This window comes from Chionomys nivalis, chromosome X (genome assembly GCF_950005125.1).
Source record: "Chionomys nivalis chromosome X, mChiNiv1.1, whole genome shotgun sequence".
NCBI lineage: Eukaryota > Metazoa > Chordata > Mammalia > Rodentia > Cricetidae > Chionomys > Chionomys nivalis.
Window position 1 is genome coordinate 88,828,081 of NC_080112.1, and position 72,089 is coordinate 88,900,169.

Genomic DNA, 72,089 nt, shown 5'->3' on the forward strand with positions numbered 1-72,089 from the left:
AGTAGGAATAAATATTAAGAGGGAGGCATAAAACAGCACATTGGTAATTGAATCAGAAAACTCATGGTATTAATCACACTGTTCTGATTATATTTAATAATAGCTCAGCTATAGGCGTATAAAAGTCTTATTAAACATGCTCTCATTTGAATGAAATAACTAAGCAGCAGAATTTTTTTTTTTGTTCACAGAAATGTAAAGTACAAATTCTTGGATAACATTTAAGAGTAAACATGTAAGGACACACATGAACAAAGAGGATGACTTTTTTAGTGTTGCTTTTTTGTGTAACGACTTCTTAGATCTGTTCCTGTAAACATATTATGAAACTTACTTACTCTCTGGTTAAAAATAATTCTACTTTTGATACCTGATTTAAATTAGAGTTTGCATGTTTTTGCTTTTAAGTGGGAGGAATTTGCATAATGAAAATGGAGGCTGCAATTGATATTTGAATGTCAATGTCAACAGCAATCCAGTGTAATCTAGGCAGCACAGTATGCAGACCATCTGGGCTGACTGCCATTATCCTACAAACTAGCTAGGCATGAGTGATCCTCTGGAGCATAATTCCCTGGTTTGCCTCTCTCAAAATAACTCTATTTGCCAATATCTTAGAGCAGGTGCAAAGCCATTCTGAAGTTTCCTGCTGAGGTTTATGCAAAGAGCTGGCTTTACTGGACTGTGGGCTCAGATTCCTACTTCCTGAGAGCACTGAGATTCAAGAATGACTCGGCTATACTTCTCTTTCAAGTTAATTCATACTCTTTTTCAGATTTCTTTAGCTCTTTTGTGTAAATCACACCCTATTATAATGTACAGTGTTTCTCAAATGAAATAAGTGAGAGTGTAAATATATTTAATGGTAAGTTGGAGGAATTCATAAGCTGGTAGTTCTGTGAATTGATTTTTGATTCAACAGGTATTTAATTTTTTTTTAGAATAACTTGCGTCCCCTGGGATTTCAATCTTATGAAAATAAACAAATAAGGAGCTACTTTAGAAGATAAGGAGAAGCATAAAGAACTCTATCAATATAGTATTGGATAACAGGGAGAGAGACTATAAGCAAGATTATTATAGTAAATGGTTTGAGGAAGCATGTAAGGAAACCAACCCACATTATTTTCTCATTTCCAACTCAGGTAATTTATTTTGATCATAACATACTTGACCAAATGAATGAGGGTGTAAGAGAACAGAACAGTTTGTGGTCTTTTTTTTTTGTGCTCTAATGACTGCCCACTCAAAATCCACTACCTACTTTCTTTCTTAATGTGTGATCTAGTTTTGATTTTGTGCTCACATAAATAAAGGGGCTCAGATAAATAATAACCTTTCCTTGTCCCCTTGCTTGATAGTTGATGAATACAATAAGCTTTTTGTCTCCATGATTGGGTACCATGTGAAAAGGTAGGTAACATACTACTTTGTAGTAAGATAATAAGAAATAAGCACTGAGATATAAAACAGTGTCCCTAGAGGAAACTCTGAAATGGTTTTCTTCACTTAGAAGAAAAAAAAAAAAAAACAACAGCAAAAGAAGAAATTATTTACCTTTGAATAATATTGCATGTACTCCTCTCATCATGTAAATCGTCTTTAAATATATAAACAAAGAACCGGTCTTTGTCAGACTACTGAATTAGTCCTAGAAACATTATGTTTTTTCCATTGTATTTTCTTCTTTTTTTGATAAGGAAAGAATGGTGTACCTCTTCTTTCCTAAAGATATATCCATGATCTTCTAATTCTCAAGGCTTATATGGTATGACTTATGATGTTTTTTATATTGTAAGTGAATGGATTCAGTTAAGGAGTTTGAAGAGTTTATTTTGGATTATTTGAGTAAGAGTAAACACAATCAAGTGAGTTCCTATGGTTGAGAAATGGAAGGAAGTTTTCACATATACACATAGGGAATAAAGACTTATAGATTGGAATGATGCAGCCACATACCCCAAGCAACTATATGCAAGAGGGCACATAGAAAAGATTTTTCTCTAGACTACATCTGGAAATGTGAACCTACCCACATACTCTTTTCTGATTACTGACCTACAAATCCTAAATTAATATATTTCCATCGTTCTGAGGCACCAAATTTGTGTAAATCTGTTATGGCTGCCTTAGGACTGTAGTAAAATTTTATTTACGTCATCTAATCTGTTAACATACATAAAAAAGCATCAGCAAATGTGCTTTGTAAATGAAGAGGTTGATTTTTCATTTCCCAAGTATTGCCCATCTACAAATAATAGCTGTGAGTTATAAAAACAAAAAATATATTTTTCATGTTAGGAGAATATGAGGCAGAAATCTGCTCCACACATTCTTCAAAGGCATAAATATGAGTATAGAATAATAATATTAATGTCCTTCAGATATTAAATTTTCATAGAAACGCCACTTGTGAATCTTTCTAATAAAGTAATTTCACATATATTCATATAACATTGCTTAATAAAGAGGAGAAGATGAGTTTACCTAAATGTGTACCAACAGAAAAGTGCATAAATCAAACAAATTTTGTTATGTTCAGATTTTTACAAACTCAATAGATTCACAAAATGAATATAATAAAAACATTCCTAAAATATATTGTTCATCCAAAAATCAAGTCAAAATATATGTGCAATCTTAAAAATGTACTCATGAAAGCCTTTGAGCCAACATGCTAACATACTATTCCCATTTTAGTCCATTATAACCTCATTTCTGTCCAGTTATGAAAGAATTTTCTAGGACTTTGCATGGATTCGTAGCCATTTCCTCTGCCTAACTGCCTGACTGCCTGACTATTGCTGACCTGCAATAGTCTAAACAGTAGTTTTAAGAAATTCTAGTAAATTATAGCAGTCACTCTACTTAAAACTTTTTTCATGGGTTCTCATTGCCCTTTGAATGAAGAGAGGAGAAAGAAAAGGTAGCAGAGGGAAGGAGTAGGAAGAACTCTCTTTACGGCTACTTTGAAGACTGGATGTTCTGATTTTTGGCTCCCACTGAAACATCCTCTCATGCTCTCATGTCACATTTCTCTGTAGTTCAGGAGTCCCCTTCTAGTACTGACTCAAAGCACCCCTTTTCTAATGCGGAGTCATTTGATTTGCTTATCTCTCTGCCTGGAATATGCCCTCACTGATACAAGTCATTACTTGCCTGAACTCATCATTAAACTCTTAGGTCCACTTTCACCTCTTCAAAGAAGTTCTTTTGGAACCCATATGTATTAAGAATGAATATATTTTCCTGGATCTCCATTTGTTTATCTTGGAATCAATGGGGTTACCTTTGGTTAGCCCCAGCCTGCCTTATGGCACCACCCTCATATTGAGGACAACACTACTATATATTGTACATGTATTTTGACTTGATTTTTCGGATAAACAATGTATTTTAGGAATGTTGTTATGGGTATGGATAAATATTTAGATGGAACAAGAATACCAAACTAGGTTTCTTGGGTAATAAAAGAACCCATTGATAGAGAATCCTAGCTTGAGAACCCCCATCAGCTGAAACCTTAGAACTTTAGATCTATAAATTCTCTTCTTGACAGAAACTAGAGCTACATCATCATCAATATGACGACTTTCTTAGCCCCTGCTTACTCTGTACTATAGACATTTTGCTAGATTTTTATTTAATTTTTATTTATTAAAGTATTTTAATTTTTGAAATTACTGTATAATTATACAATTCCTCTCCATTATTTCCTCTTTCAAAAATCCTCCAATATACTCCTCCTTGCTCTGTTTAAAATTCACATCCTCTTTTTACATTAATTAATGTTGAATACATGTATGTAGATCTACATGCACATACATATATGATTTGTATATGAATATTCCTAAATACAAAACTGCAAACTGATCAGTCTATATGCTGTTACTTGTGCACGTGTTTTAATGGCTAAGCATTTGGTGTTGGTGTGTGCTTTCCATGGGGAGACTACGTCTCCTACTCTCAGCACTCTTATGTTGGACATAATTCATTGTGTAGGATTGAGGAGTCTTGGTTTCTCTCCCCATTCACTTTGACAGGTTTATTGCTGTATTGGATCAGCTCATGTTTAGGCAATTATATTGGTGAGGTTATACGAATGTAGTTCCTGACACTAGGATACACAATCTCACATCTAGTTTCTTGTTCTCCTGTTTTTTTTTTTTTTTAAATCTTTTGCCTGTATCTACCTGAGCCTTAGGTGTAGGAGTTATAGATATATAGAATTGTCTCCATACTATCGTAACTTTCTCAGCATTTTCTATTTCACCTGAACCTCTCAGCTCCCAATCTTCATGGCAACAGAAAGCACATTATAAGCTTCCAAAGCAAGAAATAGTCCTACTCAGCTATGGCATATATGAACCACAGTAATGACTACCATGGCACAGTAATCCGAAGGGTGTAATAGTGACATGCACAGCTTGGCGATCTAACCAATAGATTTCTGATTGAATTTAAGACTCATTAAGCAAGAGAGAATTCATGCTTAGTACTGGAAATGTAGCTAACATGACATAATGGATCTTAGAGGAGATCCTACAACCAACACTTTAGTAAAAAAGTAAAATCCCTAAATGCATTCTAAATATTTGTCCTTATGCCTACAGATAATATAGTCCTCTGACCTCAGCAAGGAAACTTTTCTTTGAGGAAGTAATTCTTACCAATAAACTTCTCATACTTCTAATGCTACTACCTTCATGTTTTCTTCTCAAAAAATCAGACTAATAAACAACACCTTAAGTGCTCCTCCTCCTAGTCAAATTCTTATTAATTCCCTTGTTGTTTTTCAAATAATTACTACAGCCTATAACTACTTATTACTTGGATATTCATTTATTATTCTACCAATCCATGGTGAATTCTATGGAGAAATTTTCCCTAAACTTGATCATCCCATTCCCTCATATTCTCTTCCTCCCTCCCCTTCTCCTCTACCTTCTTGCCCCTTCTCCCCCGCCATGCTCCCAATTTCTTCTTTTTTCAGGAGAACTTGTCTATTTTCCCTTCCCTGGGGAATCTATGTATGTATATTTTAGGGTTCTCCTTGTTACCTAGCTTCATCTAATATCCAGTTATGAGTAAGTTCATACCATGTTTGTCTTTCTGAGTCTAGGTTACCTCACTCAGGATTTTTTTTCTTATTTCCATCCATTTGCCTGCAAATTTCAAAGTGTCATTTTTTTTTACCACTGAGTAATACTCCATTGTGTAAATAGATCACATTTTCTTTATCCATTCTTCAGCTGAGGGGCATCTAGGTTGTTTCCAGATTCTGGAATCATGCTGATATAAGCGCAGCTGAGCAAATATTCTTGTGGTATGAGTGTGCCTCCTTTAGTTATATGCCAAGAGAGGCATTTATGGGTCTTGAGGTAGATTGATTCCCAATTTTCTGATTTCCAAAGTAGCTGTACAAGTTTGCACTCCCACCAGCAATGGAAGCGTGTTCCAATTATTCCACATCTTCTTCTGCATAAGCTATCATTGGTGACTTTTATCTTAGCCATTCTGACAAGTGCAAGATAGTATCCTAGAGTTGTTTTGATTGCATATCCCTGATGGCTAAGGATGTTTAGCATTTACTTAAGAGTATTTCAGCTATTTGAGAGTGTTCTGTTGTGAATTCTGTTTATATCTTTACTCCATTTTTTAATTGGGTTATTTGGTATTTTAATTTCTATTTTCTTGAGTTCTATATACATTTTAAAGATTTCTGTAGTGGGGGCTGTGGGCTGTGTTCATGCCGCCCCAGCTCCTGGTCGCCTGGCTAGCTTATGCCCCGAAATAACAACACACAAACTGTATTCTTTTAAACACTGCTTGGCCTATTATATCTAGCCTCTTCTTGGCTAACTCTCACACTTGGACTAGCCCATTTCTAATAATCTGCATAGCACCATTAGGTGCGCTTACTGGGAAAGATTCAGCATGTCTGACCTGGTGGCTTGCTTCATCGCATCTGTCCCAGAGAGGAGAGGAAATGGCATCTGAGCTCACTTCCTCTTCCTCCCAGCATTCTGTTCTGTTTACTCCGTCTATCTAAATTCTGCCCTATCAGATGGACCAAGGCAGTTTCTTTAGTAGCCAATGAGCTTCCTCCATTAAAAGATCAGTCATTTGTCTGATATGGGATTGGTAAAAATATTTTCCCATTCAGTAGGCTACTGTTTTGTCTTGGTGACAGTGTCCTTTGCCTTATAGATGCTTCTCAGTTTCAGGATGTTGTATTTATTAATAGTTGCTCTCAGTGTCTGTGCTACTGGTGTTATATTTAGGTAGTGGTTTCCTGTGCTCAAATGTTTAAGGCTACTTCCCACTTTCTCATCTATGACATTCAGTGTGGCTGAATTTATATTGAGGGCTTTAAACTATTTGAACTTGAGTTTCGTGCATGTGGGTAGATATGGATCTATTTGCATACTTCTACATATTAACATCCAGTTATGCCTGAAACATTTGTTGAAGATGCTTTCTTCCATTGTATAATTTTAGTTCTATGTCAAAAATGAGGTGTGTGGATTAATATCAAAATCTTTGTTCTGATTCTATTGGTTCACAAGTTTATTTTTATGTCAACGCCAAGTTGTTTTCAGTACTATAGCTCTATAATAGAGCTTGAAGTCAGGGATGGTGATGCCTCTGGAAGTTCCTTTATTGTACAGAATTGTTTTGACTGTCCTGTTTTTTATTTTTTTTCTATATGAAGGTGAGTATTGTTCTTTTGAGGTCGGTGAATAAATGTATTGAGATTTTTGATGCCAATTGCATTGACTCTGTAAATCACTTTTGGTAAGATTGCCATTTATGTTATGTTGATTCTACCTATCCAAAAGCATGAAAGATCTTTCCATTTTCTGACATATTCTTTTTTTTTTCTTTCTTCAAAGGCTTAAAGTTCTTGTCATAAAGAAATTTCACTTCTTTGGTCAGTGTTCCCCAAGACATTTTGTGTTATTTGTGGAGATTGTAACTGGTGATATTTCTCTGATTTCTTTCCCAGATCATTTGTATATAGGAAGGTTACTGAGGTTTTTGAGTTGATCATGCATCTTGACACATTACTGAAGATTTTATCAGTTGTATGTGTTTCCTGGTAGAATTTTGGGGGTGTTAGATTTTGTCAAAGATTTTTTTTTCAGCATCTAATGAGAGGATCATATGGGTTTTTCTTTTAGTTTATTTATATGGTAGATTACATTGACAGATTTTTATATGTTGAACCATCCCTGCATCTTTGGGATAAAGCTGACCTGATCATGGTGGATTATGTTTTTGATGTGTTCTTGGATTCTTTTTGCCAGTATACTATTGAATATTTTTGTATCAATGATCATAAAGGAAACTGGTCTGTATGTAGTTCTCTTTCTTTGTCGAGTCTATGTGGTTTCGATATTAGGGTAATTGTAGCTTTGTAAAAAGAGTTTGGCAACCTGACTATGCCATATACCTTTAATCCCAGCACTAAGAAGGCAGAGGCAGTCAGATCTCTGTGAGTCTGAGGCCAGCTTGATCTGCAAGAGATAGCTCTAGGACAGGCACCAAAGCTATAAAGAACCCCTGTCTCAAAAAAAAAAAAAATGAGGAGTATAGGTATCAGCTCTTCTTTGAAGCTCTGGTAGAGTTCTGCACTGAAACCATCTGTCCCTGGAAATTTTTTGTTTGGGAGACTTTTGATAACTTCTCCTATTTCCTTAGGAATTATAGTTTTATTTAAATTGTTTATCTGGTCTTAATTTACTTTTCTTATGTGGTACCTATCCAGAAAATTGTCCATTTCTTTTAGATTTAAATTCTACATTTTTTTTTGGAGTATGTGTTTTTAAAGTATGACCTATTCTTTGACTTTACTCAGTGTCTGTTGATTTTATGTCTCCCTTTTCATTCCTGATTTTGTCAATTTGGGTATTCTCTTTATGCCTTTTGGTTAGTTTGAATAAGGGTTTATCTTTTTGGTTTTCTTAAAGAACCAGTTCTTTCTGTCATTGATTCTTTGTATTGCTTGCTGTTTTATTATTATTATTATTATTATTGATTTCAGCTCTCAATTTGGTTATTTCTTGCTGTCTACTCCTCCTTAGTGAGTCTGCTTCTTTTTGCTCTAGAGCTTTCAGGTGTTCTGTTAAGTCACTTATGTGAGATTTCTCCACCTTCTTCATGTAGGCCTTTAGTGCTATGAACCTTCTTCTTAGCACTGCTTTCATAGTGTCCCATAGGGTTGGGTACATTGTGCCTTCATTTTCGTTGAATTCTAAGAATTTTTTATTTTTTTCTTTATTTCTTTGACGCAGGGGTGATTCAGTTGAGCATTGTTTAGTTTCCATGAGTTTGTAGGCTTTCTGAGAGTAGTGTTGTTGTTGAATTCTAACTTTAAGCCATGGTGATCTGATAAGATCCAGGGGGTTATTCCAATTTTTTGTGTCTGTTCAATTTTACATTGTTACCAAGTATGTGGTCTGTTTTAGAGAAGGTTCCATAAGGAGCTGAGAAGGTATATTCTTTTGTGTTTGAGTGAAAAGTTCTATAAATGTCTGTTAAGTCCATTTGAGTCATGACATCTGTTAGTTCTCTTATTTCTCTGTTATGTTTCTGTTTTGCAGACCTGTGCACTGGTGTTAGTGGGGTGCTGAATTATCCTATTAGTGTGTGGTGTTTGATGTGTAATTTAAGCTTTAATAGTGTTTCTTTTACATTATGTGGATGCTCTTTTTGGGGGCAAAGGTGTTCATCTTGTTAGTTTATAGATTTTTCCAGTGATGAGTCTGAATTTTCCATGTCTTTTGATTGATTTTAGTTTGAAGTGTATTTGGTTAGATATTACGATAGTTATATCTGCTTGTTTCTTAGGTTCATTTAATTGGAAAATCTTTTCTGAACTCTTTACTCTGAGGTAATATCTGTCTTTGAGGTTAAGGTTTTGTAGTGATGAGGCGAGCCGGCCGCATCCCTCCACCTGGCTAGTTTTACCCAAAATAATTACACGGAAACTATATTCATTTAAAACACTGCCTGGCCCGTTATCTCTAGCCTCTTCTTGGCTAACTCTCACATCTTAATTAACCCATTTTCTAATAAATCTGTGTATAACCACATAACTGTGACTTACTGGCAGGATTCTAGCCTACATCCGTCTTGGGCTGGAGAGCCATGGTGTCTGCCACACTGCCTTCTACCCAGCATCCTGTTCTGTCTACTCCACCTACCTAACTTTCTGTCCTATCAAAAGACCAAGGCAGTTTCTTTATTTAATCAATGAAATCAACACAAAACAGAAGACCCTCCTACATCAAGGTGTATTTATTGTATGAATAATAAAGATGGCTCCTTTTTCTGTATCCATTCTGTTAACCTGTTTCTACTTACAGGTGAATTTGGTCCATTGATATTAAGAGATATTAATAACCAGTAATTGTTAATTCCTGTTATCTTTAGGTGGTAGTGTTTATGTTTCCCTTCTTTGGGGTTTGTTGGTGTGAGGTGTGAAGTTAACATTTGCCTGTGTTTTCGTGTTTGCAGCTACATTCCTTGGGTTGCAGTTTTCCTTATAGTAATTTCTGTAAGGTTGGGTATATTAATAAGTATTGTTTAAATCATGTTTTATCGTTGAGTATTTTGTTTTCTATGTCTGTGGTGATTGAAAGCTTTGCAGGTCATAGTAGTCTGGGCTTTCATCCATGGTCTCTTAGTGTCTACAGCAATCTGTCTATGACCTTCTGACTTTCACAATTTCCTTTGAGAAGCTGGGTGTAATTCTGTCAGGTCTGTCTTTATATGTTACTTGGCCTTTTCCCTTTGTAACTATTATTATTTTTTATTTATTATTACATTATTAATTATATCTTTATTATTATTATTATTTCTTTATTTTGTATGTTTAGTGTTTTGATTATTTTATGGGGTGGGGACTTTTTTGGCCCAGTCTATTTGGTATTCTGTAAGCTTCTTGTACCTTCATAGGAATATCCCTCTTTAGGTTGGAAAAGTTTTCTTCTATGATTTGGTTATATCTTGAATTTTCTTTAAGATAACTTTTAGTACTTCTCTTTTGGGAATTCTAGAAATAAAGTAGAAAAATGAACTTTACAAGGCTTTTCAAAACTTTTTGACGTCTTCAATATATTATATAGAAAAATTGTTCAGCATTTTCTCAATTGCTATTTGATTTGAAAGTTTTCTTCATGTATAAAATCTGAGTTCTTCATAGGCTACAGTCATGTGAGATACATTGGTAAGAAGTTCGTATCAATAGATTCATGTTGGTTTGCTATTTTTTTAAATAGCTACAGTTAAATAAAGAATATGTTGCATTTGATACAGTTCATTTTATGTATCCCAGGTTGGTTCCATGATGGTAACAGGGAAGATCTCTTCTGTGTTTCTTTCTTCTGTTTTCTTCTATGAATAGTCACCTAATTAGAATACAATTTTATATTAATAATGACATAATCAGAAGAGGTGATAAGCTATCTTGTGTTGGAACTTGTATACCTAATTTGTATTAGGTATACTTGTATCACAGTGATCAAAATATCCCATATTATCAAGTCCACTTTTAAGTGTCAGAAAGTGTATGATTCCTTCTGCATAAAACCTGCTATGTTACACTGAGTGTATAATGTATATTACATAATTGGGTCTTATGTTTCTTTTTTCCCAAATGAACAATATAACCATTTGAATGATTCTGCATGTAGGAATCATAACACCTAACCATGAAGTACTTCTCAATGCAGGTTCTATTTTCACTCTTCTTGTAGAAACTCAAACTATATCCTGCCTGATTTGACATTTCTGGATAACACTCACTAACTATGGTAAACAACTGGAAAACCTTCTTCAAATAACCCTTATATAGTCAATAATGATCCTAGGATTAAATATGCTTGTGTGCTTTTACTAATTGAGTGAACTTTGGCAAAAAACTAGAGCAACTCACAGTTCTCAGTCTTAAAAGGACAATAGTATTTTAAACGTACATATAGGTACCATTATGTGAGCCAAATAGGTTATACTTGGGAGTGTGTGTCTGTGTATCTGTGTGTGTGTGTGTGTGTATGCAATATCAATTGGTGATTTTAAAACTGTCATCAATTTGAAGTAGAATGGGGAAGTTTCTGGGATTATTTGGTGGAAAGAAAGGGAAGGAAGAAATGTCTAAAGGGAGGGGAGCAGAGAAAAATGTAGAGCTCAATAAAAATACATAAAAAATAAATAAGAATGGAAAAAATTGTAATCTCAAAAATAAAACAAAAATTAGAAAGATATTAGCAGTAAAAAAACCCTCTAAGCCACACTTCACAGTTAATAGTTAATGAGATGAAATATATGATATAAATACAATGAAAATGAACTGTATGAATACCAGCATGCATTTGTCATGTCACCTTCATGTCATCATGGGAGTGTAAGGCTCTGTTTCCTTGCTTTAATATGACAGTAATAGGCTAATAATGTGAAAGTAAAGTGACTAAATTGGTTTTTGAGGACTGAATATTATGTCATATTAATGGTGTTTGATCCAACTGGAGTTGTTTAGTTAAGAAGAATAATGATAACCTTTAGAACAGAGAACTGAAGCTTGAGGAGGAGAGCCTAATTAGAGCTTCATTTGATCATTAGACAAGGAATTGCTGAGTACCTGATATGAAATAGGTGTCATATTGAGCCTTTTCAAATAAAAATAGACTTATTATGTGTTGCTTAGAAAGCAAATCTAGAAATATTTTGTGAGATGGCAAGCAAATGGCTTTTGGCTTAACATAAGAAAACAGGGATATAATTAGCAGTAATATAGAACAAAGAAGTCGATGAGTCTCAGAAGTCCCTTAAGACCCCACATTTAGACACATTTAGATTTTCAGAGAGCAAGAAATGAATCCTATTCATCTTTGAGATTCTGGTGAATACATACACAGATGTGCATTGAGTGGATCAATAAGACTTTGTTGAAGATGTAAACATATCAAGTAAATGATTGAGATTACTTCTTCTCAGAACAAGGAGTGTCATGGGGTCAGTCTCTGCTTCTTCTCTCATCAGTTCCCTCACACAGTATGTAAAAGACGGGTATTTATCCAAAGAAGTTCAAGAATAATATGGAAGAAAAAATAATTTTACCCAAGAAGGGCCAGATGATTGTATGGAAAGGTATATAAGTAGCACTGAACTTTCTAAGGAGCTATCTGTATGGAGCTGAGAGTATGCATTTGGCTCATCATTCCTTTCTGTCCACCATCTGGGATACAAGGAAAAGTAGGAAGTTGAGTATTCTAAATAAATTCCGATAATTATTCATTTCCTCCATTATTTTGACTAAAGAAAGCATTTTTTTCTTCTCATTAATTTATTTCAAACAAAACAAAACAAATCAAATAATGGAATAATATTGGGGAAATGAGTCAATTACAAGCTATGTTAAATTTTGGTTAATCAAGATTTTATCTGAGGAGAGAAGATACTTATTGATGAGAAGTTAACGGTTGGCAGCGAAAAATAAATGTGTATGAATACATGCTAGGGTCACTCATGTCTTTTCAAGGAAAATCTCTTGATGCCATATCATCAATCACATATAATTAGTGTATATATGATATATGCATTTTAATAATAATCCAGAAAATTTATGTGAAGCAAAAAGAATATCTTGCCAAATGAATAGGTTATTAACAGGTAAGTTTAGACTTGGGTCACAATTATATTGAAATTAAATGATATGTCCTAAGTGGCCAAAAGTCTTCTCAATTTTTGCACATTGAATTAGCTTTTATATTACACTATAATATGGGCAAACAAAAAGCAGATAGCATTTTTCTTATTTCTGAATATAATGAGATAAATTCTAACATTGAAATTTGTTTTTCTAATGAGAATAAAGAGAACTGAATATATTAAATTAGCCACGTGCTGCATAATGGTGTTTTAGTTGATCATATAACATGATATACTGGTATTCTCTTAAGACTATAATACCCAGTGGCAATGTACTCGTCTTAGTTTGGATAGACATTTCTTATCGTGCTTGAACATTAAAAAAAACTCCTCCCTTGCCTAGTAATATGTTTCTCAAAATTTATCCCTATCATTAAACAATACTCAATTGTAAGTATCTTTTCACATTAACAACGAATTACATGAGAAAAATAAATTAGATACATCCCTACATGCCATTGGTTTCCTACCTAAAACCATATTCTACTCTCTAAAGTCATAGTGAAGAGTTCAAGCAGAGCTAGAAGACTATGTCTATGAACTGAAGAGAAAGAAATTAGGGAAACTGAGAAGCCTGAGAAATGAGAAGGACCTAAACAAAGAAGTCTAGATGAAAGCTAATTGAAAACACAAGAAATAAAATAATTGGAGACCTGACTTGTGAAAGGTCTCCAATTATTTCATTTACTAGAGAAAAATTCACAGTTGCTTTTGATGGAGTCTGTCAGTGCTCTGTGAGCAGATAGCAAATATAAAAAAATATTAAAAGGAAAACTTGTGCAGTAAAATCTCCATAGGGGCTTTGAAATGATCTTACTTGGCAGTAAGATGATTCAATAGTGGTTTATATTTATGCAAATATGAAAAAAATGAAAAAAATTAGCAAATAAAAATATCTTATGTTACTTATATCTGAAAAGTTTTGTTACTGTCTTGCATATATGATACTTTATTCCTAAACAAGATACAAATTCTTCTTATATGTACATAAAAGAATTATTCCCATACTCCATATAATTGGTCATGAAACAATTACTTTTACACTAAAAAGTTGAAATTATGTGAAATATTTCCATTGGCTTAAAGGGAAAGAAACTAGAAAACATTAGCATCAGGAACTTAGTAAAATTCAGAAACATGACAATTTTTAAATATTCTTTTTAAAATTAAGTAAATGGAGAAATTATGAATAAAAATGGAAAATACTTTGAGGATAGTTAAAGTGATACACATTTTTCTGGACATAGAAGGACATGTCCATAATTCCAGCATTCAGGAAGTTGGTGAAGCAGGATCCCAAGTACACAGCTGGTCAGAGCTACACAGAGAAACTCTCCTTTTTTCTAAAAATCATATATTAAAATTCATGAGAAACAGAAACTCTACTCTCATGCAGGACTATATATGCCAATAATATAAAAGAAGTTATATTTGTTTGGATATGATACCAAAAATATAGGCAAGAACAAACAAATGATCTGGGTTATGTATAAAATGTAAAATATCTATACATCAATGTAGCCTAAGAAATTATTTGCAAACCATTCATCTGATAAAAGCTTAAAATAGAAATGTACAACGAACAATCTACAGCTAAACAGCCACAATAAACACAAACAACTTGGTTAAGAATAGCTAAAGAGTTTAAATAAGTGTTTCTTCAAATTCATGTATAACAACTTAAGATGCAAATGAAATCCACATAATATACCACCCATCAGAAGGAATACACTTAAAGTGAAAGTGAAGTGCAATGTTGAAGACATGAGTACACTGAAACATTCAGTCAGTGCTGATATAAAATCAATATGGCAGTTATCCACAAAAGCATATCAGAATTACCATGACAACCTGAAATTCTCTTTAGATGCAAAAGGTGTTAAAATAACTGGAACACAAATGTCTGCAGCATTATTTTTCATTTATCATCCTGCAGTAGGGACAGAAAACTATTAATTGAATCCATTAATTTGCTAATGTGATACATTCGTAGAAAGGGATATATTATTTGTACATTAAGAGATGTGAAGTTTTTTATATTTTCCCCATCGTATCACTGTTGTAATAAGAGCGGCAGGGCTGCGTCCCCGGCACCCGGCCGCCCGCATGGCTTATGCCCCAAAATAATTACACGGAAACTGTATTCTTTTGAACACTGCCTAGCCCATTAGTTCCAGCCTCTTATTGGCTAGCTCTTACATATTGATCTAACCCATTTCTAATATTCTGTGTAGTACCACGAGCTGGCTTACCAGGGAAGATCTTAACCTGCGTCTGTCGGGAGTGGGAGAATCATGGCGACTCCTTACTCGGCTTCTTTCTCCCAGCATCCTGTTCTGTCTACTCCGCCTACCTAATTTTCTGTCCTATTAAAGGGCTAAGGCAGTTTCTTTATTTAACCAATGAAATTAACAGATTAATACAAGACCCACCTCCATCATTTCCCCTTTTTCTGTTTAAACAAAAAATGGCTTTCACTTTAACATAGTAAGATTACATATAGCAAAACAGTTATCAAGCAAGAGTTACAGTTACAATATTTATATCTATTTTATCTTTTATCATAATTAAGGAAAACTATAACTATAACTAACCATTCTTCAACTCCATCAAAGACTCCAGAAGGATATAATATTACCTAAGTAAACAAGAAGTAAGAAACTTCAAACTCTAGAAATGACAGAGACATCTCACTGCATGGACAGTCACCCAAAGTTCTTTTGTACTGTTGGGGCATCCATCTTCAGCCTTCAGGCCCATAGTATCCAGCAGACATTTTCATCAAGCAGGAAATTCCAAAGACAGTTCAGTCATTTTTTGCTGTGTCCTGCAGAATGTCTCGCAGACTCTTTCATGAGTCAGGAACCCCGAAAGACCATCTCACCTTTAGGCAAGTTCAGTAGTCCTCTCTCTGTAGGTTCTTTGTGTCCAGTTTATGCAACAGTCCAGGCAAGAACAGTTTCTTGCCCAAATGGCTATCAAACTCCATAAGGATCCTCTTCGATGACCATCTTCCTCTTGAAGTAGCTGGTGCTGCCAGGAGCAGAGTGTCTCATTGTCACGAAAAGCCCTAAGTTATTAAAACATTAAAGGCCATATTCTGCAGTCTTTGAAAGATATGAAGAATGTCTAACTGAAATATATCTCTATATATCTAGAAAATCTAACTAACATGACTATAAGCTTTACTATTATTGATGATTATCCATTAACAACCTATATTTTCTAATTATACATTACATTTTTAAAATGAACTTTACAATCACAATACCTTAATAAAGAGCAGAAACACATATACATATAACAAAATTGACCTTAAAATCTCTACCAATGCAAATTATTCATATCTATATCATATCCCCCTTTAAATGTAAAAAAGAACATTTATAAACAATATATGGGAACATGGGCGCAGTTTTCTATCCAAACTGCTTCCTGCTGAATGGGGGCGCTGTATTCAGATCTTTCATGGTGTAACCTGTGTGTCAGGGTCATCTCAGTCGGCAGTTGAGTGAAGTAATTTTCTGAAGGTATTCACAGCAACCTTTCAGGAGGGCGTGGTCTATCATACCATATTGGGATAGACGCAATCCACAGGGTCGCATCCTCTGTGAAAACAAAAGAAGACCCTCTCCAAAGCATCATATCCTTAGACCCATATTCTGAAATCATAATACCCTTATGTCCATTCTGGTTTAGCTTGGCAGCCCATATAATGAAATGTCTCTCTGTACTTAGCTCCTTCACAGTCAAAAATTTTAAAGAAAACACAATAATACAAAGAATCCAGACTCTCTGTGAATTTTCCATTTTTATGTGGCTTATTTTTCTTTATTTCTTTTAATCTATAACTATCTGTACTCTGTCTCTTTAAAGACGTTACCCTTTTTTTAAGACATTAACTTTACTTTTTATATATATTTTTTTATCTCTCTCAAGCATACGTACATTCATCCAACAGTGTCTGAATCAGTTCTATTGTGAATCTGTAATTTTTTTACTATCCAGAAGCATTTTTTAAAATGTTAAGCACTTCTCAAAAACTTAAGTTGCACCATGTAGGGGTAATACGGTATTGCCTGTGTCCTGCCCAGCTGAAACCTTAACTGTGCTGTTATTATGGTAATTACGGTAGTTCCTGCCTGAGACCAGCAGAGTTCCTCATGGCGGAGCTGAGCTGCTCCTGCATCAGAACCATTTGGTGCCCCTGAGTCACACACAGTTCCAGGCACACAGCAGTCCACATTGCCATCAAGCAAGCCGTAGCACTTTATTCCAAATGCTCCATTCAAAAGCTCTGTCTCCAGCAGGAGCCAGACAGAGATCGAGATGGCGGCACAGCCCAGAAAGCCGGCATTTTAAAACAGCCAGTTTTTTCCTGCTGCTGAGTCAGGACAATTTCTTTGCCGCACGCAACCCACAAACAGCAAAAAGCTGTCTTAAATTCTCTCTCTCTCCTTTTTAAGCCCTCTCAGGTTTTACGTGGAGTTCATTATCACGCTGGGCGCCACTCTGTTGAAATAAGAGCGGCAGGGCTGCGTCCCCAGCACCCGGCTGCCCGCATGGCTTATGCCCCAAAATAATTACACGGAAACTGTATTCTTTTGAACACTGCCTAGCCCATTAGTTCCAGCCTCTTTTTTTTTTTTTATTCTTTTTTAATTAAAATTTCCAACTGCTCCCCGTTTCCCATTTCCCTCCCCTCCTCCCACACATTGCCCCCTCCCCCCACTCCCCTCCCCCATCCCCACTCCTATTCTCCTCCCCCCAGTCCATTCCCCCTCCCTCTTGATACTGAAGAGCAGTCCAAATTCCCTGCCCTACAGGAAGACCAAGGTCCTCCCACTTCCATCCAGGCCCAGGAAGGTGAGCATCCAAACAGGCTAAGCTCCCACAAAGCCAGTTCATGTATTAGGATCGAAACCTAGTGCCATTGTCCTTGGCTTCTCATCAGCCTTCATTGTCCGCCATGTTCAGAGAGTCCAGTTTCAACCCATGCTTATTCAGTCCCAGTCCAGCTGGCCTTGAAGAGCTCCCAAGAGATCATTTCCACTGTCACAGTGGGTGGGTGCACGCCTCGTGGTCCTGATTTCCTTGCTCATGTTCTCCCTCCTTCTGCTCCTCATTTGGACCTTAAGAGCTCAGACCGTTGCTCCAACTGGGGGAATCGGGGTGATTGGGGATAAAGGAAGGTTGGATAGGGGAGCAGGGAAACTCATACTCATACCTTAGGTAAGGGAGCCACCTAAGGGGTGGCAAGAGACTTGAACTTGGAATGGCTACCAGATGCCCAGGGCAATGTCCCCAGTTAGTTCATTGGGGCACCTGAGGATAGGGAACCTGAAATGAATCTATCCTATAATCATACTGATGAATATCTTGCATATCGCCATTGAACCTTCATCTAGCGATGGATGGAGACAGAGCCAGAGACCCACACTGGAGCACCGGACTGAGCTCCCAAGGTTATAATGAGGAGCAGAAGGAGAGAGAACATGAACAAGGAAGTTAGTTCCAGCCTCTTATTGGCTAGCTCTTACATATTGATCTAACCCATTTCTAATATTCTGTGTAGTACCACGAGCTGGCTTACCAGGGAAGATCTTAACCTGCGTCTGTCGGGAGTGGGAGAATCATGGCGACTCCTTACTCGGCTTCTTTCTCCCAGCATCCTGTTCTGTCTACTCCGCCTACCTAATTTTCTGTCCTATTAAAGGGCTAAGGCAGTTTCTTTATTTAACCAATGAAATTAACAGATTAATACAAGACCCACCTCCATCATATCACCTGTGTCCTGGTAAAAAGGGAGAAGGAAAAATACTACATAATGAGACAGAGCAGGGATAGATAATGCTGATGTTGGAAAAAGCAATAGGGAATCGTATTATGTTATATCTACATAAAATTATGTCTAAAACATAGGAGTGTATGCACATGTACACACACCCCCATATATGTATATGATGTATATGCAGTGAAGTTATGCCACTTGGAGTGATATTGCTTCTGCCAAAAGCCATAAACTAACAGAATCAGGTGTGATAACCTACTCTTGATGGTAATGGCAGTAAAAGAGTCTCTCTAAACAATATAGATGATTATTGTTGCTCTTGGTTACCTCCTATAAGTTGAAGACAAAACCCCATTGCTGAAGTTATTAAATATGTGGGGTATAAGTCTTCGATGATTTTTCCTGGACCCAACCCCAAATCTCCCACCTCCATAAGGACTAGCTTTCATGTTGCCACAAAGTGCAATGCAAACCTCAAATTAAAGACAGCAATAGAGTCCTACCCTGCTATGATGATCATGGTCCATAACAATTGTCAACACAGCAAGATTTTCTTTTCTTTCTTATTGTAATTTGTTTATTGTAAGATAATTTACAAACATCTTGCTCTATTTATAACTCAGTGGACCAAGGTTCTTTTGACAAAGACAGTAACCAGTTAAAACCAGCTTGCTGTTTTCCTTTACCTATTATTTGTGGGTATAACTTGATTTTCATTAATCCAGAGCCGCAGCGCCAGGTATGATTTTAATCAACTCCTTTGTGATGACAACTTAATGGATGCAGTTGAACATCAAGTCAATTTGTCAATCATATCAGAAGCATTCTTGCAGACATTGCCCAGAGCTGTCATTCTGAAATGTTTCTTACTGGTGGAGGACTCCTTCAGGGAGTAGTAGATGATGTTGACCAGACTGTATTCCTGGGAATTCTGCAGCATATAAGCATTGCTGTAAGGCTCATGCTCTCAGCAGCTGTAATGGTATTGAGAAAGGTGGACTTATCTTATATCTTGTAGGAGAGAGCAGACTTGAACTGATTAAAAATGATAGGTTCTTCATCAAATTCATATCCAGAATTTAAGAATTCAAAGGCAATGTCTGATGAATCTCAAAAATGTAGGGGACTTCTTATATTTTTTTTTTTTAAAAAAAAAATTTTCCGCCTCCTCCCCGCCTCCCATTTACCTCCCCCTCCTCCCGCACCTCTCCCCCTTCCCCCACTCCTCTTCTCCTCCCTCTCCAGTCCCAGGAGCAGTCAGGGTTCCTGCCCTGTGGAAAGTCCAAAGTCCTCCCCCCTCCATCCAGGTCTAGGAAGGTGAACATCCACACTGTCTAGGCTCCCACAAAGCCAGAACATGAAGTAGGATCAAAACCCCATGCCATTGTCCTTGGCCTCTCATCAGCTCTCATTGTCCGCCATGTTCAGAGAGTCCGGTTTTATCCCATGCTTTTTCAGTCACAGTCCAGCTGGCCTTGGTGAGCTCCCAATAGATCGGCCCCACTGTCTCAGTGGGTGGGTGCACCCCTCGTGGTCCTGACTTCCTTGCTCATGTTCTCCCTCCTTCTGCTCTTCATTAGGACCTTGGGAGCTCAGTCCGGTGCTCCACTGTGGGTCTCTGTCTCTATCTCCATCCATCGCTAGATGAAGGTTCTATGGTGATATGCAAGATATTCATCAGTATGATTATAGGATAGGTTCATTTCAGGTTCCCTATCCTCAGGTGCCCAAGGAACTAACTGGGGACATTGCCCTGGGCATCTGGTAGCCACTCCAATTTCACGTCTCTTGCCAACCCTTAGGTGGCTCCCTTAACTAAGATAGGAGTTTCCCTGCTCCCCTATCCAAACTTCCTACATCCCCAATCATCCCGTTTCCCCAAGTTCCCCTCATCCTCTCCTTCACACTTTTTTTTCTCCATCTCCCCTTATCCACATCCCACCCCACCCCCAAGATTCCAATTTTTTGCCCAGCAATCTTGTCTATTTCCCATAGCCAGGAGGATAACTATATGTTTTTCCTTGGGTTTGCCCTCTGGTTAAGCTTCTTTAGGACCACAAATTATAGACTCAGTGGCCCCCTATCCATGGCTAGAAACCAATTATGAGTGAGTACATCCCATGATCTTCTTTTTGGGTCTGGGTTACCTCACTCAGGATAGTATTTTCTATTTCCATCCATTTGCATGCAAAATTCGAGAAGTCATTGTTTTTTACCGCAGAGTAGTACTCTAATGTGTATATATTCCACACTTTCTTCATCCATTCTTCCATTGAAGGACACCTAGGATGCTTCCAGGTTCTGGCTATTACAAATAATGCTGCTATGAACATAGTTGAACAAATGCTTTTGTCATATGATAAGGGATCTCTTGGGTATATTCCCAAGAGTGGTATTGCTGTGTCCAGAGGTAGGTTGATCCCAATTTTTCTGAGAAACCGGCACACTGATTTCCAAATTGGTTGCATAAGTTGGCAGTCCCACCAGCAATGGATGAGGGTTGCCCTTTCTCCAAAACCTCTCCAGCAAAGGCTATCCTTGGTGTTTTTGATTTTAGCCATTCTGACAGGTGTAAGATGATATCTCAAAATTGTTTTGATTTGCATTTCTCTGATCGCTAAGGAGGTTGAGCATGACCTTAAGTATCTTTTGGCCATTTGAACGTCTTCTGTTGAGAATTCTCTGTTCAGTTCAGTGCCCCATTTTTTAATTGGGTTAATTATCATTTTAACGTCTACTTTCTTGAGTTCTTTATATATTTTGGAGATTAGACCTTTGTCTGGTGCGGGGTTGGTGAAGATCTTCTCCCAGTCAGTAGGCTCCCTTTTTGTCTTAGTGACAGTGTCCTTTGCTTTACAGAAGCTTCTCAGTTTCAGGAGGTCCCAATTATTCAATGTTGCCCTTAATGTCTGTGCTGCTGGGGTTATACATAGGAAGTGATCTCCTGTGCCCATATGTTGTAGGGTACTTCCCATTTTCTCTTCTATCAGGTTGAGTGTGTTCAGATTGATATTGAGGTCTTTGATCCATTTGGATTTGAGTTTTGTGCATGGTGATAGATATGGGTCTATTTTCATTCTTCTACAGGTTGACATCCAGTTGTGCCAGCACCATTTGTTGAAGATGCTTTCTTTCTTCCATTGTACACTTTTAGCTCCTTTATCGAAAATGAGGTGTTCATAGGTTTGTGGGTTAAAATCCGGGTCTTCTATACGATTCCATTGGTCGACTTCTCTGTTTTTATGCCAGTACCACGCTGTTTTCATTACTGTAGCTCTGTAATAGAGTTTGAAGTCAGGGATGGTAATGCCTCCAGAAGTTCCTTTATTGTATAAGATTGTTTTGGCTATCCTGGGTTTTTTGTTTTTCCATATAGAGTTGATTATTGTCCTCTCAAGATCTGTGAAGAATTTTTATGGGACCTTGATGGGGATTGCATTGATTCTATAGACTGCCTTTGGTAGAATTGCCATTTTTACTATGTTGATCTTCCCAATCCAAGAGCAAGGGAGGTCCTTCCATTTTCTGGTATCCTCTTCAATTTCTTTCTTCAAAGACTTAAAGTTCTTGTCAAATAGATCTTTCACTTCCTTGGTTAGAGTTACCCCAACATATTTTATGCTGTTTGTGGCTATCGTGAAAGGTGATGATTCTCTTATTTCCCTCTCTGCTTCCATATCCTTTGTGTATAAGAGGGCGACTGATTTTTTGGAGTTGATCTTGTATCCTGCCACATTACTAAAGGTATTTATCAGCTCTAGAAGTTCTTTGGTGGAGTTTTGGGGGTCGCTTAAGTACACTATCATATCATCTGCAAATAACGCAAGTTTAAATTCTTCCTTTCCAATTCGAATCCCCTTGATCCCCTTATGTTGTCTTATTGCTATTGCTAAGAATTCAAGCAATATATTGAAGAGGTATGGAGAGAGTTGACAGCCTTGGCATGTTCCTGATTTTAGAGGGATGGCTTTAAGTTTCTCTCCGTTTAATTTGATGTTAGCTGTCGGCTTGCTGTAAATAGCTTTAATTATATTTAGGTATGACCCTTGTATTCCTAATCTCTCCAAGACTTTTATCATAAAAGGATGTTGAATTTTGTCAAATGCTTTTTCAGCATCTAATGAAACGATCATATGGTTTTTTTCTTTCAGTTTATTTATATGATGGATTACATTGATAGATTTGCGTATGTTGAACCAGCTCTGCATCTCTGGGATGAAGCCTACTTGATCATAATGGATAATTTTTCTAATGTGGTCTTTGATTCGGTTTGCCAGTATTTTGTTGAGGATTTTTGCGTCGATGTTCATGAGTGAGATTGGCCTGTAATTCTCTTTGTTGGTTGAGTCTTTGTGTGGTTTCGGTATCAGAGTTACTGTAGCTTCATAAAAGGAATTTGGCAATGACTCCTCTATTTCTATATTGTGAAATACATTAAGGAGTATAGGTATTAGGTCTTCTTGGAAGTTCTGGTAGAATTCCGCATTGAAACCATCTGGTCCTGGACTTTATTTGGAAGGGAGGTTTTTGATAACAACTTCAAATTCTTCGCGACTCACGGGTCTATTTAGGTTGTTTACCTGGTCCTGGTTTAACTTTGGTATATGGTATTCATCTTAAAAAGTGCCCATTTCTTTAACATTTTCCAGTTTTGTGGCATACAGGCTTTTCTAGTAAGATCTAATGATTCTCTGAATTTCCTCTGTGTCTGTGGTTATGTCCTCTTTTTCATTTCTGATCTTATTAATTTGCAAATTCTCTCTCTGCCATTTGATTAGTTTGGATAGGGGTTTATCAATCTTGTTGATTTTCTCCAGGAACCAGCTTTTTGTTTCATTGATTCTTTCAATTGTTTTCTATGTTTCTATTTTGTGGATTTGAGCCCTCAGTTTGATTATTTCCAGTCTTCTACCCCTTCTAGGTGAGTCTGCTTCTTTTTTTTCTAGAGCTTTCAGGTGAGCTGTTAAGTCTCCAATGTGTGCTTTCTCTGTTTTCTTTATGTGGGCACTTAGTGCTATAAACTTTCCTCTCAGGACTGCTTTCATAGTGTCCCATAGGTTTGAGTATGTTGTTTCTTTATTTTCATTGAATTCAAGGAAGACTTTAATTTCTTTCTTTATTTCTTCCTTAATCCAGGTATGGTTCAGTAGTTGATTGTTCTGTTTCCATGAGTTTGTAGGCTTTGTGCATTTAGCATTATTGCTGAATTCTAGCTTTAATCCATGGTGATCTGATAAGATACATGTGGTTACAGATATTTTTTTGTAACTGTGGATGTTTGCTTTTTTACCGAGTATGTGGTCAAATTTGAGAAGATTTCATGAGCTTCAGAGAAGAAGGTATATTCTTTCCTATTTGGGTGGAATGTTCTATAGATGTCTGTTAAGTCCATTTGATTCATTACTTCCCTTAATCCTCTTATTTCTCTGTTAGGTTTCTGTCTGATTGACCTGTCCATTGGTGAGAGAGGAGTCTTAAAATCTCCTACTATTAATGTGTGCAGTTTGATTGCTGCCTTGAGTTTTAACAATGTTTCTTTTACATAAGTGGGTGCTTTTATGTTAGGGGCATAGATATTCAGGATTGAGACTTCATCCTGATGAATTGTTCCTATTATAAGTAGAAAATGTCCCTCTCCATCTCTTCTGATTGATTTAAGTTTGAAGTCAACTTTATTAGAAATTAGTATGACCACACCTGCTTGTTTCTTAGGTCCATTTACTTGATAAGCCTTATCCCAACCCTTTACTCTGAGTAGGTGTCTGTCTTGTGGTTGAGGTGTGTTTCTTGTAAACAGCACAATGTTGGATCCTGTTTTTGTATCCAATCTCTTAGTCTGTGCCTTTTTATAGCTGAGTTGAGTCCATTGACATTAAGTGATATTAATGACCAGTGGTTGTTAACTCCGGTCATTTTTTTAGTAGTAAATTTTGTGTGTTTCCCTTCTTTGAGTTGCGCTGGTGAAGGGTCTCTAGTTGTCTGAGATATTGTGGTCATTGTTGGACTTCTTGGTTAGTGATTTTCCTTCTGTTACTTTCTGTAAGGCTGGATTTGTGGCTACGTATTGTTTAAATTTGTTTTTATCCTGGAAAATTTTGTTTTCTCCATTTATAGTGAATGAAAGTTTGGCTGGGTATAGTAGTCTGGGCTTGCATCCACAGTCTCTTAGTTTCTGCAGTACATCTATCCAGGACCTTCTGGCTTTCATGGTTTCCATAGAGAAGTCAGGTGTAAGTCTGATAGATTTACCTTTATAAGTAACTTGGCCTTTTTCCTTTGCAGCTCTTAATATTCTTTCTTTGTTCTGTATGCTTTGTGTTTTGATTATTATATGGCGAGGGGATGTTTTTTTTTGATCCAGCCTATTTGGTGTTCTGTATGCTTCTTGAACCTTCATAGGTATATCTTTCTTTAGGATGGGAAAGTTTTCTTCTATAATGTTATTAAATATATTTTCTGGACCATTGATCTGCACTTCTTCTCCTTCTTCTACTCCTATTATTCTTAGGTTTGGTCTTTTTATTGTGACCCGTATTTCCTGAATGTTTTGTGATGAGAGTTTGTTGGCCTTGCTGTTTTCTTTGATCAGCGTGTTTATTTTCTCTATGGTATCTTCAGAATCTGTGATTCTTTCTTCTATCTCTTGTATTCTGTTGGTTATGCTTGTTTCTGTAGACTCTATTCGTTTACCTAGATTTTCCCTGTCTAGCCAGCCTTCTGTTTTTGTTTTCTTCTTTGCCTCCATTTCAGTTTTTATGTCTTGAACTGTTTCCATTATCTGTTTGATTGTTTTTCCTTGGTTTCCTAGGGTATCATTCACTGATTTACTCAATTCTTCAAACTTTCTGTTATACTTCTCATCCATTTCTATAAGGGCATTTTTTACATGCTGTTTAAGGGTGTCAATCACTTTCATAAAGTCAAATTTTTCTACTTCTTCATGATTAAGGTGTTCATGTCCTCCTGTTGTGAGGTCGCTGGGTTCTGGTGGTTTCATATTATTTTTCAGATTGTTGAGTGAATTCTTGCATTGGCGCCTGCCCATCTCTTCCTCCGAATGCTCTGCTATGGATCTTCTTTTACAGGATCAGGTCTCCTTGCCTACTGATGTACCTTCCCAGTGATGGTACTCCCCAGTGATGGTTCTCCTGGTGCTCCAGTGATGTCTCTCCTGGTGACAATATCAGATCTCCGTGCCCAATGATGACTCTCCTGGTGCCAAGATTAGCTCTCCGTGCCCAATGATGGCTCTCCTTGTGCCGAGATCAGATCTCCGTGCTGGTTGGGTAGTTCGTAAACAAAGTGCCTACCTTGCTTGGTTTAGGTGCGCCAGTGAAACAAAGGAACTCCACCCCGCCTGTTTGCCCTGAGGATTCGCCCCCAGCGCCCAGACAGGCTGAGCTAGGTGGTATTATGTGCCCAAAGAGGGAAGGGGGCAGAAGGAGGAAGGGTTCTGGATGCAAGCTGGGTGGGATAGGAAGCAGTAGGGGACTTCTATCCCACAACTTTGACACCAAAAACTGGTCAGAGTGAGTCCTATAAAGTATGTCATTGATTTTGTTACCAATTCCCGCAATTATAACTTCTTTCCCAGCAGCGATGAGGGTAGCTTCCTCATTCTTCATCTATTTGGCCACTGAGGAATGAATAGCACCACAAATCCCTTGATCTGAGGACACACCAAAAAGGAGGTGTTTGTTCTTGTTCTCAGGTAATTTAATATCAACCTATTCATAAAGAGCCAAGGAGCTTGTTCCATACCCTCAACCTGGTCTCAGGTCCCACTCAGCCCTGGCATATTTTGCAGCTGCGACCATCTTCATAGACCTGGTAATTTTCTGGATTTTTTTTTGATGGACTTAGGTCTCCTGGTAATATCTTTCAAAGTTGCCATGTTTCAAACTTGTGCAGCTGAAAGGTACAGGGCAACAGCCCAGCAACACTCTCCTGCAAGAGCATGGTGGAACTATGAAGGTTGGGCAGACGGGACTAGCGAGATTTTCCTTTAGCACTTGTATCTTGGCAATAACTAAGAGCTATCATGTTGAATTTACAGCCCATCCAATAGGACAGAAATCATGCATGGTACTTGAAAACTGGCTAACTACCCAGGCATAATGGTGGCATAAATCTTAGAAGAGAACCTACAACTGAACCTTTACTAGAACATAATTTCTAACTGTATTCTAAATATTTATCCTTATACTCACAGATAAATATAGCTCCCACCCTTCATCAAGGAAACTTCTCTTTGCAGCAGATGGGACCTTTATTGAAAACCACAACTGATCAAAAAACAAAATATTCCTGCACCTAAGTCTCAGGGAACATGGAAGAAGAGGGGCTGAAAGATCTCTGTGAGTTTGAGGCTAGCCTTGTCTACAGGGTGAGCTCCAGGAAAGGCTCCAAAGCTACAGAGAAACCTTGCCTTTAAAAACAAAACAAAACAAAAAACAAAAACAAAACTAAACAAAAGCTGAACAAGGACAATGCCAGCAGGCATACTACCATGGAAGAAAGAGAGAGAGAGAGAGAGAGAGAGAGAGAGAGAGAGAGAGAGAGAGAAAAGAAAGGAAGGAAGGAAGAAAGAAAGAAAGAAAGAAAGAAAGAAAGAAAGAAAGAAAGAAAGAAAGAAAGAAAGAAAGAAAGGTGAACAAAGCAGAGGAAGGAAGGAGGCCAGGAAGCATAATTCTTCCATGACTGCTACTTTAGTTCCTTCTTCAAGGTTCCTGCCCTGTTTGAGTTCCTGCTCTGACTTCCCTTGAGATGGGTTGTATTGTGAATCTATAAGATAAAAATAAGCACTTTCCTCCAAAGTTGATTTTGATCATGATATTTTATCATAGTAATAGTAATCCTAATATAATCATTGATGGCAAAAAGGGTATATGAGGGACCACTTACCCCGAATGGCTGGAGGTGGACTATCATTTTCTCCGGTTATACAGCCACTGAAAAGTTGTTCATGTTCCAATAAATATCCTCACATTCATGTTCATGCAAGTACCTCCAATTTAACTTTATGTGTCACAAGTAAAAAGACAATAGAATGGAGAACTTTTAGGAATTAGGGATTTAGTGGAAAGGGGAGAGGGTCTGAGAGAGGATAGTAGGGTTAAACAACTAAAAATTATTATATACATTTATAAAATGATCAAATACTAAAAACAAATCTTCAGTTTTTCTTTTTTTGTGTGTATATGAAATTCAACATATATAACTGAAAATAGTGGTATATAAAACAAAAACACATCAACCAAGTGCAGACCAGCTCCCCGATATTCAGACAGCATTATCAAAGGAATAGTGCTTATTAGGATTTTGAGACTGTTTTGAATAATTAATGTTTGGTGGTAAAAGAATTCTCACACATACTCCTAGATATTTGGCATGTTTTGGACTGTATTAAGCTTTCTATTAGCTTCACTTTATCACTAACGTGCCAAACTAGTAATTCTGCAGTCCTATATTCTGACGGTGATAATAGGATATGAGCCCAGTAAAAAGACAATTACCTTTCTTCCTTGGTAGAACAACTTTTTGGCTGTAAAAGGAACTTTTAAATGTTCAGTCATCCTTTAGCAGATTTTCTCCAGCGTTTTACAGTCCTCACTAGGCAGATGCCATTGGGCTGTTCTATAATGATCCCACCACATTGCCTAATTTTTCCACTGATACTTCACTGGTCAATGTCATCCTCAAGATGAATTGTGAAGGTGATTTCATGTTGCACCGCTTCTCCAGAGTGTGAGAAATGGATTACTACTGCACAACCATGCAAAGACAATGTGAAGGCCGAGAAACTGGTGCTGCCACTTTGACTTATACCTACGCAAATGAATACTGCAGCTTCAGCCCAGGCCTGCCTGCCTAGGAATCACTTTTCCCCTTTTTGGTATCAAGGGCAGAAGCAAAAGTAAAGTCTGAGTTTTACAGTGCCATTCATTGCTATATGGTCCTTGCATCGGTAACCTAACCAACCTATTTTTTAGCTCAAGGGTGTTATATCCCATTTTACCTGTGTGAAAAGACCTATTCAAACCAAGTAAGAATTATACTCTCTAATTAGGTGACATTTTTCTATGTCTTATTAAAGGACTAACCATGAATTCTCTTAATACACATTAAAATATTGTATTCTGGTATTTTTAATTGTTTCTGATTGTATCCAAAACAATACACCATAAAGAGTAGTAGGAAAAAGAATAGCAGAGAATTCCTTTGGGTAGGGAAAACATAATTTACCCATCTCTTAAGGTCCTGATACATGGGTATTTAATATTTTTATGGCCAATAAGTGAACACACATATAATGATATTAAAAATAGACACGCTAATTTGGAATGGGGAATCTCACAGGCTCTACCAATATATGAAGAGCTACAGGCAACTAATGACTGCTCAGAGGAGAATTAGTCTTTCCTAGTGTTGAGCTCCCTAATTGCTTACCCAACACAAAGTGGCCGGCCCTGAATTTGCATATACACACAAACCACATTAAACAAACTTACAATGTTATATTTATATATTTATTTTATATATATGTAGAAATAATTATATAAAAAAGACTATCGATTTGAGGTGAAGTGAATGGAGGACATGAGAGGAATTAAAGTGAGGACATGGAAGGAGGAACTGATATAACTATATTTAATTCATTTATTTTTCTTTATGTGGTTTTACTTTATTCAGATTCTTTCATGCAATTTAACTATTTTTTAAAATTCAAATATAATTGCATAATTTTCTGTTTCCTCTTTCCTCTTAAATCCTCTTTACACATACTCACACACACTTCTAAATATAGAAATAAAATTTGATCACTCCTTTTAAGATTTTTTGTATGTCTATGATTTCAGGTCTGACCACTTGTTATTAGATAAGAATTCGGGAATACCCCTCCTTGGGGAAGATTATTTCTCCCCTCTTTTAGCATTCCTTAGTTGCTTGTAGTTCATTGCTATAGATAGGGGCCACATGAAACATTTTCTCTTCCACGGTAGAGTACTTATTGGTGTTATCCTTGTTTATTCAGCCGTAGTCAGGAGATTTCGTGGATGTTGCTTCTCTGACAATTAAACAGAACACAATATTGTGACAAAGTGTCTGTTTCTCTGGCTCTTATCATCTTTCTGGACTCTCTATTTCTATAATTTCTCAGCCTTAGGTAAAATAGTTTACTGCAGAAATATCTGTTGGAATGTGCACCACATGATGGTTATGCCCAAATCTGTGGGGTCCCCACAAACACAAACAAAGGAGACCGAGTCCCATATATAAAAACAAAGAGCCTTTATTTTAATCAAGTTTGCAAACTCGGTCTCTCTGCATGTCCAACGTATTGGAAAATCCAGAGAATCAGCGAGCTCAATTAGAATTGGATTTTTATAGTAGTAAAGGTGGGGGTGGGGGGTTCTGAGGATCAGTGATATAGGTATGAATAATTTGCATTGATATGGATTTTGCTTTGGTGATTTAAATTTAAGGTCAATTTTGTTATATGTATATGTATTTCTGATATTGATTAAGATATTGTGATTGTGTAGCTCATGTAAAAATGTTATATATATAAGTTGTTAATGAATAGTTATCTATAATAGTCAAGTTTGTAGTCATGTTAGATTTTCTAGATGTACATAGATATATTTTAGATAGACATTCTTCATATCTTTCAAAGATTATAGAATATGGCATTTTTAATGTTTTAATAACTTAGGGTTTTTCTGACATTGAGACACGTCTGCTCCTGGCAGCACCAATCTACTTCAAGAAGAAATGGGCACCAAAGAGGTTCCTTATGGAGTTTGATAGCCATTTGGGCAAGAAACTGCTCTTGCCTGAACTGCTGCATAAACTGGACACAAAGAACCCACAGAAAGAGGACTACTGAACTTGCCTAAAGGTGAGATGATCTTTCGGGGTTCCTGATTCATGAAGGAGTCTCCGAGACATTCTGCAGGACACAGCAGATAGTGACTGAACTGCCTTTGAATTTTCCTGCTTCATAGAAATGTCTGCTGGATACCATGGGCCTATAGGCCGAAGATGGATGCACCAACGGTACAGAGAAACTTTGGGTGACTGTCCAGGCAGCGAGATGTCTCTGTCATTTCTAGAGTTTGCAAGTTGCTTATTTCTTGTTTGCTTAGGTAATATTGTATCTTTCTGGAGTCTTTGATGGAGGTGAAGAATAGTTATAGTTTTCCTTTGTTATGATAAAAGATAAAGTAGATATAAATATTGTAACTATAATTTTTACTTGATAACTGTTTTGTTATATGTAATTTTGCTATGTTAAAGTTAAAGCCTTCCTTTTTTTGTTTAAACAGAAAAAGGGAAAATGATGGAGGAAGGTTGTTGACTAATAAAGAAACTGCCTTGGCCCATTTGATTGGCCAGCCTTTAGGTAGGTGGAGTAAACAGAATAGAATGCTGGGAGGAAGAGGAAGTGAGCTCAGATGCAGCGCAGCTCCTCTCAGAGCCAGACACGATGAAGCAAGCCGCCAGGTCAGACATGCTGAATCTTTCCTGGTAAGACTGGTGCTACACAGATTATTACAGATGGGTTGATCGGGATATGAGAATTAGCCAGTAAGGGCTAGAGCTAATGGGCCAAGCAGTGTTTAAAAGAATACAGTTTGTGTGTCGTTATTTTGGGGCATAAGCTAGTCAGGTGACCAGGAGCTGGGACAGCAGGAACACAGCCCGCAGCTCCCACTACAGATCAGGACCTCTGATTGGCTGACATCTGTCTAGGGGTGTCCTGGTGAGTGTGCACTGGCAGGTGGTCCTATCTACAAGGGTTGGAATGCCAGGCATTTCTTTTGAATGGTCTGTTCTTGGGTGGTAGCTGGGTAATCTCAGTTTGTGTTTCCTCCTACAGCCAGGCATAGCATCAGGGTAAACTACTGAGACTCTGGCCTCTTATTAAATTTATCAATGGCTAAGTTCTACGCTAGCAAAGAACTTTCTTTGGGTGACCTGTCCATATTTAGCTTATTATGGCTGGCCCCCACAATAATTATGTTTGCATTTTGAATGGGTTGCTGTTTTCTTTGATTTTCTTCATCTGTTGCAAAGAGGTGTTTCTATGATGATAATTGAGACTCATATGTGGGTATAGCAAGCAATATCCAGAATATATTTAGAAATTAATGGTTTGGTAACATGATGATTGGAGGTTCTCCTCCAAGATCCATTACTTTGCCAACCTTGGCTATTTCACTAGGTTTCTAGTATCAGGCATGATATCTCCCTTGTTGAGAGGATCTTAGTCCAGTTTTAAAAAAAAAAATATTGGTTACTGCCAAGACATACATACCCTTTCCTTACCCTTAGCCACATCATGCCATGATGACTGTTCTTACACTTTAAAGGTATAATAGATGGGTAGGAATATGGGTCTCATGCATCCTTTGGAAACTTTCATGGCACCTTTTGCGACCATTAAATTTAGTCCTTAGGGAAACTTTCAGGTCAAATGTAGTTCAGATCCTCCGGATTCTGTGTCTATAATAAATGGTATCTTCAGCAACAGGAAATTCTCTTCAACATCTGGGAAGCAATCAAGTGCAACAACAGTAGTACATATTGTTTGTTATGTCTCTTAGACTCCTCTGATGGACAGTTAAAATAGGGATTCCTCATGCATGTTGGTAGGTTTTCAATAGATAGTCTATGGCTCTTGTTTGGATAGCCAATGTCAGCTCAGATGAGAAATTTTCACTTAAACTATATATACACACATGATTACTGACATTTACAATTACATCTATTTATATCCGTATCTATCTGTCTATCTGATGTGGGTTCCTCTATGTTTGCTATGAATATATTACCATTAGTTAATTGATCTATGTCAGGGCAGAATAGAGCTAGGAGGGGGAAACTAAACTGAGAAAGAAGGTAGATTCAGGGAGACACCATGTAAGTTCCAAAGGAGAAAGACACTGGAACCTTACTGGTAGGCCACAGCCTAATGGCAATGCACAGATTAATAGAAATGGGTTAATTTAAGATGTAAGAAGAATACACCTAAGCTATTGGCCAAAGAGTGTTGCAATTCATATAGTTTCTGTGTGATTATGGCCAAGAAACAAACAAGCTGTGTCTGTTTACAATCTATCTATCTATCTATCTATCTATCTATCTATCTATCTATCTATCTATCTATCTTTCTATCTATCTATCTAAATTTCTAGATATCTATTTATATCTACATAGATAGATGTAGATAGATAAATGTATGTAGATATGATGCATATATAAACAAAAACATATAGATAAAACATTTATAAACTCAGATTCAAGAAATACAAAGACGTACTCAGAAAAAAACATATGCATGCATTATAATAAAACTATGAAAAACAAAGGAAAGTAATGGTTATAAAATCTACCAGAACAAAAACATATTTTAATGCACCAAAACATACTCCAATATTTATTTTAAAATAACAACTTCTTATCATTCACTGGTTATGAAGCTGTGTATTTTTAAGTAGAAGAAAAAAATCTAAAGTTCCATGAGATATTTAAAAAAATTAAATAAATTGAAATCCTTTTGGAAATACATAATAAATTAACTTAAGCTGGAGAAGGTAACTAGGAATAACAAAATTTCCAGCCATAATGTGTAATTTTCATCTTATTTCCCCTCAAAACACATCAGAGTACTCATTAATGATAAAGCCCGAATTGAAGAGATTGTTATGAACATTTTCTAAGCTATAAAAGGAAATATACCATTATTGCACTATGAAAAGTAACAGATTACATGTCACTGTGGTAACACTACCTTTGAAAGGCATTTTGCATAAAAGTATTTTCAGCCTTGACAGAGCCTCCTAGTAGTGTCAATATCTTTATTGAAGGATGAGCACACTGCTGGCCTGAAAATATGTTTCTTTCATTACTTTACAGGTGCTTCTGGAAAACAAGAGAACAAATGACATTTTTAAGTTAAGATATCTAAAAAGAAGGTTAGAACATTTTCTTGATTGATTTATTTTCCCCTGTCCTTTACAATTACAAAGGCTTCTGGCTTTGAATTAGACAATATTGATCACTGAAGTAGTTCTATTCAGCAGCTTTATTTACAGGAGTGAAATGCCAACCACTATTTCCATTAATGTCCTCATGAGGCTCAGCTGTCTAAGTTAAAAAATGTACTCTTAATTCTTAAGGTATTCACATAATTGATCAAAACAGAAAAGTGCGGTATTTTGTGTTCCATAAATCTACATTACACATAACTCTAGCTAGTAAAAATTCATATTGTACTCATCTAAGTTTAATATGCTTTCAATGTAAGATTTTTTTCCATAAAAATGTAATTAATTTTAAATACCTAATAACAATGTACCAAGCATATAAGAATGGAGGACCCTGAATATAAAAGTATAAAAATCTATTTATCATAGATTAATTTACTTTCAGAAGGTAAGTAAATAAGAAGCAAATGTATAATGTCCTAGAAATATCAACCTTTTCAATAATATTGTTTTAATATTTTATATCTTTAAACTTTTCAATATAAAACTCAGATTTTTCAGTATTACTTTGCAGTATTTGTTCATTGTTTTATGGTTTGAAGCTCTTATAAATATATCATGACAGTTTTTGTTGTTGTTTGGTTTTGGTTGTTATTTGTTTTGATTTTGTTTTGGTTTTCTGAGTCAGAGTTTTTCTGAGTAACACTCTAGCTGTCCTGGAATTCACTCTAGACCAGGTTGGCCTTGAATTCACAGAGAGTCTCTGGACTCTGCCTCCTGATTGGAGTGTTAAAATTAAAGGCATGCACTGACATGCTCAAGTATTAAGTATTTTGTAATTTAGTAAATTTGTAAATGAAATTCTGTTTTTTTTTTTTCTTTTGGAGACAGGGTTTCTCTTGTAGCCCTGCCCCTCTTCTGTAACTCATTTTATAGTCCAGGCTGGCCTTGAACTGAGAAATCCACCTGCCCTCCGAAAATCTGTGATTAAAGGCTTAAAGGCTTGTGCCATCACCACCATCACCATGTGGCTATTGCAGTTTTCTAAATAATCTATCCTTTCGGCAGACTGCTTTATAGCTAGTAACATTTCATTATTTTTCATCTGTTATTTCTTTAATTGTGCTATGTTAATAAATTTTGTCTCTGAGGCATACATATTTATTTCCTTACTTTGGGCTGCTGCTAGAATTAAGAAAAGAAAACTTAAGAGTCTTCCTGGATATACAATCTATACACTCTATAAAACTACATAAAAATAACTATATGAGTTGTGTTTTTCTAGCCAAAAAAATGTACATAAATAGTAAGGGTCAATGGAAATGCAATAAGTGACCTAACTATGTGGCAAGACTTTTTATCAGTCATGCTATAGTATAAATTTTGCCAGAATGTTCAAGTGATTAAAAACCCAAAACAATAAAAAATGTAAGAAAATGAGGGATAATTTATGAAAAGGAGAATGAGGCAGGGGAAGTCAAATAGTATGTGTTTCCATGCAGCCTGAGTCTTTGGTTCACATCCATATCAGACACATGTATTGTTTCTTCGTTGAATAATTACAAATTATTTAATTTTTAAAATAGTACCATGTAGTCCAGGTATCTCTTGGAATACAGCATACAGCATGTAGTCAAGACTAACTCTACCACTGAAATACATGTCTTACTTAATATTTGTTATTTTCCATTTTTGAAAGGACTTATTAAATTGCCCAGGCTAACCTTGGACTTGCTATGTATCTAAGGCAAGCTTTGAACTTGCCATCATCCTGTGTCAGCTTTTGTAGTAGCTGGGATTATAGGCAGACACTGCTAGTCATTGCTTTAGGCCTCAACTTTTAACCTATGTATCATTTTATGTGACATGATTTTCTTCCATTTGAGTCATGTTTTTTAAAATTTTCTCTTAATTGAGAAAATTAGATCATCAATTTTGTAGTGTTATTGAGATGATAGGGCTTAAGTTCGCCATTGTATTGTCTCAAGATTGTTCCCTCTCCTTTTATCCTCTTGGTTTTTCTTTTTTCTTTTTGCCAGCTTCCGGTGTAGCAGTGTAGTTCTTTAATATCTTTTCATGATTTTATTCTTTTAAAATGTCATTTTACATTCCAATACCCATTTTTCCCTCCATGCCCTACTCCTATTCCTCTCCCCTTTCCTCCAGCTCACCCCCACATCTTCCACCCTCCTCTCAAAGTATAAGGCCTCCTATGGATAGTCAACAAAGACTGACCCATTAAGTTGAGGTAAGACCAAATCCTTCCCTCCTGCCTTAAGGCTGAGAAAGGCATCTCACCATAGGGAATGGGCTCCAATAAGCTAGCTCATGCACGAGGGATAGACCATGGTTCTACTGCTAGGGACCCCTCAGATAGAACAAGCTACACAATTATCTCCCACATGTAGAAGGAATAGTTTGGTTCCTTGAAAGCTCCACAGCTGTTGGTCTAAAGTTCGTGAGTTACCATGAGCTTGGTTCAGCTGTCTCTTTAGAGTTCTCCTTCATGATCTTGCCTTCTCTTGTTCATATCGTATCTCTTCCCTCTCTTCGACTAGATTCCCAAAGTTTGGCCTGGTCTTTGGTTGTAAATCTTTGCATCTGGTTCCATCGATTATTGGATGAAGGCTCTATGAGACAGTTGTGATAGTCACCAATCTTATTACAGGGAAAAACCAGTTCCAGCACCCTCTCTACTATAGTTGGGGTCATCCTTGTGAATTCCTGTTAATTTCCCTAGCATCATGTTTCCCCCTAACCACATAATGGCTTGCTCTATCAAGATATCTCCTTCATTGCTCTCCTACTCTGTCCCTCCCCAAACTCAGCCTTCCTGTTTCCTCTTGTTCTAACCCCCAACTCTTCTCCTTAACTGCCCTCCTTTCCCTAGTTCCCCTTCCCTCCCCCCAGAGATATTGTCTAATTATTCTTCCCAGGGCAATCCATGTATTTCTCTTTAGGTTCTCCTTGTTCCCTATCTTCTCCATAGCTTTGGATTGCAGTCCTGTTATCCTTTGCTTTACATCTAGTATCCACTTATGAGTGAGTACATACTGTTTTGGTTTTTCTGAGTCTGGGTTACCACACTCAGGATTTTTTTTCTAGTTTCATCTATTTGCCGGCAAATTTCAATATATCACTGTTTTTTACAGCTGAGTAAAACTCCATTGTGTAAATTAACACATTTCCTTTATCCATTCTTCTGTTGAGGGGCATCTAGGTTGTTTCCAGGTTCTGAATAGTACAAATAATGGTGTTATGAACATTGTTGACCAAGTGTCTTTGTGGTTTAATTGAGCATTCTTTGAGTATATGCCCAAGAGTGGTAATGCTGAGTTTCGAGGTAGATTTATTCTCAATTTTCTGAGAAACTGCCATACTGATTTCCAAAGTGTCTGTACAAGTTTGTACTCCCACTAGCAGTGGAGGTGTATTCCCCCTATCAGAATGGCTAAGATTAAAAATACCTTAATATTTAAAACTTCTATGCTGACCTTATCAATGTATACCATTGCTAAGTTTTTCCACCCTGAGTCAAGGACCTGAACTTTACTTCCATTTGTTTACTTTATTCCCTATGTCACTATAGTTTATTTATCACTCCATATATATCTCTTTCAAGACTGATACATAGAATACCATGACAGAAAGCATGAATATGATCAATAATCATGCTATATAGTATGACTCCTTCATCTTTACTTAGGACAGGATACAGGGCAATGACCAGGCAGTCTCTGCTGAAGTCTATTCTTCCTTCTCTAGGTTCAGTGAATTTTCAATGAATGTAACCTAATTTCAAGACTTTATTTTCTTAAGCATTTTAGCTATATGTGCTGGCTGCCATATCAGATGGTGGTATAGCTTATACATTAGTGAAACCTGTTAAAGAAAATCATAAAGTCAGGCATGTTCGTATATACATGTAATCCCAATGTTAAAGAGAATAGAGCCAAAAGATCTTAAGTTTAAGGTCAGATATCTCTATATATCAAGTTTGAAGCCAATGTGGTCTACATAGTGAGGGTCTGTCACAAGCAAAACACACAGACACAAAATAAAAACATAAAAAAATGAAAGATATGAAAATAAAGAAAAGGACAAAGGAATGAACTTAATCCACACAGTTTGTAGCATTTTATTATTTTCCATTATGCAATTCTTTGGTGTGTGTGTGTGTATCTGTGTCTCTGTGTGTGTCTCTCTGTGTGTGTTATCTCTCTGTGTGTGTGTGAGAGAGAGATGGCATATGTATGGATTTCAGAGATCAACTTGTGGATGTTGGTTTTCTCCTTTAACACTGTGTTCTGTGGGCTCAAGGAATTGAATTTAAATCATCAAACTTTGTCACAAAATTGTTTTAATCTACTGAATTGTATTGGTGACTGCACTTTCTGTTATAAAGACCCCAGAATTCTCCATTTTGTTTGAATAGTTTGCTTTAAACATTCTGAGGAGATAAGAGTCTGATGACAAATTCTCTTAATTTTATTTTATTTGAGAATGTCTTAATGGAGTTTTATTCATCCATAAAAGAGAATGAAATTATGCTTTTCCCCAGAAATACATGAAAGTAGAGATCCTCAAGTTAATCAAATAAGCCATATTCTGGATTAATGTCCCAAATTTTCTCTCATTTCTCGGTCTTATATATTTTTTAATATATATAAGTACATTCACATACATGAAAGCAGAAAGGATCCTGTGGGAAGAAAAAAAACTAGTGGGAGAAGAAAAAAGAGGAAGAGAAAGATATGGAGTATTAATATAGTCAATATACATTATGTACATAAATTATTTGTCTTAGCTGGAACTGAGCTGGAAATGTCCTTCCTGCTGTCTAGCTTTAATAGCAACAGAAGGGATGGAATATTATGGAATGCTATATTCTGACCTTATCATGGCCAACATGTAAAATCTTGAACTCTCAGCATCTGTAGTCATATACACAAGATATGATCAAGACTGCTTCTGTCAGCATTCCCTCACATACTTTGGATAGGCTGTGAGGCATCCACCGATTGCTGAGGAAGTATTGAGTCAGTTATTGGTTGCTATGGACATGCGCTCAGAAAGCCCCAGTCTTCTCTTAGGACATGTAGACAGATCGCTGTTTTACAAAAGACAAATATTTTATTCAGTGGTACACTGATAAATTGCCTATGTTCCTATAAATGACCCTTCATCCATTTTCCTTTAACCCCAATAAAATGAACTGTTTCACATGTACATACAATGAATTAAAGTAGAAAGGGGACTACTGATTGGGAAAGGAAAGAGAATAAATAACAATTGTGGAGGGCAAAAGAGAGTAATGGGAAGTGTATATGATTAAAATACAATGACATACACACATTAAATATAATAAAACATGTTAGTTACTGTATATAAAAATTATATAAAAAGAAGAAAACCAATGTGTGCTAGCTTTGTTCAGACAAATAACATACAAATAAATGAGTTTTTCCCCTGTCTTTTTTTATTGATTGATTTTTATTGAGCTCTACATTTTTATCTGCTCCTCTCCCTGTCTCTCTCCTCCCCTTCAACCCTCCCCCAAGGTACACATGTTCCCAATTTACTCAGGAGATCTTGTCTTTTTCTATTTCCCATGTAGATTAGATCTATATACATTTCTCTTAGGGTCCTCATTGTTGTCTAAGTTCTCTGTGATTGTGATTTGTGAGCTGGTTTTCTTTGCTTTATGTTTAAAAACCACTTATAAGTGAGTACATTGTGATAATTGTCTTTTTGTGTCTGGGTTACCTCACTCAAAATGATGTTTTTAAAATCCATCCATTTTTCTACAAAATCAAGATGTCATTATTTTTTCTGCTCTGTGGTACTCCATTGTGTAAATTTACCACATTTTCCTTATCCATTCCTTGGTCGAGGGGCATTTAGGTTTTTTCCAGATTCTGGCTATGACAAGCAATGAACATAGTTGAGCACATACCCTTGTGGCACGATTGAACATCTTTTGGATATATACACAAAAGTGGTATTACTGGGTCTTAAGGAAGGATGCTTCCTAATTTTCTGAGAAATCACCACACTGACATCCAAAGTGGCTGTACCAGCTTGCATTCCCACCAGCAATGTAGGAGTGTTCCCTTTTCCCCACAACCTCTCCAGCATAAGCTGTCATCAGTGTTTTTGATCTTGGTCATTCTTACAGGTGTATGATGGAATCTCAGAGTTGTTTTGATTTGCATTTCTCTGATGGCTAAGGATGTTGAGCATTTCCTTAAGTTTCTTTCAGGCATTTTAGATTCCTCTGTTGAGAGTTCTCTGTTTAAAATGTTTATTGGGATAAAAATGTGCAGTAAATGGTTAAGATAAACATATTAAAGTAAATTTCAGGGTGCTAAATACAATAGATAGTAGTGCTAAAATAATTATATAAAATAAGAAGAAATAAGTATGAGAAGAGTTTGATTAAGGAATGCTAAGTTATAACCAGACAGAAGCAAGAAGCATTTGTGTGCTGTCACATAGTAGAGTATCACCTTGCACAAAACTCAAGTCCAAGTAGATCAAAGACCTCAACATAAAACCAAATATACTGAACCTGATAGAAGAGTAATTGGGGAATAGCCTCAAATGTTTTGCCACAGGAGACAACTTCCTAAACAGAACACCAATAGTGTAGGCAGGCACTAAGATCCAAAATTAATAAATGGGATCTCATGAAACTGAGAAACTTCTATAAGGCCAAGGACGCCATCAACTCAACAAAATGGTAGCCTAAACAATGGGAAAAGATTTTTAACAACTCCATATCTGACAGAGGACTTACAACATAAATATATAAAGGACTCAAGAAATTAGTTATCAACAAACCAAATAATCCAATTAAAAATGTGGTACAGATCTAAACAGAGAATTATCAGTGGATAAATCTCAAATAGCTGAAAAGTACTTAAGGAAATGTTCAATATCCTTAGCCTTCAGGGAAATACAAATCAAAATAACTTTGAGATTTCATCTTATGCCCGTCAAAATAGCTAAGATAAAAAATACAGGTGACAACTCAAGCAAAAGAGGATGTGAAGCAAAGAGAACACTCCTCCAATGCTGGGGGGAGTGTAAAATTGTAAAGCCACTATATAAATCAATCTGGTGGTTTTTCAGAACATTCGGAATGTATCTACCTCAAGACCCTAAGAGAGACATACAAGGATCAAATCTATATGAAAAGTAAAAAAAGACAAGATCTCCTGAGTAAATTGGGATCATGGGGACCATGGGGGAAGGTAGAAGGGAAAATATATAACTCAATAAAAACAATATTTTTTTTTAAAAAATGACCCAGCTGTACCATTCTTGGCCATATACCCAATGTACACTCCATTCTGCTCAGACCCCAAAAGACAAATATAGTATCTAATCTATTCACTTATAAGCGAACATTAGCCGTTAGATAAATGATAGCCAAACTACAGTACATGGACCTAGAAGAGACTGGAGGCATATGGATCTTTGGGGTGGGGATAGAATAGAATTTACGAGTTGACTTGGGGCAAATGGCAACAGGAGTGTGAGGGATCAGGTATGTGGGAAGAGTAGGGTGGAAAGGGAGAGATGCCTGGAATTGGGTGCCATTTGGCATGTGTGTTCAATCTTAGTACAGTGCAAACTTCCTGGAACCTATGAAGGTGGTCCTAATGAAGATTTCTAGTAATAGGGGATAGCGAATATCAACTGATCATCACTTGTAGCCAGGAAAGAATTCCAGTCTTGGGTCTGGGTTGCACTCAATTGAGTTGTTGACTAAGGGGATCCCGTGGAAATTCCCAAACAATCCAGGCTGATGCTAAGACTAAAGGTTGCTCTCTGCAAACCAACAGTGGAACCCCCTTGCTGAGGACAACATTCATACAATTCATTGAACATGGAGAAGTTGAACTGGTGCTGACATTGATCTTTTACCACTAGTTCCAGTCTCTTTGGTTTAGGAAGGTACTCTGCAGGATCCCTAGAGAAATGTGCTCACAAACCCAGCCACACAAACTTTGACCAATAGTCAGTCATGCCTGCAAAATATGCTAGGGCAATAGTGGTACAGAACTTGTGAGAGTAGCTAAGCAATGTCTGATTTGTCTTAGTTCAACTCCATCGGAAGAAACCCATGCCTGAAATTGCTTGGGTAGCAAAGAACCAGAGACAAAGTGGCCCAGAGACCTAGTTTAAAATTAAATACAACTAATTAAAAATAAGTAGATAGATAATAAGTTAATAATTAAAATGATTCCTAATGATATTCTGTTATACTCATAGATCAGTCTGTTATCCAGTCATCACCAGAGAGGCTTCCTCTTGCAGAACATAGAAACAAATGTAGAGACCCAGAGCCAGAGATTATGTGGAAATCCCCTCCTCCACCCCCGAGTTCAAAGAATTATTTTATTATTTTTTTAATTTTTAAAATAATCATATATTTCATACCAATCTCAGTTCCCTCTATCTCCCATTCTACTTCTCCCACCTTCTCCCCACTCTACCCCTCATCCACTCCTAAAGTATGGTGAGGCCTCTTATGGAGAGTCAACAAAGTCTGTCACATCACTTGAGCCAGGACCAAGGTACTGCCCCCCTGTATCTAGGCTGAGTAAGGTATCCCTCCATAGGGAATGGGCTTCAAAGAGTCAGATCATGCACTAGTGATAAATACTGATTCCACTGCTAGTGACCCCACAGACTGCCCATGTCACATATCTGCCACCCACTGTCAGTACAGTGTCAATGAGCTCCCACTAGCTCGAGTCAGCTGTTTCTATGGGTATCCTCATTATGGTCTTGGCCCCATTGCTCAGAATATTGTTCCTCCCTCTCTATGACTGGACTCCAGGAGTTCAGCCCAGAGTTTAACTGTGAACCTCTGTATCTGCTTCCAATAGTTACTGAATGGAGGTTCTAGGATGACAATTAAGGTAGTCATCAATTTGATTACAGAGGAAGGGCAGTTTAGGTACCCTTTACACTATTGCTTAGATTATTAGCTGGGCTCATCCTTGTGGTTTCCTGAGGTCTGTGGAAGAGGAAGCAGAAAGATTATATCATAGGGGGTGGAGGACACCAAGAGAGGAAGGCCCTCTGAATCAGCTAAGCAAGGCACATATGAGCCCTGCCTCAAAAAACAAAACAAAATTAAATTAAAAGTAATTTAATTAAAACTTAACATCAAAGCAAAGTAGAAGAATAAAATATTCTGGACAACTCTGTTGAAACCAATTTGAATACCACAGTGAAATGAATACTTTAGGGTAAAAAGTTAACATTTCAAAACTCCCCAGAAAATATGAAGAAAGATTGTCTTAAAACAACCAGGGAAGGTTCAACAATTTGACAAAATTTCTAATCCCTGAAATATACCTATCACATGTATTTGCATAGGGGAGATGTGTGCAAGGTAATTTACATGAAGTTGTTATTTACAACAAATTTTGAACAACCTACCTTCCATCTGGAGGGCATTGACATAAATGAACTGTGTGACAAAACCTATCATTGTGTGTTGGAATACTATGTAGCTGAAACAACAAGTGTATGGAAAAAATTTGTAACAGTCTTTGGCTAAGATATATTTCATAGGGAAAATTGCTGTATATGAGTGTGTGGTGTGGTCTTTCAGAAACCAAAATCATTTTGTGGGAATTCATGTTTACATTCATATATATACATAATTTTTCTGAAAGAAAAAAATTAGACTCATACCAGTCTCTATGGAATTGTGCACAACTAACTGGGGGCTACAGAGCTGGTAACAAAAAAATAAAGAGGTTTTTATTTCATTTTTTCCTTTCTCTTGTATTTTGAATTATGAGGATATGTCATCTATATTAAAAACATTACAATTTAATATGAAAATAGAACCATAGCATCGAAAGATCTTAAACAACAAAGGCCTTGAAGGTTATCAGTTGATTTACTCCACCACTTTCCTCTTACAGTAAAGCTGAAGCTACAAAGTCCCATCTTCCCAATTGCCAGAGTCAACTTGTCCTTCTGTTTCCATGTAGAGACAGAATAGGGTACTTTTAAGAACTAAAATTAAATCTTTAGAAATGATTGAATCTCATTACAAATAAAACCATTTTCAAGTTTTATCTAAAAACCCAATGAGAAAAGTCTTTACTATGGAGACTCTAATTTATAGTATATAGGAAGGAATCATATAACATTAATTCAAGATTAATAATTCATTTTTAGATTGGAAGCTTCTATCATTACTTCAGAGGATGGGAATAAAAATATTCCAACCAACCTTCCACCTCAATTAAAATTCCCTTTAGGAAGCAGATAAGAATTGTATAAAGTAGAACAAGCTTTTTCAACTTCATTACCATGTCATTAAGAAAAATTAGCTCTCTGATTTCATTTTTTTTCCAGAAATGCAATTTACCTAAATTGCTCCGTTTGGTGATGTGCAATCAGTGTTTCATTTTAACCATAGGAAAGGTAATTATTTGAGGCTTTAAAAAGTGTGGTTGTATTTCTAGGTTTGGGAACAGCATGCTGCATAACGTGGGTTGACTCAGGATTATTAAATTTCCAAATGTGAACTTTTCCCCCTCAAACCAAAACTGTCACTGGTTTCAACCAATGTGTTTGGCATGCCGTTCACTAAACAAGGCATTACTGGTGGGTGGTTTCAGATCTGAAACTATCCTGAGGTTTAAGTAATGCAAAATAAGCTTATTACCCTTCCTGCAGCAAGAGGAAGATGCTAGAACAGGGTGAGCCTATCAGAACTCCCTTGCACTGCTGCATCCAAATTCAGGAACTTGCTTAAGTGATTGAGACAAATGGACTGGTGTGTATTCAAACCATCAAGTCATTCGCATGGCCCATTAATAACTTAGTTTTAATTCCCTAATAAATAATTAGGATGGATTATTTTAGCTTAGTCGAAGTGTTTTTCTATTTGTAGCCTTAGTGAATCCTTTGTTTAGTTTCCTTAATGTTTAGTAATCATTCTGTTTACTAAGGAAATTCTTTTCCAAGTGGCCAGTTTCTAAAAAATATTCATGCTTTGTAATGTCTTTCATGGGAAATCTTTCCCTTGATAGTCTTTGACCAAACTTTTCACCTGTATTCTTCAGGTTTAATTGCTGCCATTCTGCTTGCTTTTCTTCCCCCTTTGAAAGCTCATCAAGAATTTCATACATGTGTATTCTGAAGTTGAGGCATTTCACACACACCCATTATCCTATCTCATCCCCTTGAAACTGATACTCTTTTTTAAGCATTCAACTATATTTATTTTGAATAATACCAGATACCATATTAAAATATAATAAATACAAACATTCTCCAATACAACTGAAGGTACACTTATCCTTCTCAACAAACATACGAGCATATTTAAGGTAGTATTCTAGGGTCAAGATATACCTAATACAAAATCAGCATACGAACAACAGATTGAACTAATAGTTCCATGACTTAAAAGCTCATAATACTGGTCATTTTTCCTTATATTTTCATTCATTTTATTTCATCAAATTTCAGTATATCATAAGATTACCTTAAAAGATGACTACACGGCCACTCAGTCTGAAATGGTGGCTAATGTAGGAAAATTTTCAATTTTGTTGGCTTTTTTTTTTTTCCCTGATCTTACTCCAGCAACTTTAAGGAACATTGGAAAGCCACTATTCAAATTTAACTTCCATTTTAGCGATAGTTGTCATCATCATCACCAGAGTCTGGAAAGTTACTTTCAAAAGTAAAGTTGAAGAATTAAATCTCATAACCATACTTAAAGCTCCTAAGTATACCGTATAAGCCTGTGAGTGCTCTCATGGTTCCTTGGTCTCTCCAAGTATTTGACAAATCTACATTATCCCTTAATCCTCTCAAATTGGCTCAAAATTCATTGACATCATTCAAAAACCAATTTCAAGCTGATGAACCTTACAGTCCTTGTATTTACAGTCTGAGTAGTGTAGAATCTAAACTATTTGAGCAGTCAGTCATGCTTTAAACCCATGGTTTTCCAACAGATGCACCTCAGGAATCACTGCTTAATGAGTGGCTCCCCAACACCCCACTACCTTCTCAGTGAAATCCAAATTTTAGAATTAAAATACTGTCGTATGTGAGTTCCTGAGCCTTGGATAGTAAAACGGCAAACAAATGTAATGGTCAAAGGCGTGTATAACTAGATAGCATAAATTAGAGTTGAATTTGACTACTTACAAACTTTCTGATTGGGACCTCAGTTTTCTGATCTGTTAAACAGGGCTTTAACATTTTAATGTTTAATATTGGAAACTATTTCATAGAACTGCAGCAACGATAAACTATACTAATATTTGACAAGTAATGGAAACCATGTTTGGCATATAGTAATCATACAAATAAAGTATGTTAAGAATTACCTGTTTTTTTTTAAATTTCTTAGATTAAAAAATTACCAATACAAGTTCCCACTCCCTCCCATCCTCCCATTCCCTCCATAAACCCTGTCACCCCACCCCCATCTATTCCTCAGAGAGGGTAAGGCACATTGCCTTGTGGAAGGTCCAAGGCCCTCCCTACTAAATCTAGGCTGAGCAAGGTATACATCCAAAGAGAATAGGATCCCCAAAAGCTAGTACATGCAGTAGGGATAAATCCTGGTGCCCCTGCCAGTGGTCTGTCAGTCTGACTCAGCCATGCCACTGTCAACCACATTCAGTAAAACTAGTTTGGACCTATGCTTGTTCCTTCCCAGTCCGGCTGGAGTTGGTGAACTCCCATTAGCTTAGGCAAACTATTTCAGTAAGTGAACCCATCATGGTCTTGACCTCTTTGCTCATATTCTCATTTCTTTCACTCTTCAACTGAATCTTGGGAGCTCAATCCAGTGCTCTGATGTGGTGATCTCTGCCTCTTCTTCCATCAGTTGCTGAATGAAGGCTATATGGTGATATTTAAGATAATCATCATTCTGACTACAAGGCAAGTCAAGATCAGGCCCCCTCTCCTCTATTGCCCAGGGTCCTAGATGGGTCATCGTTTTGGATTTCTGGGTACTTGTGGGAATGGGATGGTCGAGATAGAGGAAGGACAGAGATGAGAGCATAGAGAGAGATATCTTGATTGAGGGAGCCATTATAAGGTTAACAGAAACCTGGCTGAAGAATTACCTGTTTTGAATAAACTTAAGTTCAGACTATTTTCCTCTAGAGTTACAATACTTTCTAACACATGTTGTATGTGATACTTGACAAATCCAGGAACCCCATATAATCCCAGCTCAGTTCAGAGTAAGGATCCATTTGAAACAATTTTTAAACTTATCAGACTCATAACAACTAAAATGGTGAAGTAGATCAAAAGCACAAATGCTTTTCATATAACCCTGTGTTCTACAGTTGGCAAACTTAGTAGCTGACTTCTCAGCCTTGGGTTGTTGATTTTACAAAGTGATCAAGATTTTACTTTATTTCCTTTCTGAAATGCATTTCTGTCTTATTCTGATGCATGAGGTTTTCTTTTATCTTATATTTTATTGCTGTCACTTAAAAAATTGTTTTCTAATAAGAGAGAGAAAAGGGGTTGGTGGGAGGGGAGGCAGGGAGGAACTGGGAAGAGTAGAGGTAGGGGAAACTGTAATCATGATGTATTATATGAGAAAAAATCTTTTCTCAAGAAAAGAAGATTAATTAACTAATTAAAAATAACAAGGAATGAATAAAGGAAAGTAGTCCAGCATGTTGATCCTTGAAGTCCAATCTTAATTTTTAAAAGGGGTCAAATGAAATAGTATTATCAGGATAAATTAGTGGAGAAAATCTTGAGTCCACAATTATTGAATTTATTTAATTATGTTCTAGAAAGCACAATTAGCTATCAGCTGCTTAAAATTCATAATTTTCTCATTTGTGAAATGTATGAAACATGTAATCTCTATGATGAAACACTAATTTTACCCTATGGTTTGTATTAGTGTCTCTTAAAATGATTTTTAATGCAAAAAAATAGTGCAGAGGTTACATAGAATACTATATAATATGTCATTTATTTGTGTTTTTATCTCCAATCAGTCTCTTTTTGGTTCTTTTCAATTAAAGTCACAATGATATAAGTTAAAATAAAATCACAAAGAGATATTTTAAAGCATGGGGAATTTCAACACTGATTGAGTAATTATGACTACCTGGTAACTCTTATTTGAGTTCTTACAATGACAGACTACCAGAATAGTTGCTAAATTATTAAAGTCAACAAGGAGGTTAACACAAATGATAGAGTGTATTAGTATGTTATATCATAAAAAACTATTGAAGCTGGTTTGCAGCTTATTGTTCAATAGGAAAAGGAACTGTGTTATCATGAACAGCACCTGATTTGTAGTAAAAGCATTGATCCCTTTCTTGCATTTCCCCCACTTACCCTTTCCTTTTCCTGTAGTTTGTTTTGGAGGTTTACCTTATTGATTCTTGCTCAATTATTGGCCATTATTCATTGAATATTATGTCTTAGACATTTTAGGTATAACTTCCTCGTTTTATTTGAAATGTTTTTAAGGATTTATTTTAACTCATATGTATGGGTTTTTGTCTGCATACAACATGTCCGAGTTTTAGAAAAGAGTGTAAAAGGCCCTGGCCCTGGTTATACAGATGGATGTGAGCCATCATGTGTGTGTGTGCTGGGAATTGAACTTGGGTCCTCTGCAAGAACAGCAAGTGCTCTTAACTCTCAAGCCATCTCTCCATCTCTAGGGCCTGGTATAATAACTTCCTCTTATGTTGGTATTTCTTGGTCAAGATAGTGTAGATAACTGGCTATGTCAGAGTAGCTACCACCTAGAAAAACTGTGCATAGACACACTCATGCACGTACATATGTATTTCCAAGACCTCTAAATTGTCGATCTACTTTCCACTAAACAGACTTCCAATATAGCTACTATTCTGCCTTCTGTCTATGGAGACATAATACACAATTGTTATCTAATTAGAAATGCAAAATATTAATTACACTTTTAGTAAAAAAAGCTGTATATATACTTATCATGTACTAATGTTGTTTAAGAAAAGTAATATGGCTAAAATCTATATAGGACACGATCTTCCATTAAACAGCAATATTAAAATTTATTCATATTTTTTATGTTGTAGTTTATTCTTTTAGCATGTTTATATAAATTTATAGGATTTTTAGCTTTTATTACTTTTGCAAATAATAGTCCATAAATTTAATATCTTTTAGTTTAAAAAAGCATTTAATTTTTTTAAAGTATGCAGTAAATCAAAATTGTTAAGATATAAAAATGAACACACACACACACACACACTTACACATACTTCCCTCTGAAGGAAAATAGTTACTTTCATAACTCAGAACATATAATGATTATGAACATCGATTTATTTTGATTTTTTTTGTATTTTTGGAATTTTTATTGATTATCAGGTAGGTGCAATGTCATGGATCTATACATTGCCTTTAGGTGTGATCATTTCCACAATATTAATTTTACCAGTCCTTGAGCATGGAAAATCTTTCCACCTTCTATTGTCTTCCCTCAGAGATTTAAAATTGTCATTGTAGAGGTCTTTCACCTCCTTGGTTAGGCAGATTATAGTTTTTTTTGTGTGTGGGGGGATTGTATATGGATGTATATGTGTCTATTTTTTTTCTTATAATTCTTTTTTTATTAATTAATTTATTTAATTATTAAAGATTTCTGCCTCTTCCCCGCCACCACCTCCCATTCCCTCCCGCTCCCCCAATCAAGTCTTCCTTCCTCCTCAGCCCAAAGAGCAAGCAGGTTTCTCTGCCCTGTGGGAGGTCCAAGGACCACCCACCTCCATCCAGGTCTATTAAGGTGAGCATCCAAACTACCTGGGCTCCCACAAAGCCATTACGTGCAATAGGATCAAGAACCCATTGCCATTGTTCTTCAGTTCTCAGTAGTCCTCATTGTCCATTATGTTCAGCGAGACCGGTTTTGGCCCATGCTTTTTCAGTCCCCGGCCAGCTGGCCTTGGTGAGTTCCCGATAGAACATCCCCATTGCCTCAGTGTGTGGGTGCACCCCTCGCAGTCCTGAGTTCCTTGCTCGTGCTCACTCTCCTTCTGTTCCTCCTTTGGATCGTGAGACTTCAGTCCAGTGCTCCAATGTTGGTCTCTGTCTCTGTCTTCTTTCATCGCCTGATGAAGGTTAATATTCAGGGGGATGCTTATATGTATTTCTTTGGGTTCACCTTCTTATTTAGCTTCTCTAGAATCACGAATTATAGTCTCAATGTCCTTTATTTATGGCTAGAAACCAAATATGAGTGAGTACATCCCATGTTCCTCTTTTTGGGTCTGGCTTACCTCACTCAGGATAGTGTTTTCAATTTCCATCCATTTGTATGCAAAATTCAAGAAGTCATTGTTTTTTACTGCTGAGTAGTACTCTAATATGTATATATTCCATACTTTCTTCATCCATTCTTCCATTGAAGGACATCTAGGTTGTTTCCAGGTTCTGGCTATTATAAACAATGCTGCTATGAACATAGTTGAGCATATACTTTTGTTGTATGTTTGGGCATCTCTTGGGTATATTCCCAATAGTGGTATTGCTGGGTCGAGAGGTAGGTTGAACCCGACTTTCCTGAGAAACCGCCACACTGCTTTCCAAAGTGGTTGCACAAGTTTGCATTCCCACCAGCAATGGATGAGAGTGCCCCTTTCTCCACAACCTCTCCAGCAGAGGCTATCATTGGTGTTTTTGATTTTAGCCATTCTGACCGGTGTAAGATGGTATCTTAATGTTGTCTTGATTTGCATTTCCCTGATTGCTAAGGAAGTTGAGCACGATCTTAAGTGTCTTTTGGCCATTTGAACTTCTTCTGTTGAAAAGTCTCTGTTCAGCTCAGTGCCCCATTTTATAATTGGATTGATTAACCTTTTACGGTCTAATTTCTTGAGTTCTTTGTATATTTTGGATATCAGACCTTTGTCAGTTGCGGGGTTGGTGAAGATCTTCTCCCAGTCAGTGGGTTGCCTTTCTGTCTTAGTGACAGTGTCCTTTGCTTTACAGAAGCTTCTCAGTCTCAGGAGGTCCCATTTATTCAATGATGTCCTTAGTGTTTGTGCTGCTGGGGTTATACGTAGGAAGTGTTCTCCTGTGCCCATGTGTTGTAGAGTACTTCCCACTTTTTATTTTTATTTTTATTTTTTATTTTTATTAGTGTTTTGCCTGCATGTATATTTATGAAACTTGTGCATGCCCAGTGTCTTCAGAGACAAGAAGAAGACTTCAGATCCCTTGAAACTGGAGATTCATACAGTTGTGGGCCACCATGAGATGCTGGGATTTTAACTTGGATTCCTTGGAAGAGCATCCACTGCTCTTAACTGTTGAGCCAACTCTCCAGCACCCTTAAGAAGTTTTCTTTACATATAAGACTATTTCAAATTGATAATAAACACTCCATCATGGATAGGGGAGATCCTCACGAGGCTCCATTCCTTCCTGGAGAGCTATTGGTAGTTAATGAATATAGGGGAAGAGAATATAATTTTCTTTGCTGTATAGCCACTGCTAAGTTTACCATACTCCAATTAATAACTCCCTAACCATGCTATCATGAACAGATCTAATTAAATTCAATGGATCAGAAAATATCCAAAACAACATGAAATAATGGAGAGGAAAAGTTTGGGAAAAATGGTTCCACATTGGAGGTAGGGGCATAAACAAAGTTTAATGGGAGTTGATATGATCACAGTACATTGTATACATGTATGAAAATGTCAAATTAAAATTTTAATTATTAAGGATTTTACTTTTTATTATTAGAATGTGGTTTACATATAGCATGTGTATAAGCAAGTAATCCCTCAAAACTATTTCTGAGGGCTAGAATGTTGTTAATTATAATAACCACATTATGCAATAGATTTCCTAAAGTTTTTCATTACATCTAGCTAAAATAATGCATCCATTGTCCAAAGGCTTTTATTTTCTTTGTGTTAGCTATTGATCTATCTGTTCCTGTGAGCTTTAATTCTTAGAGATCACAAATATGAGAGCATACAGTTATGTGTCTTTACGTGCCCAGCTTATTTTCATATGATAATGACCTCTCGTTCTGTCCATGTTGATACAAATGACAGGATTTCATTATTTTCACAGCTAAATTATTTCTATTCCACTGTTTATTTATACCACATTTTTTACTAGTTAATCCATTGATGAGCACACACCTCTATACAATTTCTTGACTTTTCTGAAGAATGTTATAAAGTACCAGTACTTCCCTGATGACATAGGCAAATCAGTTTCTTAGAGCTCATTTGTTCATCATGTTATTTAAGAATGAAAGCATTAAATTCTTACCAGCATTTGTAGAAATAGGGGGGATTTAGCCTGAAAAGTTACTACATTTGGATAGTATTTCACACTTCTGGAACAGTTCACATGTTCTTAATCTCATTTGAAGCAGACAACAAAAAACCCATTTAAACAAATGAAGAGACACAGTAGAACAAACGAAAAACGAAAAACAAGTATATCCTACAAATTGAAAGGTATTGTGTATAAATACCCATATAAATGAGAAGAAACAAATTAAATCTTGGTCTCTCAGCATACCTTTCCTTGTTTCCTGGCCTTTGAACAAATATTCATACATAGTTATTTTCAAATTATAGAAAAACTGTTCTGGACATTTATTTCAAATATTTGGATGTAAAATAAAATATATACACACTTATTTTACAAAACTATGGATATTAAAATGGGAAATACTCTTATACATGTATTTGAAAATATGCAATTCATTATGGAGAAGGAGACATCAATGTACTTAGATGAATCTAGTGCTTTTTTTCCAAAGCATTAAGCTGTTAAAATGATGACATATTGAAATTTACACGCAAATGGATGGATCTAGAAAAACACATATTCAGGTAACTCAGACCCAGAAAGACAAATCTAATGTGTACTCACTCATAAGTGACTTTTAGACACAAAGCAAAGAAAAACCAGCCTAAAGGCCAAAACCCTAGAGAATATAAACAACAAAGAGGACCTTAAAGCAGACATACATGGATCTCCATAGGAAGGAGAAAAAGACAAGATCTCCTGAGTAAATTGGAAGAGTGGGAGTCACGGGAGATGGTAGAAGGGGAGGGAAGCAGAAAGGAGGGGAACAGAGAAAAATGTACAGCTCAATAAAAATAATAAAAAAGCAAGTTTAGAAATAAAACAAACATATAATCTCAAATAATTTTATAATAAGAATATGTTTTCTAACTCCACACTGGAAGTTTAGTAGTCTCTGCAGTCTCTTAAAATGTGGCAATTTCTCAGAAAATTAGGAAACCATCTTCCTCAAGACCCAGTAATGCCATTTTGGGGTATATATCCAACGAATGCTCAGTTGTGCCACAAGGACATGTGCTCAACTATGTTCAAAGCAGCTTTGTTTGTCATAACCAGAACATGGAAACAAACTAAATGCCTCTTGACCAAAGAATAGATAAGGAAAATTTGCTACATTTACACAATGGAGTACTACACAGCAGAAAAAAATGACATCTTGAATTTTGCAGGAAAATGGATAGAGCTAGAAAACACTATTTTGAGTGAGGTAATCCAGACACAGAAAGACAATTATCACATGTGGTGATTATCATAGGTGGTTTTTAAACATAAAACAAAGAAAACCAGCCTACAAACCACAATCCCAGAGAACTTAGACAACAATAAGGACCCTAAGAGAGACTTATATAGATCTAATCTACATGGGAAGTAGAAAAAGACAAGATCTCCTGAGTAAATTGGGAGCATGGGGTCCTTGGGAGAGGGTTGAAGTGGGGAGGGGAAAGGCAGGGAGGGGAGCAGAGAGAAATGTAGAGCTCAACAAAAATCAATAAAAAAATAATGAACATATCCATTATGTCGTTTCTATGTGGAAAATAGTTTGATGGCTTCCTATTGCACTAAGAATAAGATCCACCTTTTTTCCTGACATGTGAGATGTGGTTTTGGCTCCCTGAATTCCATCTTAGAAAATTCTCTTTACTATTTGTACTGTTTACTTCCTTTCAAACACATTTTACTTCAAATTTGCAAAGTTCTTCTTTTGTACCTTAACACTTCAGCATGTTAATTCCTTTGTCTGCAAGAAATCTTCGATCATTCCGTGGATAGTAGCTCCTCTTAGCTGTGAATTTCAGATTAAATGTCATTTCTTGGATGGACCACTTGTATATTGTATACTTCGTTGCATTCCCTAATTGTACCTAGCCTTGTATAAATTTCATAATTTTATGGTCTTCATAAACTGTTCAAAGGAAATTTAACATTTACTACTATTGTAAATGTTTTCATTCTTGATATATAATAAACTGTATCAAAATAGGAACTTTGTGTTTGTAGCATGACATACACAATGATTCTCCTGGTAATAAAACAGATTCCATTAATTTAATTCATTAACAGCTTGACTGTATGCTGCTTTGTACCTTATGTAAAAATTAGCCTCAAATGGATAATATTTTTAAGTGAAAAATGTAAAAATACAAAAGCTCTTAGAAAATAATAGAAGAGCCTCCATAATTCAAGAATAGGTAGAGTTCTTAGACATGGTCTCACAGGCATGAGATACAGAAGAATTTGAAAATTAGATTTCATCACATTTAAAAACCTTTGCATTTTAGCAACCCTGTTAAGAGAATGAAATATTGAGCTACATATTGGTAGAGCGTATTTACAAATTGTGTAACCCAAAAGCACTTTAATCATACATATTTAAATAGTTCCCTAAAACCCACATTAAAAAGAAAAATGAGAAAGCACTACTTGTCACCAAACACAGAGAGTTGGGGAGGGGGGATAGACGAAAAGAAGATGAAGAAAAAGGAGAAAGAGGATGAGGAGGAGAAGGAGAGAGATCCATTCTAGCATTAACACATACTCACACTTTTCTAAATCTATTGTTCCCATATATAGTATTCAAAATAATGAAAATGGATCTTCAGACAAGATGATAACTTTAAAATCTTCCTTAGAAGGTTAAGGATATACCTAAGTGATATTTTGTTTACAGTGAATGTATAAATCCTTGCTTTCCAATGCATGCACCATACACACATGTGTGCACACACCCATACTTCCTTAAATACTGTTACATTTTATGGGAGACAGGAAAGGAAAATGACATTCCTTGCCTCATGTTCAGTTTTTCCAGGAATCTAAATCCACTGTAAACAAACAATCAAAAAGAGCCAAGTCTATTAAAAATAAACAAATGGCATATTGTACTTTTTCTCAGCTGCACATAAAGTTAAATATGTGCAATCAAAGTTCCATAAATATACACCAGTTAAATATGACCATTCTCCCTTCTATATTGTAAGTCAAAATGATAAATGATCAGCTCTGTGTGCTTTAGGTATGAACTCTACATCAATGTAGGCTGTTAAAGAATTCTATTGAAGGCTCATGAAACTGTACAGCATTTGGCAGTGATAAATGGGTTTAGCTGACAGTAATAGAGACTCATCAACAATTGGATATTGAGTTTCACTCAGCTGACACTCATAGGAGGAACTGTATCGAAAACATTTTTCTTGTACTTAAGAATCTCTGCCAGTAAGGAAAAACTATTCTGCGTATTTGTGCTACCTTATCAACAGGTGCAGAAAACTTTCCCCTTTCCCCAATTTAGGAATCTGTTTTAGAAATTGCAGTTCTCATCCTTTCCTCCATTCCCAAATGCCCCTAAGTTTCTTGCTATTACTACTGGTATAGCCTTGGGAGATCTTCTTTATTTAAAAATTTTCCTTTACTAGTATTGCTGGCTTTAAATTGATAGCATAGCAAAAATAATGAGCAAGGAGGGAGAGAGAAATATGTAAGCAAACACCTATGTAGATAAAACTAGTGATGTACTTGAGTGTAGGAATCAATAGCGTAGCCCACATTCCTATAGCTGGGAAAGCCTTTGTTAAGACTCCTCTTAGAATTAGTTTTGAGGATGGTAGTCAGGAGGCTGACTTTCACCAAAATGTTCTAATCCTAATGTCAAGCTTATTTTCACTACAATATTATAAAGAGATTTGCCATGGTTTCTAAGCAATGTGATCAATTAAAAATATATCACATTAAAAGAAACAAACTGTTAAATTGCAAAAAAAAATTAACTGAATCTTAAACCTCCTGTCTCACAGCTTATGACTCTGTAATGACATAAACCAGAAGGACATCTGTATTATTTTTTGGGGGGCAGTCTGAAGTAATATAGCCAAACAGAGGTGTTTGGCAGATAGTTTGTCACTACTCATTAATCTGAATAGAAACACAGTTTGGCAATTAAATTCTATTTGTGCTTTCATAATGTTTCAAACCTATTTTGAGATACTGTACTTATATGGTACATCTTGAGTTGTGGGGGACAAAATACTCCCATCATGCTTTGGACTGGTTTGGCAAGGGTCTTTCAAAAGAGACTGAATTCCTGGCATCTCTGCTAATCTTATTAGAGTGTTCTTCTTGCTTTCCAAGTGTTATTTTTTAGCAAGAACATTTATATAATTGTACCCTAACTCTATGACATTGTTTATATTTTAAGACTACTAGAATTTTCATATTTTGTGTATATAACAAGGGAATAACAGACCTTTGAATGAGTAATTTCATCTTTGCAGGATGTAATGATTAAGTAGAAAGCTGTGTTAATCCTGCAATCATGGTTTTAGAGATACAAATAATATTCAAGGTGGCATGCCTAACTGCCAATGAATGATTATGAAAATCCTCATTAATGTCAGGTTAGTGACCATTCCAACAAAATAGAAAACGTTTTGTTCCACTTGAACTGTTTTGAAGAAACTCAATGTCGTCATAAACAGAAGAGAAAATAGAAAATGAACTGATAGAATGGTTCTCAGCTAAATAAATGTTATATAAGGCTGAGCATATTATAATGAATATATCTGCAGAGAAAAATAGCAGATAAGGATGTTCCATAGTTTGTGTCAAAGAGAGAGAAGAAAGAGAGAAAAGAACATAGAGCTAGGTGTTTGGTTGTAGACTGTGCTTTTCCTAAAATGTAACGGGGCATTGGACATTGAGATTCATTGTCTGGAGAATTGTTATACAGTTGTACACTACATGGTGTTTAAGTCCATATTGAACTACACAACATAATGGAGCCAGAAATCCCATTCTCATGGTATTTTTCTTGTGTTATATATTTAAATTTTTATACAAAATTCTGACCCTTGTACTATAATTTCCTATATTGTAAAGTTAGATGCTATATAGGTTTGTAGCTGAGAATGAAAAGCTATATACCATAGCCTATATGTGTAGTGTATTTTGTCATATAGATGTATGCAAATGTATTTGGTTTTTTTTGAGACAGGGTTTCTCTGTAGCTTTGGGGCCTGTCCTAGAAGCTAGCTCTTGTAGACCAGGCTGTCCTCGAACTCACAGAGATCCACCTGCCTTTCCCTCCCAAGTGCTGGGATTAAAGGCATGTGCCACCACAGCCTGACAATGCAAGTATGTTTTATGTTGCTTGCAGAACAAAACATTATTTAAGCATACATTTATTGAAATATATTTTCAATACTAAGTGGCATGTGTCTATATTTCTATTCAAACAATAATCAGTGAGGTTGAATCTCCTTTTGTATTTTGGACCAAGATAAGATTTTATGCATTTGGCATTGACATCCATGTTTATTCTTAAAATATTATTTCAGAGGAAAATAAATCTCTATCCATTCAATGCAATAGGAAGAAATTTTACATTCTCTTAACACTAGTTATAGCACTGAAGTAGGTTTCTTGAAATAATGCAGAATAGTACATTTTGTTATTCTTTCCCCTTACCAGGTACTTTTCCCTAAGGTCATTCTGTCAAAAGAGTTATTATGAGTCATGTGTCCTAAAATGTGATTGTATTAAAAAATGTCTTATAACTGAAGATCAAAGAAATAAGTGAAATAAGTTACACTCTAACTTTGGCATCACTATCATTTTGGGGTTAGTATATAATTTTATGTCAGTGATTTCCTAGCACCCTTAAAGTTATAGAATCATTATTAGTTAGTTCTACTTCTGACTTTGAGCACATCACACTGAATACATTCTTCTCTTGGATACACATGTGGTAATACGGATGACACACAATAAGAAAGGCTATAATCCAAGAATATTTACTGGGACTGACGCAGACATGTACTCACATGGACTATGGCAGTACTCAGGGGGGTCTGTACTGTTCCAAGTCAAATAGACTCCCAACACTCAGAGGCGGAAGTGGACACAGGCTTCCATCCCTTACCAAGAAGCTGTTTCCAAGTGACACTTGTTGGTAAAGTAAAAATAGGTTTTCTTCAATGGAGACTCACTGGATATATAATATATTTTAAGGTTTCCAGTTTTGTGATTCTATGGTGTATGTGTGCATCTTCTGATTTAAGTTTTCTTAATGGTATAATTCATTTTATTTAAAAAGCCCCTCACTGTGAATTAAGAACAACAACATAAAATAGTAAAAATAGAGAAAAACACAAAATGCATACTTTTTGAAGTTCTAAGCCTATAAAAAATACTAATTTTGAGTATCAACCCTTAAAATTTGCAATGCATACAGTAGGCTTTAAGAGGCAGAGGATTCTGAACAGAGAATTCTCAACAGAAGAAATTCAAATGGCCAAAAGACACCTAAGGTCATGCTCAACCTCCTTAGCGATAAGGGAAATGCAAATTAAAACAACTTTGAGATACCATCTTACACCTGTCAGAATAGCTAAAATCAAAAACACCAATGATAGCCTTTGCTGAAGAGGTTGTGGAGAAAGAGGCACACTCATTCATTGCTGGTGGGAATGCAAACTTGTGCAACCACTTTGGAAATCAGTGTGGCGATTTCTCAGGAAATTTGGGATCAACCTACCTCAAGATCCAGTAATACCACTATTGGGAATATACCCAAGAGATGCCACATCAAATGACAAAAGTATCTGTTCAACTATGTTCATAGCAGCATTGTTTGTAATAGCCAAAACCTGGAAACAACCTAGATGCCCTTCAATGGAGGAATGGATGAAGAAAGTGTGGAATATATACATATTAGAGTACTACTCAGCAGTAAAAAACAATGACTTCTCGAATTTTGCATGCAAATGGATGGAAATAGAAAACACTATCCTGAGTGAGGTATCCCAGACCCAAAAAGAGGAACATGGGATGTACTTACTCATAATCGGTTTCTAGCCATAAATAAAAGACATTAAGCATATAATGTGTGATCCTATAGAAGTTAAATAAGAAAGTGAACCCAAAGAAAATCATATAGTCATCCGCATGGAGAGGGGGAAGTAGACAAGATTGCAGGGCAAAAACTGGGAACTTGCGGGTGAGGTGGCATGGGGCAAAGGGGAAATGGGATGAGAAATATGAGAAGGGGAGGATGGGAGGAGCTCGGGGGATTGGGATGGTTGGGATATAAGAAGGATGGATACGGGAGCAGCGAAGTATATATCCTACCTAAGGGAGCCATCTTAGGGTTGGCAAGAGACTTGACTCTTGAGGGGTTCGCAGGTGTCCAGGAATATGTCCCCAGCTGGTACCTTGGGCAACTAAGGAGAGGGAACCTGAAATGACCCTATCCTATACTGATGAATATCTTGCATATCACCTTAGAACCTTCATCTGGCGATGGATCGAGGTAGAGACAGAGTCTCAATTTGGAGCAACGGTCTGAGCTCTTAAGGTCCAAATGAGGAGCAGAAGGAGGGAGAACATGAGCAAAAAATCAGGACCACGAGGGATGCACCCACCCACTGTGACAGTGGAACTGATTTATTGGGAGCCCACCAAGGCCAGCTGGTCTGGGACTGAATAAGCATGGGTTGATTCCGGACTCTCTGAGCATGGCGGTCAATGAAGACTGATGAGAAGTCAAGGACAATGGCACTAGGTTTCGATCCTAATACATGAACTGGCTTTGTGGGAGCTTAGCCTGTTTGGACGCTCACCTTTCTGGACGTAGATAGAAGGACCTTGGTCTTCCCGCAGGGCAGGGAATTTGGACTGCTCTTCAGTATCGAGAGGGAGGGGGAATGGAGTGGGGGGAGGAGAAGAGGAGTGGGGATAGGGGGAGGGAAGTGGGGGGAGGGGGCAAAATTTAGGAGGAGGGGAGGGAAATGGGAAACGGGGAGCAGGTGGAAATTTTAATTAAAAAAGAATAAAAAAAAAAGAGGCAGAGGATTTTTGAGTAATATTTCTGTTCCAATTAAAACTAAAATATAGCTTCATAAAATTTGTTATTATTGTTTTTAATCTGGACATGTTGTTATATAAATGTAGCTCTAGCTGTTCAGTATGGTTAGAAAACTGAATAGTTTGAACTCATGAATTTGAGGATAACCTAGGAAAAATAAAAAGGCTCAGTCCCCCCATACACACTCTCCTCATTGTTTGTCCAATGCACACTTTGTTGTATAGTTGGTAATTATGTATGCCTCCCATCTCATCAATAGATTCTAAGCGCACTTGTTATAGGAATCACTTCCCATGTTAAATCTACAGCCAATGCAGGGGTGGTCACTGTTCCACATATATTGCTATGATTAACAAACACTATCTATTGATAATAACTAGGGAGTTTTTTTTTTTCTTTTAAGACAACAAATCTTCAGGATCTTGAGTAGGATGCTCTAAGTCATTAGACATATGATCTTGCCAAAATGACAAGACTAACACTCAGTTTTTTACCTAACATACAGACAAATCATCAATGATTATGATGACTTTACAAATTTCTTGGGAAATGAGATTAACATTTGAGACATGGCAGCACATTTCCTGCCTATAGATATGAAGATAAGCAATATATATCCAAACCATATTTCTTCCTGATTTTTAAATTGGAGTGAAGGAATAGAAATCTAAAAACCCAAAATTAGTGATAAAGACTTTAAAAAAGAGTGTGGAAGGGTATAAAATGACTTTAAAAGAGAGTATGGAAGGGTATATTTTAGGGTTTAGAAGAAGGAAATCAAAAGAAAAATGTTGTAATATTATATTCCTAAAAATATTTTTCAAAATGAAAATAATTGACAAACTAATTGCTGGTTGAAATGATAACAGTCTAGGCAGAGCATTTGTGAAAATGCCTGTTTCAGACCAGAATCTCAACATGTGAAATTTATTATTATACTATTCTGTTTTACCAAAATTATTCCTTAATATGGACTCAGCTATCTTTCAATATATATCATCTGGGATTATGATTAAGAGGTAATGGTACTTGAATAAGTGTTTGTGATACATCCATGGCTCTATATGTAGATATTCACTCATAATGTGTATAGAGATAGCCTTCAGATTATTTTTCTATCCTATAATATTATGTCCTTGGTCCTATTTTTCAATATAGACAATAGCTATGTCTAACTATCTTGCTCAAAGGACAGTGGCCTGAGGTTCTGGAGCCACAACAAAAGAGAGACAAGTAACAAGTGGATGAGAAGACTAAGCTTCTCTCTGTCCAAACATATAAAAAATTGAGAGAATATTGTGATTAACTTTTCTGTCCTCATACCAAGGTAGAATGACAATCATAATTTACCAATTCCCTTTTCCCTGTTAAGCTTCAACTACTTGCTTTTGCTGGGCTATTTTTAAAATAATCACAAATATAATGCCATTTATCTACAAATATAGTATTAATGGAGTTCATCCTAATACTCATACCGTTCCATTAGTACACCTCCAAACTAATGATAATTCCATATTATCAGCTAATAGCTGATATTTCAATGTATCTGATTATGTCAAAATATGTTCATAGATTAGAACAAAAAACATGATTTTGTTCTAAACAGTATTCTAACATAATCCCTGTGATACATTTAGCTGGTATTTCTGAAAATGTCACTAGATTCTGAAAGAATCATTTCCTTTCCTTTGCTCTTCTGAACCATAACTTGAGTAAATTTGTGGCCCTAATGAAGATGCAGAGGCTTTCCTGGGACTGGAAAGGTATAGATCAGGTTAGCTTCATTACAGATGCTCAGACATGGTGGATATTATTAGTCATGTGTATTCTATGAATAGTTATAAACACCAAAATTTGAGTGTGCCTGTTGAATTTCAACATTAGGTACTTTCTAAATCAAAACATAAGAGCAGAAAGACAAAGCAAAATCTGTCTTAGTTTTGTTGATTCAACTAACTCCTCTGGGTCATAGTCCCCTTTCTAAAGGTAAATGAGATTCTGTAGTAGTAAATATGGTACAATATTGAAGAGGTTACCTTTGTTGATTTCCTTATCTTCCCCAGATCTACTCTTTGGTGAAAGTTAGCTTCAAGCATTTCTGTATAACACAGAGTGTATTCTCCTATGACCATTTTAATCTCAAGGTGAATTTGACCATTAACACCTAAAATGATTTCTATTTTTTACTGTCTACCACACTAAAACACTTTATATAATTCTCTATTGCTCTCTTGTTTTTATAGGCTTTGAAATGAATACCCTCAATGACATAATTAATACATAATTAGAAAGTTTGAATCAAGATGAGGAAACTGTCATTGTATTTGCAATGTATTATAATACATTATCTAAGAACAAATATTACCATATCACAAATTATGAAATAAATGTAAATATGCCCCTAGCAAATAATTTCTTTCTAAAACGTTTAAAGGTTTCTCTGGGTTAATTTATAGATGCACATCTTTATTTATATTTGCTTAAATTTATTCTTTGAAAAGTTCACCCATGTATACAATGTATTATTTAAAGTGAAAATATTAATATTTATTTAATATATGCTTGTAATTCTTTTTGTCTTCAATAGAGATTATTCACACTTTGCAGATACACACACGCACACACACACACACACACGCTGTATGGGGTAGATCCAAGGCTCCTTTACATTTGTGTTTGCACCACATTTTTCTCCAAATCTCTCACTGTAAGTAAAAAAAAAAAAAAAAAAAAAAGGGTCAAACATGACTAAGTAACTCGCACAGGTAGATGACATCAATACCATGAAATCCTAGGTTAAGATTATGTATTGTATTACAGGCAGTAAGGAAAACAAGGAAATTCTTGCTTTATCCCCCATCCCAATTAATGAATAAGCCCCCAAAAGGTCAGTTTCAAATTAGATACATAACCCTGAGTGTTAACTTTTTAAGATTAAACTTGTTCAATAATGATTTCTTTTTTCTTTTCTTTTCTTCATTGAAAATCTTTTTTTACAATATATTTTGATCATTGTTTCTCCTCCCAGATTGTCCCAATTCCCACACCCAGCCAATTCCTTACTATCTTTCTGAAAAAAAAAGGCACATTAAAAAAGAATTAAAGAAAAAAGGGTAAATTACAGGAAAAAAATAGATACATATAAGGAAAAACAAAACCCATGAAAACACAAAATTTGAAACCACAATGTATGTTTCCAAAGTCAGTAAAATAAAAATGCCCAAATGAAACAATATGAGAGAAAAAATATTTACAAATAATTCCATTGACTTTGGTGTGCTCTGGTTATCTATTGCTGGGCATGGGGCCTGCCTTAAGTGTGGTTTACACTCCCAATGACAATCTATTGAAAGAAAGGACTATTGCCTTTGCAAGCAGGAGTCAATTGGAGAAAACTTCGTGGCTAGAGATGGGAGTTCACTTCCCTCTCATTTGTTGCTCACTGTCCTTTTGTGGGTTTGCCCTGTCTTGATCATATCACTCCAAAGTCTCTCAACTCTTCACAGGACTACCACATCTTTTCTTTCTCCAAGATCTATGTCCTCCTTTACTACTATATTTATTTGTTTGCTTTTGCTTTTGCTTTTTTTTAACCCACCAAATCCAATTAGAGCTGACTATAAGCACATGAGCATGGTGTGACCCACTGCAGCATGGACAGTTTGTAGACACAAAGAACACATTCTCTGAGGAAATTTAATTCATTCAGTTCATGCCTAGAAGAACATTTGCTCTTGTGCCACTCACTTATCACCTAATAACAACACTTACCACCAATTTACTTTTGAGAAAATGTTACTTTAGCATCTCATGTCCTCTAGTTTAGATGATTTATTCCAATCTATCTAATTTATTTCAATGCCTCTTGTAGATTAACTGTCCTCATTGAGTCATCTGAAGAACTCAAAAAAACTTACCCAAGAGTAGAATTTCTGAAAAGCTACTACTAATAATGCTTAGCCTTTGGGTATTTAATTTGGATGAGGAATAAAGAAAAGAGGTATATACTGGCCTCAGGAAACAAAAAAGAAATATTGAGGATGAGAAAACTAAGTCTCTGTCTTTCCAATGTACATAAAAGAGATCGAATACTGTGATCAACTCTGCTGTTCACAGGCTGAAGGTCAATAATTGCCAAGCTTTGATAAAGTTTCTCTCCTCTATTAAATCTCATTTTCTTGTATATGCTGGCCAACTATTAGCAGTATGTTCAAAGGGTTATTTATGTATTTCTCTTTAGAACCAAATACAAGTGCCATTTGTTTACTTTATACTCTGAGTCCACTGTGTCATTATGTTCTGCTTTGTTTTATACAGGATGTCATTAGTTGGGTTTTAGTTCCAGGATTTGTTTGTAATCCATCTGAAAGGATGTTGGCAAGTCATCTGATGCTGAAGAAGATAAGATAAAACTCAGAATTAACTACTGCTTTCAGGACATTGATGACAATTTGTTAATGAATGTCATCAATTCAAAGAATGTCTAAAATTAGTCATTGCAGACAAAAAATGGAAAGTGCCAAGAAAGCTGCCAGCTCACACATGAAAGTTTGATTGAAGTCTTACCAAATTTGATGTAATAATTAGAAAAATTGACATGATGTTATTGATAATGATTTGCCAGACAGAATAAAACTGTTTTCAAATTAAGAATAACAAAACTTAGTTTATTTTTCCATACATATTTATATAACAACATATTGTCTTATAGAGAGCAATATCTAATTAGAGAAAAAATATGTGAATAAGGATATTATAAAAAGTCCTTAAGCCATCATTTATTGTGTATTTCTCTCTCTCTCTCTCTCTCTCTCTCTCTCTCTCTCTCTCTCTCTCTCTCTCTCTCTCATTCAGGCCTGCCACCTGCCTAGCCTTGAACTCATAGATATCAGCATGTCTCTGTCCCCCAAATGCAGATACCAAAGGCATGCAGCAATGCATTCTAATGTTTTTTTTCCTTTTGAAATATACCTCAATGTTCTAAAATTTGAAACTGATAATTTCTTTGCATTTTATGAATGATTTTATTCAGAGATAAGATTGCATTTAAAACTTTAGTGAGTTTAGTTTGAAGATTGTGACCGACCACTCGCTATCCATTTACAATTATCCTCAACTACTTGTTCATATGAATCCTCCATCCGTCCTTCTGAGCAAATCAAGCTATCATCTTTTGTAGCCTCCTGGTTAAACCATGATGACTTCCTTTTCTGCTTGCGTTCAACTTACTTTGCTTTTTACTTTTAATTATCTGACCATATAAAGACTTAACTTAAAAACCCTCGCTTAGGGTAAATTATTCTTGATTTGATCATCTCTCCACAGATGCACTTAGTCATACTTTTCTATGACTCAGCTTTTACTTTTATATCGGCTTACATAACAGTTAAGAAATTTAAGTTTGCATCCCTTAGATCATGGTAGCTCTCAGAGCATGATGGTGCTCCATGAAGTTAGAGTCTTCCAGAAGGTCTATTTCATTATTGTCCTCACGGTGGGCTTTCAGCTAATGTTGGTTGAGTCAGCCAGCGGATGACTAATAAATTCCTGTTTTTAGACTGCAACTAAATCCCATTTGTATGAAGCTCTCTTTTCCCTGTCATCTCAAGCTCTAAGTTCTTCATTTATGAAAATTTCCTTTACATTATGATCTGCACCTCAATTATTTGTAACAGCATGATTATACGTTGACTTCCCATTTAAATTGAGACTAAGAACAATGCTACAGTGTTCAGTCAGAGCCTTCCTGGAGCCTTGCTATTCAACTAAAATGTTGAACTGTATTTTAAGACACATTTTATATGCTTTTACACTACAGGGTATTTTCTACCTATGTTCATCAATAATGATAGTCGCCATCATTGCATAAGTTCTCAATACCCATTTACTTATCTTTTCCCTTTAAAAAATGTTGGTGGTAGTAAGGTTTGAAACCAGTTCCTCATACATATTAAATATAACAATCTGAATTATGATCCCAGCCTGCTTTAATGTTATAACACTCACACCATTTTTAAGTTATGTTACATTAAAAGAAAACAACTGAGTTGCTAGGAATAAAGAGTGGAAATATTTTCTAATTTTACACTTCTATTCAGTTAGATGTTCTTACTCTAATCCTGCTTCTGCTTTATTAAAAGAAATATTATCAGTCAAAAGACGCTTAACTCTTGGGCCCATTAAATTTGGGGTTTTCCTCATTATAATTCATTTACTTATTAATTCATTTATATAATGAATAATTACTGGACTCGTGCTAAGTAAACATATATTGAAGGTACCTGACTACTTAAAATCCTACTGGGACAGGGCAGGAGAAAGCCACAAATGCAAATACAAACAGTTAATTTGAAATGGAGCCATTTAATAGAACAAAATGAAATAGAATAAGGTAAAATAAAAAGTAACCAATTTTAAATTGGGAAAGTAGAAAATTAAAAAGTAACAGAGCATTATGAAGAAAATTGGATTTATTAATTTTAAAACCCGTGTCTGCATATCACATAAAATAATCCCTGTATACTACCAATTTACCACTGTTAAATTTTGACAAAAATGGCTCACAGAATGATCCAAATAATGATCTTGTCTTTAATTTTACTCATTAGGAAATCTTATCCAGGTTACCTATTCTCCCTAACCACAGTTCTTCCTCAGAAAATTTAGAATATAGAAATACAGTAAAGATATAGAATTACTATGAAGTTAAGAGAAAGTAAATAGTCGACTTAGTGTAGCAGCTGGCATGCTATAAGCAGTCTTCTGTAAAGTGTTTGAAGCAATTTTGCTATTCAGCAATTAAAGAATCTTTTCATATAAGGAGCTTTCAATACTTAACCTTTAGTGAGACCAATACATATCCATAACTAAACCTCACTGTAAATCTTGGACAAAAAGTTATCATGTATACAAATATTTATAAACACACAATCCTTCCTAATTCCATGGGGTTTGAGGTAAACCCCATTTTCTTCCATACAACTACACTTTAGAGAAAGAAAAAAAAATCATCTTCAACAGACCTTACTATATCTTTGCAGCAGGAACAACAAATTAGCTCGTTCAACATATCAGAGTCTTCTGTGGAATATGACATAGGAGAAACATAGAGGCTAGAATATGAGTTATGCACAGAGAATTATGGGGATCTATACTCCCAATATTCTTCTACTGTACATCATTCTTGACATATTAGTGAGACCTACATTATCTTTATTACCAGTCATCAATCTCAATTACCACCGCAGCTCCGATTCTAATTCTAAATGCTCCCATGTGGACTTTGATAATAATATTTGAAATGCTAACTCTTTCTGTTTATTTCAATTCCGATTTTAAAGTACTTCAAATATTAATAAACTTCCCATAATATAAATCAGTCTCAATCAGCATATCCATTAATATCTTACTGTGTTTATTCAAGTATTTTAAGTAAAATATCTCAGAATATAATGACTCAGTAACATTAACTACTATCTTCAGTAAGTAAAATTGTAACTTTTCTGTGACAACTGGAATTACTTTAAAAGAAAAGCCCAATTGTCCTAGTTTTTCTGTACTTACTCTGTGAAAATAATCAAGGACATGAGAAAGAACTGGTAAATTCTTTCTGGTCACCGACTGAAAACTATGTTGACAAGCAGAAGATATTTAATTTAATTTTTATTACATTTTATATTCGTTCTTTGCTTGAGACAAGGTTTCTCTGTAGCTTTGGAGCCTGTCCTGAAGCTAGCTCTTATAGACTAGGCAGGCCTTAAACTCACGGAGATCCACCTGCCTCTGCCTCCTGAGAGCTGGGATTAAAGGCATGCACCATCGTTACCCAGAATTTATTTATTTATTTTTTATTGTGTATGTATCTATATGTATGTATGCATGTATGTATTTTTCATGTGTGTATACATTTATGTATGTGTGTATGTTGGAACATGCATGTCATAGCAAGTGCGTGGAGGTCAAAAGACAATTTCTTGGAATAAGTTCTTTCTTTCTACCCTGTGGATTCAAGGAACTGAACTCAGGTCAGCAGACATGGCAGCAAGAACCTTATCCCTGAAGCATATCACTCACCTAATATTTAATATTCTCAGTTCTGGGTAGATGAGGATAGTCTAAAAGGCTGATGGTTGATAGTATTACAAAGACACTATGATTGTAAATAGAAAAATAAGATCAAATGAACAGGTCTCTCTCACTGTTTCCCTCCTGATTGTATGTGTTTGTTGTCAGAGCAGTAGCATTAAGTAAAAAGTACTCATCACAGCTCTGCCAGTAATTAGCTTTGTGCTCATGCACTACCCACAGCTCTGTGCTTCAAAGTCTTCATCAAACAGGCAGATGATATCAGCTTTCGCTAACTGCCAGAGATAACTCAAAAGAGAGTGGAGCTATAGATAAGGGCAGGTATTGGAAGGAATTAAATATCGATGCTAATTAAACTGCACTAATTAATGTTCTTTTTATCTTACTTCTTATTATGAAATATTAGCCTGCAATAATAGCACTGGCCACATTAGTCCAGTTAGACATCAATGGTTAGTTCTGCACAATACAAAAACATATCAGCATATAGAGAAGTCATTAATTTTTCATAAATGTCACATAGGAAGAAAGTTTTGTTTTCTTCCATTGAGAAGCTGATGGCATTATTTATACAACAGCAATAAGCCATTCACTAGGCGCTCATGTCCAACTTCTAATATTTTTATTCAAAGTACAAGTCTAGCTGGAACATTTCAAGTACACCTGTCAGCTCCAGTATTCTCAGATAGGTAACTGTTGACAAGTTGCCAGGTAGCTCAAAAGGGTTCCTTTATCCAATCTTCTTTTGTTAAAATCCAAAACTCATTTATGTCAACTTTTATTGGTAGTGGTTAAAAAGTTTTTACTAGACTAGTTGGTTTTATAAGTCTTTACTAGACTAGAAAAATGCAGTAGCATGCATAACAAGGTTTTGTTTTCTTGATAAATTAATTTTAATTTTCATGGATTTCCAATAACAATACAGTGGATCTAAAAATGAAGAAAATGCTTTAAATGTAATATGTTTTTCTACCAAAAGGCAGGGAACTTTATAAGAACATCAACAGAGAGAGGGTAGTTAGGGACAAGCAATCAATTATATAATTATCATCTTAATTGATAAACTTTGATAACAGAGTTAAGTAATCAATTGACCCGGGAAACTCTCATTTTATCTATCTCTACGTCCGAGGCCCTCTTGAGAAAAGGAGGACATGTTAGAAGATAAAAATTAAAAATACACTGAAAAGAAACCTGGCCATGCTGATAATCGATGCCTGGAAAATATCACCTCATGTAAACACCATCACAGATTGTTCTAATTAAAATCTGCATATTCTTTGAATTATAAATTTTTTACTCTCTCTGTGTGTACATGTATTACATGTAATACAGCATTTCTGTGGAGGTCACAATATAACTTTTGGATGTTGGTTCTTTTCTACCATCATATGAGTTCTAGAGTGTTTATATGCTCCAGGGCCTGCAAGGCTAAAATTTCTAGGATTGAAGGATATTCCAAAGACTTGAGTGATGATAAATTACGGGACTCCAGGATTGTGAGTTCAAATGTATTTCAAACACTGTACTTTTCATTTTTATAGTTAGGTCCAGGAAAATATGAGGGGACGTTACTGTTAGCTTAAACAGATACAAGTACAGTGATGGAATATACTAGGTGTTATATCTTATTATCTTTGCTCATGTGGAAAATATCAAGAATATTACTCCCAGGCATTCACCTTTTCCACAGAGATAATGTGAATAAACCAGGGCATTCCCCTCAGGGCCTTCTTTTTAAGTGCATTCATTTAGCATAATTTATGCAATTCGTTTTGGAAGGCTACTTCCTGGGAAGAACATTTTGCACTTTCCCCATCTGCAGTTCCCAATAAGTTCACAGCTTTCTTACACAGGCTCTCACACTTGAGAATGAACTCAGGTTGTTAGCCCTGTAGGCAAGAGCAATGCCATCTTGCTGCCCATAAGTCTAGATATTTTTCAATACCAGAGCCACCTGGCAATGATTATACACTATGATAAACTATGTAAATACATAGACCTTGAATAAAAGAATGATCCTTGATTCCAGGTAAATACATGTACTCAGCACAGCTCCTTCATAGGGACTTGGATCTTCATATTGCTGAGTCTGGAACAAGTGTGCCAACTGAATTTAGCTGTGCATAAGGAAATGCATTTCTTCCGGTGAGTTTAATGTTCAATTTATCCCACTACTGCAAGTCAAATGCCTTTTATCTCTCAATATCTCAATGAAACTATATCCATCCAGTACTCTGGTAGAGTGTGTGCTCAGCATTAATGATGTTCAGGGTTCAGTCTTGAACATACAAAAGAAAAACCTGTGTATACCTATCTTAGCAAAGTAATTTTTGCCTTTTGAGTAGATCCTCAGATTATTGGCTAGAATCAAAGCCTTTGGTGAATAATGAATACCAATGTATTTGTTTTTTTTTTTTTAAAGCCATCCCACTAAAATCAGGAACACGCCAAGGCTGTCCACTCTCTCCATACCTCTTCAATATAGTTCTCGAAGTTTTAGCAATAGCAATAAGACAACATAAGGGGATAAAGGGGATTCAAATTGGAAAGGAAGAAGTTAAACTTGCATTATTTGCAGATGATATGATAGTGTACATGAGCGACCCCAAAAACTCCTCCAAAGAACTCCTAAAGCTGATAAACGCCTTTAGTAATGTGGCAGGATACAAGATCAACTCCAAAAAATCAGTCGCCCTCTTATACACAAAGGATATGGAAGCAGAGAGAGAAATAAGAGAATCATCACCTTTCACGATAGCCACAAACAGCATAAAATATCTTGGGGTAACTCTAACCAAGGAAGTGAAAGATCTATTTGACAAAAACTTTAAGGCATTGAAGAAAGAAATTGAAGAGGATACCAGAAAATGGAAGGATTTCCCTTGCTCTTGGATTGGGAGAATCAACATATTAAAAATGGCAATTCTACCAAGGGCAATTTATAGATTCAATGCAATCCCCATTAAAATCCCATCAAAATTCTTCACAGATCTTGAAAGGACAATAATCAACTTTATATGGAGAAACAAAAAACCCAGGATAGCCAAAACAATCTTATACAATAAAGGAACTTCTGGAGGCATTACCATCCCTGACTTCAAATCCTATTACAGAGCTACAGTAATGAAAACAGCGTGGTACTGGCATAAAAACAGAGAAGTCGACCAATGGAATTGTATAGAAGACCCGGATTTTAACCCACAAACCTATGAACAACTGATTTTCGATAAAGGAGCTAAAAGTATACAATGGAAGAAAGAAAACATCTTCAACAAATGGTGCTGGCACAATTGGATGTCAACCTGTAGAAGAATGAAAATAGACCCATATCTATCACCATGCACAAAACTCAAATCCAAATGGATCAAAGACCTCAATATCAATCTGAACACACTGAACCTGATAGAAGAGAAAATGGGAAGTACCCTACAACATATGGGCACAGGAGATCGCTTCCTATGTATAACCCCAGCAGCACAGACATTAAGGGCAACATTGAATAAATGGGACCTCCTGAAACTGAGAAGCTTCTGTAAAGCAAAGGACACTGTCATTAAGACAAAAAGGCAGCCTACTGACTGGGAGAAGATCTTCACCAACCCCGCAACAGACAAAGGTCTGATCTCCAAAATATACCAATGTATTTGAATGTCTTATAAAGTTCCCACATACTTCCAGTTCTTTTTATGTCTATTTCTTCCATATATGCCAAATTCTGCTCAAAACTAATGTATTACCTACAATATAATACTACATTAAGTCTGAATTTGCCAACCACTAGTTTTGTGAGGCTTGCTTCTGCAACTTTATATGCTAGATCACACTTCAGATAATTTTATTATCTGTTATGATCAAGCACGCATTAATCAAATTTGATAGATTATTTTAATTTCAACTAAGGATTGTATTCTCGACACTTAATCTTATGGTTAGGTCAGCAAATTCTCCTCATTGTTCTTAACTATTCTTTCCCCACTCTGTAACAGAATCTACCTGGGTCATTGCAACTTAATATTAAGTTTTTTTTTCTAACCATTATCATAGGATGCCCACAAATTTTAACTATTGTGAAAATTCCTTCCTTTATTCAAACCTTCTTTTGACATTTGTTATTTCGGACTAAAATTCATAGTGATCTCTAACAGTTCAATGAATCTATTTATTTATTATGATATGCAGATGCTATTAGTGTAGAAATAGAATCTGTTACATTAAAATCTTATATTGATGGTCTAAATTTCATAGTTCAGTAGATGATATTAAG

The 72,089-nt window shown here is 36.0% G+C and overlaps 1 pseudogene; it reads right to left on the bottom strand.

Annotated features, from left to right (window-relative positions):
• Positions 1 to 19,221: 19,221 nt before the first annotated feature.
• LOC130868153 (ATP synthase subunit gamma, mitochondrial-like) lies at positions 19,222 to 26,405 on the bottom strand (annotated as a pseudogene).
• Between the last annotated feature and the right edge of the window lie 45,684 nt (positions 26,406 to 72,089).